The sequence below is a fragment of the Halichoerus grypus genome, chromosome 5, assembly GCF_964656455.1.
Source record: "Halichoerus grypus chromosome 5, mHalGry1.hap1.1, whole genome shotgun sequence".
In the NCBI taxonomy this organism is placed as follows: Eukaryota; Metazoa; Chordata; class Mammalia; order Carnivora; family Phocidae; genus Halichoerus; species Halichoerus grypus.
The window spans coordinates 114,309,884-114,365,218 of record NC_135716.1 but is presented as its reverse complement, the minus strand read 5'-3'; the positions used below and the strand labels follow the sequence as shown (position 1 = coordinate 114,365,218).

General features: G+C 38.2%; 1 protein-coding gene across 1 annotated transcript; it reads right to left on the bottom strand.

The window, feature by feature from the left end:
• Positions 1-24,958: 24,958 nt before the first annotated feature.
• Positions 24,959-49,703, bottom strand: LOC118552248 (guanylate-binding protein 6-like). The gene is given in 14 exon segments (XM_036118578.2): positions 24,959-25,257; positions 25,260-25,398; positions 26,745-26,938; positions 27,237-27,339; positions 28,802-29,014; positions 29,719-29,846; positions 29,849-29,998; positions 31,192-31,437; positions 32,784-32,908; positions 32,910-32,978; positions 33,180-33,289; positions 35,788-35,915; positions 37,221-37,437; positions 49,585-49,703. Coding segments are annotated over 13 exon segments (1,875 nt in total). The 5' UTR covers positions 37,411-37,437; positions 49,585-49,703; the 3' UTR covers positions 24,959-25,177.
• Positions 49,704-55,335: the final 5,632 nt, after the last annotated feature.

Genomic DNA, 55,335 nt, shown 5'->3' with positions numbered 1-55,335 from the left:
CATATACAAAAAATTTTAATCAGGCAAGATATTCCAAGGGCTTACATATTTTCTTCCAGGAGCCAGTCAAGGGCTAGACCTTTCTTTGGAATGTGAACGTACCCCAGACCTACTGAGTTAACCTTTATTAGACAGGCTATAAGAATGAAGGTGATGTCATGAGAAAGATAAAATGAAGTATTTGATCTTCTTATTGGGAGAATATGTCAATGTTTTATTATTGGCCTTTTAATGTATAAATATTATTCTTTCTCTGAAATATATAAGTATCCAGGTGTTACTAAAATACGCTAAGTGTTTTTTAAAATTATGTCGTTTTATTTCATTGTGATGTTGTAGTTAATAACTTCCAATCTGATTAGCTCCTTTTCTTGACATATAACAGGAGGAGTATTTGATAAGGAAGTTAAGTAGTGAGTGAACTTTGAGAAGTTATAGCACTGATTGTAATCTGGACATTTTTTTCATGGCACAGATTGGTCCAAAATCCTTTGGTCCAATGTTGGGTAGACTGAGATTATTAGTAAAAATTTTTAAACTCTTTTAGAAGTAATGGAAGCCAAAAATATACTCTTGCTGATTTCAGTTTATTTAAAGTAATGTAAAATAGGGAGAAATGATTCATCTCACCTAATACTATAAAAACAAAACACCAAGAATGATCTCATTTGCAGTCTTTCTCATGAGTCAATTTCTTGCTTTATAGAAGTCAGTGAAGTGTTAATCCTCAAAAATCCAGAGATTTGGACTAAAATTTTTATGAATGTTCCTGTTGTAACTGAAGCTTTTCTGTAGATTATTTAAATAGATTACTTCACTGAGACCTTATGCTTCAGATTCCTACTTCCAAACCCATCATCCTCATGCACTTTAACTGGTAGTTCTAGTTGATCCTGGGATTACAGTTTATATGTCTTTTCCTCCAGGATGCTTATTCTAGCCTGGACCCTTGTTGGACAGGAGTATGGGGAGAAGTGAAGAGACTTTTTGAATTGTAGTTTTATGAACCTCATAAAAAGGCTGTGGCTCTTGCATCTGACTTATTTCTTCTGAAGATGCTTGCATCACAACTAATTCAAGTGATCTCAGCAGCAGTTCTAAGGGGAACTATTCTAAGAGGAACATTAACTTTACATTTTTTGTCAATCTTACCCACATTGAAGTAAAACAGTCTGAGAACCCTGCCTTCGGATCAGCATAGAAAGAGTGTTGGTAAACAATGAATCATGGAACACTATATCTAAAACTAATGATGTAATGTATGGGGATTAACATAACAATAAAAAAATTAAAAAAAAAGAAAGAGTGTTGGTAGATGGTGATATCACTTCTGTATTCACAATTTTTGCCCATGAGACCCAGTAAATTGTTTCTAATTTTCTTATTATTTTTATATGACTGGTGGCACCTGCTCTTTATCCTGAATCTTAGTCATGGGCTTAGTAATATTTAGATATGCCAACCTACAAGACAGTCAGCAACACCAAGACACAGTGCCCTAATCAGAATTTTCATGAAGGTTAGCTAATGCCACATACTGATAACAGTGGGCCAAGATATAAGCATTACAGTTATTTTTTTTTTCTGTTAATGAAGTTAAGAAGCATTCATTAAATGTCTACTGTGTTTCATATCTGTTCTTATTGCTGGAAATCTAGCAGATGGAAAGCCAGATAAGCATTCTTACTCTACAGATTTATATCTTAATATTAAGAAGACAGTAAATAAGTAAAGATATAGATGAACAAAGTATTTAATATTGTGTTCAGGAATGAAACAAAAAAGGTGAGATAAAAAGAGGAGGGGCAAGATGAGACAGGATGGTCAGGGAAGACCTCTTTGAGAACTACATTTGTGCAGAGCCTTGAGGAGAAGGAGCATGTGGGTGAAGAAACAGGAAGCATTACAGGTGTAGGAGTGGGGTTGATAAGTTCTTTTATTGTGTACCTGATAACATTTAAAAGAAAAACTCAGGCATTATTTGATTTATGAGTCTGAATTTCCGAAGAGTATTAATGCAGGAAATATCAATGTGAGAGGTATCAGAATAAAGGTAGCATAAGTCTGAGGATTAGATGAGATCACTTCAAAGAAGGATATAAATAGAGGAGAATAAAGATCTCAGAGCCAAGTCCCAGAAGGGTTCATAGTTCAGATACCTGGAAGAAAAGTTGGAACCTGGTAAAGAGACTGAAGAGAAGATGGAAAGAAACCCTGAAGAATGTGGTGCCACAGAGACCAAGTAAGGAAAGAGCAGGGGTAAGGAGCAGGCGTAAGTCACCTATGAGATATGATGCCAGGCAGGGGACCAAGATGGTTACTAGGAAACATCCATTTAATTAGACAAAATGGAGGTCCTTGGCAAATATACTAAGAGCAGTTTAGTGGAGTGTTAGGGTTTAAAGCCAGAGAGCAGTCAACTAAAATAAGAGGTGGAAAGAAAAAAGTGAAAAGAGGAAACAGAGACAATATACTTTTGCCTTGAAGAGGAGTGAAAAGAAAAAAAAAGGCGGGGGTAGTAGTCATTCTCTGGGGACAGAAGAAATTAAGGTTGCAATTTTGCTGGTGAGAATTGGAATTAAAAGGTTTGTTTAATAAGAAATTTAGAGTCTCTTACTTCAGGACTTCACCCACCAAGGATCTTTCCAAGCAGTTCATCAAACAGGATTATCTAGTATGACACAGTCCTGACATAACGACAACCACCACAGCCTGAGAAATCTTGTAAAGAATCTTTTAGGCTTTCTGGTTCACAACAGATGCTCAGTATTCTTTTACACCAGACACAGGAGGGTCCAGATAGTGGATTTAGTTATGGTAGCATGCACAACCAGAACAACCTCTCAGGAGAAATAAAATCACAAATCCATTTTATGCTTCAGGGTTATCCAAAGCACATGTACACCAGCTGGGGTCTGGTGGGACTTCTGTACTTTTCTATGGCACAAAATGTAAGTTAGTTGGTAAACAGCAGAGCACTTTCTCCATCTTTCTCCAATTCTCTGATGATGTCAGTGATGAAATGCAGGGTATTATAGATCTCCATTGATTGTCTTCCATCATAAAAATAAAATTGAAACAATGCTTACTATGTATTGAGTATCTACTGTGTGCTAAGTTCTACAGTGTGCTCCTTCCATACCTGACCTCACTGGTATTTACAAGAACTTTGCAAGTTAGAGCATATTATACCCACTTTGCAAATGCTGTAAATGAAGTTCAGAAAGGCTGAGTGCCTTCCCCAAAAGTACAGTGAGTAAGTGGTAGACCCAGAATTTGAAAACTGGATGATCTGTTTTACTGTGCCTTGCTTTGCAGCCACTTCACTGGCAGAATAATCTTTAAAACATCGATTATCCCATGTACTCCTTGATCAGTAATCTATAGGGACTTTCTGTTGATTCTCCTATACCAACAGCATGCTCTCTAATCAATAGTTGTGACCATAAGGGCTCCATCTATTTCTGCAGAGTCTCTCATCCCACAAATGCAGCAGCTCCTTGCATGGCTAGTCCCTCATCAGGAGCCCCAGTTCACCTCGTATTTTCTAAAAGTATTGTTTTCATGTCTTGATATTCGACTTTAAACTTGCCAAGTATATTCACTCTTGTCTTCCTAAATTCTATTCTGGGCCTAATGATTTTCTTTTAAAAAAATTAATTTATAAATCATATATATGAAGAAAAGTAACTGAATTATATTCTTACTGTAGATAATTTTCAAAAAGTAGGTATGCTCTTCTACCATAACCAAAGTCAAGCAATAGATTATTACCAAAAATCCCAAGTGGCCTTGTCATAGCACCTCCCAAATTTCACTTCCTTCCGTTCTCCCACAGGGAACAGGTAAGCAGCTTTTGACAATGATCTCTGCCTTCTAGTATTCAGACCCTTATGTAATCCTCTCCTGAGTGTGGGCTTAACTTCGTTATCTTTAACTCCAACCTGACAAACAGAATACGGCAAAAGTGATGGGAGTGTCACTTCCATGATTAGGTTACAAAGGACTGATTTCCGTATCGCTAGCACTCTCTCTTGTCTTCTTGTCTCGCTCACTTTTTTTTTTGTCTTGCTCACTTTGATGAAGCAAGTTGCTGTAGTGGGCAGGCCCAGATGGCAAGGGTTGAGATTAGCCAGTGTGGAACTGTGGCCTTCAGTCCAACAGCCCATGATGAAATGAATTTTACCGACAACCACATGACTAAGCTTAGAAAGGTGATCCTTCCTCAGTTGAGCCTTGAGATGACTATAGTCCCAGGCAGCACCTTGGTTGCAGCTTGTGAGAGACCTTGCAGCAGAGGACCAGACTAAACCATGCCTAGATTCCTGGCCTCTAGAAACTCTGAAATGATAGATGTTGTTTTGGGAAGTTTGTGTGTAGTAATAGATAATTAATACAGAAACTTAAATCTGACTTCTAGCACCATAGATTACTATTGCCTGTTTGTATCTTTACATAAATTGAATGATACAGGATGATTTGTTTTATGTTGGCTTCTTCAACATTATGATTTATAATTCATTCAAGTTGTTGGTTTCAGTACTAATTTATTCATATGTGTTGCAGTTTGGTATGCCATTTGATGAATGTACCTCAGTTGTATTATCCGTTCTGCTGATGAGAACTTGAGGTGTCATTTATGACACTCAGCACGTACATAAGCACTTCAGGGCATATATCTAAGACTGAAATTAGTGGACCCTGTGGTGTTCATTTGTTCATTTTATGGTAGATAATATCCAATAATTTTTCAATATAAATGTCTCAATTTATACTCTCACCAGCAATGTATAAACTTCCAGTGCTCCATAGTCTCACCATTATGTAGAAATGCCAGACTTTAAAATTTTAGTCTTTTTGGTGAGCTTGTAGTTTTAATTGCAGGCTTAATTTGCTTTTCTTTGACAATTAGTGATAAATAGGAGGTTTATTCCATCTATTATTTATTTGGATATCCTTTTGTCTTGCATATTTTTCTAATGGGTTGTATGTCTTTTTTTTCCTTTGACTTGATGATCACTTTATTTATTATTTTTTTTTGAGATTTTATTTATTTGAGAGAGAGTACAAGCAGGGGGGAAGGGCAGAAGGAGAGGGAAAGAGAGAATCTCAAGCAGACTCCAAGCTGGGCTTGATCTCATGACCCTGAGATCATGACCTGAGCCGAAAAGAGTCAGACGCTTAACTGACTGAGCCACCCAGGGGCCCCTGTGACTGCTTTATATATTCTGAGGTTGAGTTTATGTGGGTTTGTGTATGTGTTCATATATACATATATAATAATGCATATATAGAGAGACATGTGTACATATACATATATAGACACATGTGTACATATAATAGAAGTCTTTGGTTTGCCTTTTCATTCTTTCATGGTGTCTTTGGATGAACAGAAGATCTTAATTTTAAGTAGTTAAAGTTTTCAATTTTTTAAATTTTATTTATTTTAGAGAGAGAATACATGAGCAGGAAGAGGGGCAGAGAGAGAGGGAGAAGGGAAGCAGACTCCCCACTGAGCACGGAGCCCAATGTGGAGCTTGATCTCAAGACCTTGAAATCATGACCTAAGCCAAAACCAAGAGTCCACAGTTAACAGACTGAGCCAATCAGATGCCCCTCAACATTTTATTTGTGGGTAGTGCTTTTGTGTCTTATTTCCAAACCTGGAGGACATGAAAATAGTATCTTTAATATTTTCTAAACTTTATTGTTTTGTCATTCACATTTAGATCTACAAACCATGTAAAAATTACTTTTGTGAAAGGTGGGTTGTAGGATTCAAGTTTAAGGTTTTTAAATGTATATATCATTGACCTAGCACCATGCATTGGAAAGACTATAGTATTCCCAATAGTTGCCATGAATCACCTCCCCATCCCCACGTCAGTCTGTCTCTGAGCTCTCTAGCTTGTTGCTTCTATCCATTCCTTTATGCCGGCACCCATACCATGCTACCTTAGGTACTCTAACTTTATAATAAGTTTCGATATATGATAGGGCAACTTCTCTCATTTTGTTCTTCTTCAAAATTGCCTTGCCCGTACATGGCTTTTTTGCATTTCCACATAGATGTTAGAATAAGCTTGCCTTTTTAACAAATAGATCCTTTGGGATTTTGTTTGGAATTACATTGATTCTATAGATAGATTTGGAGATAAATGAAATTTTAAAAATAATGAGTCTTCCATGATCTTTATATGTCCCACCATTGATTAGGCCTTTTTAAAATCTCTCAATACGGGCGCCTGGGTGGCTCAGTCAGTTGAGCGTCTGCCTTTGGTTCAGGCCCTAGTCTCAGGGTCCTGGGATTGAGCCCCACATCGGGCTCCCTGCTCAGCGGGCCGTCTGCTTCTCCCTCTCTCTCTCCCCGCCTGTGTTCTCCCTCTCAAATAAATAAATAAAACCTTAAAAAAAAGAAAGAAATAAAATCTCTCAGTAATATTCTAGTTTTCCATGTATAGTTCTTGTATATGTTTGTTAATTTATTCCTAGATGTGTTTTAAATAATCTTCTTTGAGCATAAATATATATACAAAAAAGTGCACACCTCATAAATCTATGTATGCCTATGAATTTTTCAGACTAAGCACATCCACATTGCCAGCACCCAAATACAAATATCAGATCATGACAGGACTCCCAAAGTCTTCCTCACCCTGCCATTCTGCTCTGTCATCTCCTGTCCCTCCCAATCAAGGATAACAACTGCTTTAGCACTATATAAAAATTGAATCATAAACTATGTAATTTTTAGTATCTAGTATATTTTTTCAATATGCTTGTGAGATTAGTCCATATTTTTGTATGTAGCTGTAGATCATTTATTTTCATTGCCATACAGTATTCCCTTCTATGAATCGCCATAATTATTGACACAAGTGTTGATGGACATTTGAGCATTGTCTAGTTGTTTTTATTTATTTATTTGACAGAGACACAGCAAGAGAGGGAACACAAGCAGGGGGAGCGAGTGGGAGAGGCGGAGAAGCAGGCTTCCCGTGGAGCAGGGAGCCTGATGCGGGACTCGATCCCAGGACCCTGGGATCATGACTTGAGCTGAAGGCAAACACTTAACAACTGAGCCACTCAGGTGCTGAGCATTGTCTAGTTTTTTGACTATTATGAAAACAATTTTTATTTTACATATCTTTTCATTCATTTATGTATACATTCTTCTTGTGTATATACATAGAAAAGATGTTGATATACATAGAAAAAGATTTCTGTAAAGGCATTCAGCATTAGCAGATACTACCAAACATTTTCATGTTGTACTAATTTCTATTTGCACTAGCATCACAGAGCATTCCATGTACTCTACAGCCTCATGGATCATTGGTATCGTTGGCTTATCTTTCATTTGGCAGATGCACATTGGTAACACATTGTGATTTTAATGCCTCATATAATTGAGCATCTTTTCATATGTTTATTGGCTATCTGATATCCTTTTGTTATTTTATTATGAAAATGGTGTCATTTAGTATATATCTGTTTTTAATATTTCTTTTTTCACACAATTTTTTTGGAGATCTTGTGTGTTAGTAAGTGTATTCTTGAGTAGATGCTTAAATAGATACATATATAACTTTTGGATTTGATTGAAATCCATTTGAAAGACATTTAGGTTGCTTTCATTTTTTCAACATTTCGAAGACCATCCCTAGTTTTGGGCAGCACATAATCTGCACCTTATCCTCCAGCACCAAGGGCCAATCTCATGCATGTAAGCCAGTCTCCAGGTCATTCTGTCTTGACATATGAGACATAGTAAAGAACTTAGAGCAGTCCAAGAATATGTGGCATGGACTTCCATTCCCTTCCCTAGGAATTCACTTTCAGAGCTCTTTTCGGTTTGCTAGTTCATGGTGAACTTCTTCACTCTGCTAAGATCATTTATTGGAATAAAAACCCATTTATGTAATTCAAACATACTGTCCCAAATTATACAGACTCCCAAAGGGAAAAGCACATCAAGGAGTGATTCCCTTTATTTTCGTGTGACGTTTGGGTAGTTTCAAGGGCTAGCAGAGAGCACGCTGGGTCTTTGTCTGATTCTTGGCAGCATAATTTTTGCAATCTTGGGGAAGCTGACCTCTCACCTTTTAGGTGGTAATTCAATCAGAGATAGAGCCCCACTGCCAAATGCAAGACTATCCATAAAACTTATCTGAGTTGTAATAGATTTTATTAAAGATGAGGGAGGACATCTTTTTTTCCTAGGATTTCTTTGCTTTGTTACAGCTTGAAGGGAACCGTGAGCATTTCACTCCACTGAAACCCAGCCCCTTTCTACCTTGCTGGCTCTGCTTTCCTCTGCCTATTCTATTCTTTTGTCTCTCTACCTTGCTTTTAGGAACAATTAAAATTTCTCTAACAAAGCAATGTAGCACCATCTTTTATTGTGTAGGTATCACATCCTTGTATTCGCCCCCTCTGCTCCAGTAGGCATGTCAATGAATTTTTACAATGCACATTTGCCTCTCTATCCAGAGGATTGGATGTTTAATAAATCTTCATCTTTTTATGTTATCCTAGTATCTATTCTAAGAAAGAAGGAGGCTGTGTGTGGAAGACTCTGAATTCAAATATTGCCCAGATACCTTTGCTTTGGAAACTCTGTAGCAAGACGTATCACAGAAAGAGAGAGCCATGCAGCTTGGATTGAATTACACCGTTCGGGTTTTGGTGAAGTTCCCAGCCAGGGAGTTGTAAAGTTCATGAATTTTTTCTGGCCAGTGAAATGCAGGTGGCCACTAGTAGAAGAATGTGGTGTCTAAAGAGAGCACGCAAAAGCACACGAGGGACAGTGGTTTAACTGAACACTTCTAACACATTTTGCTACGAAATTACATGATCAAAAATAGTCTGTTGTTTTGCTCATACAGAAAGGTACCTGATTTCCTGGAAATAAGTCCGTTGTGAAAGTAGCTCTTCGTTGCTGTCAGTTGAAATCTGAACTCTGTTCACAGGAAATGCCATTTCAAAGGGCCTTAACTGACTTAAGAGATTATTTTTCTGGGTAAAAAACCTTTATATTAGATCATTTTCAAACCTAATTAGAGATCACCTTAAACTTATACAATGTTATCTGTCAATTATATTTTACTAAAGCTGGAAAAAAAAAGTAGTGACTGGAAGTGTGTGCAGTTTGGAGGGAGCAAGGGGGAAAACGTTATGTGTAAGAATCTGGCACTTCTTGTTTTTTTAAGCAAGTGTATGGCACTTAGCATTTTAAATCTTTTACAAAGAGGCTAGTAATTTTTAAAAGCCTATTTTTAGGGCTGATGGCATGGCCAGGAATCATCATTTTTGGCAGGCTCCAATTCATTTTCACCCAGTCATCACAGTGAGTTTTGTAAAAGAGATAAGTCATGTCACTTTCCATAAAAGCTTGCGGTTGTCATACTGGGGCCGCAAGATCCTACAGTCTGCCTGCTGCTGGCTCCTCTTCCCATCATATATTCTCTCAGCTTTAGTGCATGGACTTTCATTTAGGTCCCGAACACACCCACCTCTTGTGCAATCAGGAATTTTGCCCATAAACCCTCTTTCCCCCTCATTTCTTCCCTAATGGCGCTCTTATTAAAAATGCATCTTCCCTCTCATTTCATCAGGGTAAGATGGCTGGCTGACTAATCTAAATCGGGTGTCCTTTCTATACTTACTCGAGGCACCCAGTATTATTCCTTTACAGTGCTTCTCAGACATTCGAAAATTACATTTGTTTGTGTAACTTGTTTTAATGTCTGATTTCTGAACAGGGACCACGGCTATTATTCCAACCACAGAATCCTCAGTGCCTTCCCAGTGCCTTCCAGTGCCTTCCACAGGGCCCAGCACGTGGTCAGTGGTCAGTACATATGCACTGAGTGACTAAATGCAGTCCTGTTTAAAAGTGCCGGCTTTGGTGTCAGTCAGGACTGCACAATGACTTTTGCTCTCTGCATTGTAACCTTGTAAAAAAAATATATGAAAAATCCACGGTCAGTATCAAAACATGAATTGATGAAGGTGAGCTCTTGTCAGCATTGTGTTTGTTGCTGTCATCATCATGATCACTATCACCTGTGTTAGGCTGCTTTGATTGTTCTGTGACTCAAAAAAAACCCACTCTGTCCAAGAGACAAATGTATTATACAAAACCCAGGAATTTTAGGGATTTTGCTTAGATTTCTTTTGTATTATCACTGAGAGTTTGGGATTTATATTTTGAGCTCAGTTATTTACTTAACATTATTCTGAATAAAAAATAACAGGACAAAATACTGAAAACATTTAATGAAGTAGGGCACACTTCCTCACCCACTGATAAAGCAACAACAAACAAAGACCTAAAGAAGTACCGCAGGAATCAGTGGGTTGGAGCATGTGACTTTTATTTTCTCCACAGAGAGGGTCTGATCTTCTAAACCCATCTTTTGAGTTTTTCAGAAAAATTATTCTAATTTTTGCTTTGGATTTTCTATAAGCTCATTTTCAAATACATTATGTAATCTTGTAGTTCACCATTTCCTGCAGATATTTTAAAGTTTTTCTTTGATTTATTTATTTTTTAAGATTTTTTAGCAGGCCTGAGCTGAAACCAAGAGTCAGACGCTTAACTGACTGAGCCACCCAGGCACCCCTGTCTTTTATTTCTTTAAGCATAGAGAATTGAAGTTTTTTAATGTGCTTTTTTTTTAAAAAAAGATTTTATTCATTTTATTTGAGAGAGAGAGAGAGTGAGCACAAGTGGGGGAAGGGGCAGAGGGAGAGGGAAAAGTAGGCTTTCCACTGAGCAGGGAGCCCACATGAGGCTCTATCCCAGGACCCCGGGACCATGACCTGAGCCAAAAGCAGACACTTAACTGACTGAGCCACCCAGATGCTCCTAATATGCTTTTGATAATTCTATGTCTAAAGACTTGGAAGGTCTCTACTTTCTTTTGTTTTTGCTCCTTCCTATTCATGGTGCATCTTTATATTGTGTACTTAGTTATGTTAAGTGTGAGCTGCTTTCGTTTTTTCTGTATCAATATTTTATGGGATTCTTTGAGTCTCAATGAGGATTTTGCCAGGTTCTTCCAAGAACATATTGGTTCTCTTGTCCAGTCCTACTTTAAAATAAGTTATTTCCTTGTCATTTTTTTTCTGTGAATGTATGTTTTTATTTCTCTTGGGTAAATAGCTATGAATTGAATTATTCGGTGATAGGGTAAGTGTATGTTTAGTTTAAAAGAAACTGTCATAACTTTTTCCAAGTAGAGGTAGCATGTTATGCTTCCACCAACAATATATGACAGTTCTACTTGCTCCACGACTTCACCAACATTTGGTAGTCTTTTCAGTTTTAGCCGTTCTGATGGGTGTGTATTGTTAGCTCATGGTAATTTAACTTACATAAATATATGAATATTTTTTCATGTTCTTATTGGCCATTCATATATCTTCTTTTGCAGAGCATCAGGAATTTTACCCATGTTTTTTAATTAAAAAAAATTAATTGCCCATAACTTTATTTTTTAGAGCAATTTTAGGTTCACAGCAAAGTTGAGGGGAAAGCACATGTATTTGCACCCAAGGACAAAAATTTCTTTCTTCACCAATCTTTGGTGAGGGTCTCTCTGAGCTCTCTTCTCTTCTCAACCAGGCCTTGACCTTGGTCCTTGTCCTTGGCTTGCCTAGCCAAACTTTTTCTTTTTCTTTTTTTTGTTTTTAAGTAGGCTCCATGTGCGGCATCAACCCACAACTCTGAGATCAAGACCTGAATTGAGGTCAAGAGTCGGACGTTCAACCACCTGAGCCACCCAGGTGCCCCTAGCCCAACTTCAATAATAATCTTGCTAGGGGTGCCTGGGTGGCTCAGTCGTTAAGCGTCTGCCTTTGGCTCAGGTCATGTTCCCAGGATTCTGGGATTGAGCCCCGCATTGGGCTCCCTGCTCAGCAGGAAGCCTGCTTCTCCCTCTCCCACTCACCCTACTTGTGTTCCCTCTCTCACTGTGTCTCTCTCTGTCAAACAAATAAATAAAATCTTAAAAAAAATAATAATCTTGCAAAGTTAGTTTATTGAGATTCCCCCACCCTTGCTATGTCTTAAGATTCCTTATCACCTGCTCTTAATGGCATGGATTAAATGCTTGTGTTCTCCCAAGAAAGAATTGGGTATCAAGAAGGGAGGTGCTGCTTTAAAAAATACCTAAAGATATGGTAGCAGCTTTGGAACTGGTAATGGATAGAGGCTGGAAGAGTTTTGAAGTATCTTCTAGAAAATGCCAATATTGCCATGAAGAGAACTGGAAAGGTGATTCTGGTGAGAACTCAGACAGAGGTGAGGAACATGCTTTTGGAAACTGGAGGAAGGATGATCTTTTTCATAAAGTGACAATCTCACTGAATTATGTTCACATTTTAGTACTTTGTAGAATGTAGATCAAGTTGGATATTTAACTGAAGAGATTTCTAAGAAAGTATTGAAGGATCATCTTGGTTCCTTCTGACTGCCTATAGTAAAATGTGAGAAGAGAAAAAGTGGTTGAAGACCACTTGTTAAGCAAAAAGGAACCAGAACTTAAAGATTTGGAAAATTCTCAGGCTTCTCATATTACAAAAAATAAGAAAGTGTTCTCAGAAGAGAACAGAAAGGGTGTGGTGGCAGATCGGCCATTTCATAAGGAGGTCAGTGTGGGTATGAACCACAAATGTAATCAGCCATCTCAACAAAAGGCAAGATCAGAGATGGGATTATGGCAGCAGAAACCCTGCTAACTGGAACTAAAGGAGAGAAAACAGGATGAAATGAACAAAGACTCTCAGACTTCTTAGACCCAACAGACAACCATAGTGCTCTTCTGCGGCTAATGTGTGCTATTCTTTCAGACAAGGGGAGAAGGACCCTGAATTTGATTCAGAGATTATCAGGGTTGCCACTCCCACCCCAGGCCCAGAGTGCATGGACCTTGGGGGAAGGGGGGAGCAGGGCTGCCTCCACCTCGATTTCAAAGGGTAGGAGCAATATCCAGTGGAGGATCTGTAGAGGCATGACCCTCACTGTGTAGAACCACAGGCACATGACCCCTGCCAGGCAGAGACACAGCCACACAATCCCCACCATGCAGAGTTATAGAGGCAGGGCCACTGCCCCAGTGGATCCAAAAGGCAGAGCATCAAGAAAAAGAGGATTATTCTTGAGCCTTACAATGTCATAGAGTTTCCCTTGCTAGGTTTTAGACTTGCTTAGGACCTTCACACCTTTTTTCTTTCCTATTTTTCCCTTTTGAAATAGAATGTCTATCTTTACCCTGTCCCACCATTGTATTTTGGAAGCATATAATTTGTTTGGTTCCACAGGTTCACAGCTGGTGAGGAATTTTGCCTCAGGATGGATCTTCACCTCAACTTTCACTCATATCTGATTTAGATGATATTTAGGCAAGACTTTGGACTTTAGAATTTATGCTAGAATGCATTAAGACCTTTGAGACTATAGGAATGGAATGAATGCTTTTTGTACATGAGAAGGACATGAGTTTGGGGGAGCCGGGGTAGAATGCGATGGACTTAATGTGTCTCCCCAAAATTCATATGTCGAAGCCTAAATCTCCAATGTGATGGCATTTGGGGGTGGGGCTTTTTGGAGGTAATTAGATCATGAGAGTGGAACCTTCATGAATGGAATTAATGCCCTAATAAAAACTAGATGAAACAGAATCTCTCTCTGTTTTCGGCCATGGGCAGATACAATGAAAAAACAGCTATCTACAAACTAGGAGTCAAGCTCTTACCAGACACAGGAGCTGCTGACACCGCGATCTTGTACTTCCCAGCCTTCACAACTGTGAGAAAGAAATTTCTGTTGTTTAAGCATCATCTATGGTATTTTCGTTATAGCAGCTTGAAGTGGCTAAGACACTTAATATCTAAGTCCTTGCTCTCTTTAACAAGAATCCTATTAAGCCAGTTTAGGAAGAATCTCCCGATCCTCATTACTTAGTACCTTTACATTCATAGAACCTGTCACTCTATTTGTCAACTATATATTCCCAGCTGGCTTTGCTATATTTGGAATTGAGCTCAGTATTTTTCTGTTGCAATAGCCTTGACACCTATTGCAATAGTTTGATTAAAGCCCTCCTTATCATTTTAATAAGTGTCAGAGTAATGTTTCTTTTATATTCTGGTGCTGCAACTCAGATAAAATCAACTTCATCATTATACTTCCAGAACTCTCACCTGAGACTCCAAGTACACATCTGTTAGACCTTTGTCCCCATTCCTGACTGATTGATCAGGGATCCATTGGTGAGTCTGACTCCTGATCCAGTGCTCCAGATGATAGTACATTAAAGTGCAGTAAGGATAGATTTTGATTCTTAAGAGTCTGAGTGTATTCTTGAAACTGGGTTAGAACCCCAGACTTCTTTTTTACCATTGATTTAGAACATGGTAGCCTTGCAGTTGACTGAAAACCCCCTTTCTTAAATCCCTGCTAACTGCTTGCATCATAGAGGAGCCCTGGAACAAAAAGTTCCAAGGTCACTGATTCAGACCTTGAGACCCTGCTTGGTCCTCTCCAAATACAGTCCCCTAGATCCCATCCTCCAGTGCCTCCATACTCCTCATTTCCCCTTTCCTTCCCCTCTCAAAATGCTCTCCTGCTCTTCAGTTTTCCTTGACAACTTAATTTGTTGGATCTCCATCTTCTGTACATGATGGTGCTCAAGCCACTCCCACAACCTATTCCTAACAAAGACCAAATTGAGGAAGTAACATATAAACCTTGGTCTTGGTTAAAGATTCCAATTCCCAAAAAGAAAGGGAAATCTAGGGGTGCCTAGGTGGCTCAATCAGTTAAGTGTCCACCTTAGGCTCAGGTCATGATCCCGAGTCCCAGGATCAAGCCCCACATCAGGCTCCCTACTCAGCGAGTAGTCTGCTTCTCCCTCTGCCCCTCACCCTGCTCCTGTTCTCTCTCTTTCACTCTCTCTGTCTCTCTCTCAAATAAATAAATAGAATCTTAAAAAAATTAAAAAAAAAAAGAAAGGGAAATCTATTGAAAAGTTTAGGAGGTCTTGGGTTCTTACTCTCTGAGACTCCCCAACTTATATCAACTTATCCATTTATTTGTGGGATGCAGAGATGCCTCTCTTTGGTTTAAGAAAGCTAAATGAAAGATCTTGGAAGATTTTAAGGGATCTCAAGCTACTGATGAGTCTAGTCAGAGAATAAAAAAATTAAGGAAAAACTATTTGAAGCCATTCTGAGTTTTATCTTATTAAAAAGGATTTGTCATGTATTCAAAATTGTAAACAACTAAAGGATGAAATTGTGGCAAATTATCATCACCAATTAGAAACTACTTGGAAAGAGCACTCAGGGCTTGAACTCAATTACCAAACAACCTTTGTTCTACCAAAGGCTTTTGGAATGATCTAAGACTTGTGCTTCCTAAAACTATAAAAAAAAAAGTTGTCCTGTTAAAATGCTGAGATATCTGAATTTCAGACATTAGTCCAGCACTGTAAGAATAGTATTTTTAGAAAGTAGAAAATATACAATCCAAGCTCATGGCTTTGTAGTTAGAACAATTAGAAAACTTAAAGATAGGACCCAAAAATATAGGCCTCCATTGACCAGAATGTTTGCTGGTATCGTATAGAAAAAGGCTGTGAGGTTTGGAAATGCCTGACCCTCAAAAGGAGGGGAAAAAAACCAAATTCCTTATTCACAGGAGGAATACTAACTCAGCTCTGAGGAAGCAGACATTCCATGCCCTTAATTGCCACTAAATTCACAAGGTTATATTACCCTCATGAGCTGAAGGGCACCTACCACACTTCTCATTAATAAGATGATGGAGGAATAGGGCAACCCTAACCCTGAGTCCTCACCTGAACACAGCTAGATAAATATCAAATCATTCTGAACACCCAAGAAATCAACTGGAAGTCTTAGAGAATGAAGCTACATGTCTACAAACCAGAAAAATGACCCATGAAAGGAACTGAGGAGAGTTCATCCATGGGAGAAAAGAGTGGTGTGTGCCCCCCAGAGGAGGGAGCCCTGAGTGAAGAGGGAGTAGTGAGAGAGAAGGAGGAGAGAGAAAAGGCAGGGGGGGAATAAAGAGTGAAAACACACAGAGGGAACTGCACAAAGAAACTATTGCTCTAAACCATTGATGGAGGAAAAGGAGAGGGCTACAATACCACCAGTTTTCTATAAACAGTGGAGCACAGATTCTGAGGTATCAGAGCTTCTAGACAATGTCAGGTTCATGCCTGGGGAACTGAGGGCTGTCCCAGGGAGGGAGCAGACCTGAGCCCCAACAGTGGGCAGCCTGAGGATCTTGAGGGTCACACGGGGAGAAGCAGTTCCTCTCCTTGGAGTGCATTTTTGGAGAGGTGATACAGCCTCTCTGCAGGCAAAAGACCCTATGGGCGCCATTGCTCTGCTCACGCAGCTGTATAGGAACAAAGATGCTGGCTGAGGGCTGCAAATCCTGGTGGAGCTGGCTGAGTCCTACAATTTACTATAAACTCTGAATCACTACACAGTCACACTGCTGCTTTCTGGGACAAGTCGGCACTGGCCACTGGTTGAAAGCTTTGGGGAGAGGAGATACAGCCTCCCCACAGGCCAAGGACCCTGAGGGCGCCATCGAGCTGTTGAGCCCACCACTATAGGAACAAAGACACCAGCTGAGGGCTACAAAACCTGGTGCCAGCTGTGTGCTTCGATTCACTGTAAACTCAGAACTGCTGCCCAGTCACACCACTGTCTTCTGTTATAAACGAGCACCAACTACAAGGCAGGGAAACCCTCCCCGAGAGGATCAGTGTGGGTCCATGCCTCGAGGTGTGGGGTTTTCAAACACAGCCTCGCCTGAGATAAAACACAGGAGTGCTGAGCCCTTTGTCAGGTGCTGAAACATACAGGGTGAAGGTGTGGATCTGACTGATGGAAACCAGGAACATAGGAGGGGGCATTATTTATACATCTGTGAGGGCTCACTAAAGGGGGGTGGCATGCATTTCCCACTCTGGAGATGAGAGAACGGGGCAAAGCCACTTTCACCCCACACCTTCCATCTTGATTCACCTCAGTGAGCTAAACAGCGCCAAGTGGAGAATGGAGCCACTACATCAAGGCCCGTGCCCCCCCACACACACCTGCAGGCACATCTCCACTAGGGCAGTTTCACCTGAGAATCAGAGCAACTGGTCCCTCCCCCAGAAAACCAGCACAAACCCCTTGCCCATACCATGTTTGCTGATTATAGAGTACTGTAAGGCTTCAGCTCTAGGGGAAACAGGATCTAGCATCCTTTGGAATTTTTTTGTTTATTGTTTGTTCCTTTCTGTTTTTTTGTTTTTTTGTTTTTTTCCTGTTTTGCTTTTTGGATAGAGAAAGAGCATTTTTTAATTTTTTATTTGATTTTATATATTTTTAAATTTTTAATTATTTTTCTCTTCTTTTTCTTTTTTTCTTTCTGTCTTTTTTCTAACAAGGGTCTTGTAACAAGCAGACCAAAGCACACCCAGGATCTAGTTTCGTTTATGTAGTTTATTTTATCTTATATTATTTTTAGTTGGTTTTTTTTTTCACTTTTTCATTTTCATTTTTTAATTTTTTCCCTCCAAAATCATGAGATGAAGGAATTCACCCCAAAAGAGAGAACAGGAAGAAATGATGGCCAGAAATTTAATCAATGCAGATAGAAGATTTCTGAACTGGAATTTAAAAAAAGCAATTATAAGGATACTAGCTGGGCTTGAAAAAACCATAGTAGACACTAGAGAATCCCTTACTGCAGAGATAAAAGAACTAAAATCTAGTCAGTCTGAAATTTAAAATGTTATAACCAAGATGCAAGCCAAATGGAGGCCATAAAAATGAGGATGGATAAAGCAGAGGAACAAATCAGTGATATAGAAGATAAAATTATGGAAAATAATGAAGCTGAAAAGAGGAGGGAAACAAAGGTAATGGATCATGAAGGTACACTTATGGAACTCAGCAACTTATTAAAATGGAATAACATTCATATTATAGGAGTTCCAAAAGATGAAGAGAGAGAAAAAGGGGCCAAACATTTATTGGAGCAAATTATAGCTGACAACTTCCCTAATCTGGGAAAGGACACAGGCATCAAAATCCAAAAAGCACAGAGAACTCGCATTAAAGTCAACAAAAGCCAGCCATTGCCAAGACATATCATAGTCAAATTCACAAAATACACAGACAAGAAAAGAATCCTGAAAGCAACAAAAGAAAAAATGTCCTTAACTTACAGGAAAGACACATCAGATTTGCAGCAGATCTGTCCACAGAAACTTTGCAGGCCATAAGAAAGTGGCAAGATATAGTCAACGTGTTGAATAGGAAAAATATGCAACCAAGAATTCTTTATCCAACAAGGCTGTCATTTAAAATTGAGGGAGAGAGGAAGAGTTTTCCAGACAAACAAAAACTAAGGGAGTTTGTTACCACTAAACTAGTCCTGCAAGAAATATTAAGGAGGACTGTGTGAGTGGAGAACAAAGACCAAAAGCAACAAAGACTATAGAGAACCAGAGAACATCACCACCAACTCTACAGATAACACAATGACAATAGATTCATATCTTTCAATAATCACTCTGAATGTAAATGGACTAAACGCTCTGATCAAAAGACATAGGGTATCAGAATGGATTAAAAAACAAGATCCATCTATATGCTGGCTACAAGAGACTCATTTTAGACCTAAAGACATCTGCAGATTGAAAGTGAGGGGATGGGGAACCATCTATCATGCAAATGGACATAAAAAGAAAGCCAGAGTACCCATACTTATGTCAGATAAACTAGATTTTAGCAAAGACTCTAACAAGATATGAGGAAGGGCGTTATAACTAAGGGGTCTATCCATCAAGAAGTTGTAACAATTGTAAATATTTATACCCCCAAATTGGGAGCACCCAAGTATATAAATTAATAATAAACATAAACTCATTGATAATAATACAGTAATAGTAAGGACCTTTAACACCCCACTTACAGCAATGGACAGATCATGTAAGCAGAAAATCAACAAGGAAACAATGGCATTGAATGACACACTGGACCGGATGGACTTAACAGATATATATTCAGAACATTTCATCCTACAGCAGCAAAGTACACATTCTTTTCGAGTGTGCATGGAACATTCTCCAGAATAGATCACATACTGGGTCACGAATCAGCCCTCAACAAGTACAAAAAGACTGAGAGCATACTATGCACATTATCAGACCACAATGTTATGAAACTGAAAGTCAAACACAAGAAAAAATTTGGAAAGACCTCAAATACATGTAGATTAAAGAACATCCTACTAAAGAATGAATGGGTTAACCAGGATATTAAGGAAGAAATAGAAAAAAATACATGGAAACAAATGAAAATGAAAACACACCAGTCCAAAACCTTTGGGATGCAGCAAAGGCAGTCCTAAGAGGGAAGTATATTGTAGTACAGGCCTACCTCAAGAAGCAAGAAAAGTCTGAAATACACAACCTAACCTTACACCTAAAGCAGCTGGAAAAAGAACAACAAATAAAGCCTAAATCCAGCAGGAGAAGGAAAATAATAAAGATTAGAGCAGAAATCAATGGTATAGGAAAAAAAAAAAAACCCAGGGGAACAGATCAACAAAACAAGGAGCTGGTTCTTTGACAGAATTAACAAAATTGATAAACCCCTAGCCAGACTTACCAAAAAAAAAAAAAAAAGAGAGAGAGAGAAAGGACCTAAATAAATAAAATCATGAATGAAAGGATAGAAATCACAATTAACACTGCAGAAATACAAAAAAATTATAAAACAATATTATGAGTAAATATATGCCAACAAATTATGTGATCTGGAAGAAATGGATAAATTCCTAGAAACATAGAATCTACCAAAACTGAAATAGGAAGAAATAGAAAGTTTGAACAGTACTCAAAAATTTCCAAAAAAAAAAGGAGTCCAGAGCTGGATGGCTTCCCGTGGGAATTCACCAGACATTTAAAGAAGAATTAATGCCTATTCTTCTGAAGCTGTTCCAAAAAGTAGAAATGGAAGGGAATCTTTCAAACTCATTCTATGAGGCCAGCATTACCTTGATCCTAAAACCAGACAAAGACCCCACTAAAAAGGAGAATTACAGGCCAATATCCCTGATGAACATGGATGCAAAAAGTCTCAACAAAATACTAGCTAATTGGATCCAACAGTGCATTAAAAAATTATTCACCATGACTAAGGGGGATTTATTCTTGGATTGCAGGCATGGTTCAACATCCATAAATTAATCAACATGATACACCACATTAATAAAAGAAAGGGTAAGAATCATATGATCCTCTCAATAGATGCAGAAATAGCATTTGACAAAATACAGCATCTTTCTTGATAAAAACCCTCAACAAAGTAGGGATAGGTGGAACATATCTCAACATCATAAAGGCCATACATGAAAGACCCACAGCTAATATTATCCTCAGTGGGGAAAAACTGAGAGCCTTTCCCCTATGGTCAGGGGAACAAGACAAGGATGTCCACTCTCACCATTACTATTTAACATAGTCCTGGAAGTCTTAGCCTCAGCAATCAGACAACACAAAGAAATAAAAGGCATCCAAATCAGCAAGGAAGAAGTCAAACTTTCACTGTTTGCAGACAATTTGATACTCTATGTGGAAAACCCAAAGGACTGCACCAAAAAATTGCTAGAAGTCATACATGAATTCAGAAAAGTTGCAGGATATAACATAAATGTGCAGAAATCTGTTGCATTTCTATACACCAATAAAGAAGTAGCAGAAAAAGAAATCAAGGAATCCGTCCCATTTGACATTTCACCAAAACAAAAAGATACCTAGGAATAAACCTAACTAAAGAGGTAAAAGATGAAAAAAAAATTTTTTTAAAAGGAGGTAAAAGATCTGTATTCTGAAAACTATAGAACACCTATGAAAGAGATTGAAGAGGACACAAAGAAATGGAAAAGCATTCCATGCTCATGGATTGGAAGAACAAATATCATTAAAATGTCTATACTAGCCAAAGCAATCTACACATTTAATGCAATCCCTATCAAAAAAGCACCAGCATTTTTCACAGAGCTAGGACAAATAATCCTAAAATTTGTAAGGAACCACAAAAGACCCTGAATAGTCAAAGCAATTCTGAAAAAGTAAAACAAAACTGGAGGCATCACAATTTCAGATTTCAAGCTATATTACAAAGCTGTAGTCATCAAGACAGTATGGTACTGGCACAAAAATAGACACATAGATCAATGAAACAGAATAGAGAACCTAGAAATGGACCCACAACTATATGGTCAACTAATCTTCAACAATCAGGAAAGACTATCCAATGGGGGAAACAAAAAGTCTCTTCAACAAATGTTGGGAAAACTAGACAGCAACATGCAAAAGAATGAAACTGGACCACTTTCTTACACCATACACAAAAATAATTCAAAATGGATGAAAGACCTAAATGTGACACAGAAACCATCAAAACCCTGGGGGAGAACACAGGCAGAAACCTCTTTGCCGTCAGCTGTAGCAACTTCTTACTAGACACATCACCGAAGGAAAGGGAAACAAAAGCAAAAATGAACTATTGGGACTTCATTGAGATAAAAAGCTTCTGTATAGTGAAGGAAACAACAAACAAAACTAAAAGGCAACCCACACAATGGGAGGAGATATTTGCAAATGACATATTGGATAAAGGGTTAGTATCCAAAATCTATAAAGAGTTTATCAAACTCAACACCCAAAAAATAAATAAACCAGTTATAAAAATGGGCAGAAGACATGTCTTTCCAAAGAAGACATCCAGATGGCTAATGGACACATGAAAAGATGCTCAACATCACTCATCATCAGGGAAATACAAATCAAAACCATGATGAGATACCATCTCACATCTGCCAGGTTGGCTAAAATTAACAATACAAGAAACAACGGGTATTGGTGAGGTTGCAGAGAAAGGGGAACCCTCTTGCACTGTTGGTGGGAATGCAAACTGGTACAGCCACTCTGGTGAACAGTATGGAGGTTCCTCAAAAAGTTAAAAATAGTACTACCCTACAACCCAGCATATGCAAAACTAGGTATTTACCCAAAGGATACAAAAATACAGATTTGAAGGGATGCATGCACCGTGATGTTTATAGCAACATTGTCAGCAATAGCCAAACTATGGTTAAAGCCCAATGCCAATTGACTGATGAATGGTTAAAGAAGATGTGGGGGATACACACACACACACACACACACACAATGGAATATTACCTATCAAAAAGAATGAAATCTTGCCATTTACAATGTCATGGATGGAGCTAGAGTGTATTATGCTAAGTGAAATAAGTCAATCAGAGAAAGACAAATACCACATGATCACACTCATATGTGGAATTTTAGAAAGAAAACAGATGAACATAGGGAAGGCAGCGGGGAAGGGAGAGAGGGAAATAAACCATAAGAGACTCTTAATGATAGAGAAAAAAAAAATGAGGGTTGATGGAGGGAGAAAGGTGGGGGCATTGGATAAATGGGTGAAGGGCACTTTTTGGGATGAGCACTGGGTGTTGTTTGTAAGTGATGAATCACTGAATTCTCCAGAAACCAATATTACACTGTATATTAAGTAAGTTTTAAATTAAAAAAAAATTTTTCCTCATAATTTGCCTTCTAGTCCCTCAGTAACTTTATAGGATCTCTTAGGGCTCAACACAATTTCCTTCTTAGCCTAACTATCCCAATAGTTTCATGAAATGGGATATTGAATTCATTGTGACCTTGAAGGACTCCCTTCACAAGTCCCCATATTCATCTCCCTCACACCTGTGTCCCTTAATGTCTTTGTCTGACTCCCTTAGTACCCATCTTACTGAAGATTTAAACCAACTAGTGGACAGGATTTCTCCTTTTTGTCGGCAAGGAATTCTGATATCAGGCATTCATGGGGTATGGAACCCCATGATAGAACACCATAATACGTAGAGATAGATTCATTCATGTTGCTCCCCAGGATTCTCCAATATAATTTATAACAGAGAGAGACCTGGCCAATAATTCAGGAATTACTAAATAAGGGACTTCTGTTTCCTACTTCTTGACCATGCAACACTTCCATTTTGGCTGTTAAAGACCTGAAATCTATTAATATTTCACCCTTCAAAAGCTCCTACATACTCCATCTTTCAGTCCACCCTTGTTAGACTTTTCCCTTCCCACTCCAGCCCCTCAACTCTCTATAGTCACTCAACCTTTAGGTCCCTCCATTAGGGACTCTTGAGGGATCCCAGAGGCAACTATCTGAAGCTGAGAAAACTAATTGCAAACAGTGAATATTTTACCCAGTTAGATGAATTTTAAAAACACCCAGCTGCTTAGTGTCTCCTTAGTCCCCCTCCCTAAATTTAGTTCATACTCTGTCAAATTACATATCAAAAAAATCTTACAAGTCTTCAACAACTTGCACTGCATTTCACAAATTTTGATAAGTTTTATTTTTATTTTCATTTTTTAAAGTTTTTATTTTATGTTATTTTAAAGATTTTATTTATTTGTCAGAGAGAGAGGGAGAGAGAGCACAAACGGGGAGTGGCAGGCAGAGGGAGAAGCAGGCTCCCCATTGAGCAAGGAGTCTGATGCGGGGCTCAATCCCAGGACCCTGGGATCATGACCTAAGCTGAAGGCAGCCACTTAACTGACTGAGCCACCTGGGGATCCCTAAGTTTGTATTTTAATCACCCAGTGCTCATCACCACAAGTGCACTCCTTAATCCCCATAGCCTATTTCACCCAAACCTCCACTGACCTCCCCTCTGGTAACCATCAATTTGTTTTCTAGAGTTAAGAGTCTGTTTCTTGGTTTGTCTCTCTCTTTCTCCCTTTGCTCATTTGTTTTGTTTCTTCAATTCCACATATGAGTGAAATCATACGATATTTGTCTTTCTCTGACTGACTTATTTCACTTAACATTATACTCTCTAGCTCCATCTATGTCATTGCAAATGGCAAGATTTCATTCTTTTCTATGGCTGAATAATATTTTATTATACATGTAATGTAATATATATAGTATTACTATAATTATTAATATAATATAATTGCATAATTATAATTATATTGATTCTGTGATTAATACATTATATTAATATATAATTTATTCATATATATTTATATACTATAAATATTATAAATTATATTTGCTTCTAACATCTTAAAAAGTGTAATTCAAATATAGGATGTAGGGGCTACTCTAGCTGAGATTTAAAAGGGCAATATGAAAGTTTATAACTTAGTTTTGAAGTAAATATAAGGGATTAAAAACCAAGGCCAAAATGAAAACAAGATTAAGATGTGAATTTTATGCATCGTGGTACTCTGATCTTAGTCTTAGACCCCCTCATTGAGCAGGCTGATGTCATTTCTAGAAATAGTGAGGAATTTCATTATCTCATAGCCAATTTCACATTCTTTTTGTGATTGTCATTATTAGTATTATACTCTATATTTTCTGTTATTTATTTATAAAATGGAAATTCAAGATTTCTTTAAAAAAGTCAAAAGATAAGAATATATAATGAAGAGCGTGTGTCCCTTCCACCCCGATGCCATTCAGTTCTTCTCAGAAGGAACCAGTGATACTAGTTTCTAACAAATTTTCCAGAGATATTTTATTTGTACATAGATAGGTATAATTGCACATAATAATTTTTTTATAGTGAATACATTATACACACTGTTTTATTCCTTATTTCTTTATCTTTTCAAGATTTCCTATGTTTTTACAAATACAGCTCCACTGTCAATTTATTTACTGGCTACATAGTATTCCAGTGTTCATACTGGCACATGTTCAATTTATATTACCAATATATAGATATAGATACTTCAATAATCTAATTAAGCAATCTTTTGTCACTTAAAGTGAGGCCTCAGTGGATTTTATATATATTTATAATTTTGCAGATGTATATTTCCTAAAAGTTAACATGCTATATCAAAGTGTACATGCATTTATTCTATCTAATGTAGGGCAGGCATTGCTATCCTCTTGTAGGCACTTTTTATATTTAAAACTTTTCTGGATAAAGTGAAAAGCATATGCACCAAAAATAGGCCAGAGTATATAGCCACATTCTTTAATTTCTTTAAAAGGAGAGCTAATTCATAAATAGTGAGCTCACACCATGCATATTCTCAAGTATTCTAACAGGAGAAGTAAATATTGAAACAATTTCATTGCTAAATCCTCCAAGACTTGTGCAAACGAGGGAGTATCATTATTTTCAGTAGCATCAACCCTGTATTTCAACTGCTTTATCTCTTCATTCATCTCTTCATATTTCTTGCTAAATCTTTCATTGAGCAGATTATGTTGGACCTAAACAAAAAGTGAGAAGTAAAATTATCATTTTTTTCAAGAATTGCACTTCATGTATAAAAATGTGGTCAAACTATCTTTGTTTTACTTCTAAAATTGTTCCTTCTTAATCTAGAAAGGAGAATTTTGCAATGAGGAATATCACCTGGCTTGGACCTAACATTGAGATGAAGCATAATTTAAAGCCCTCCTAGTATTCACACACCATTAAAGTTTACTAGGATGCTAAGCCTGACATGAGGACAAATGTAACATGTTTCAGTTAAAAAAAAAAAAATGCCAGTTGGAAGGTAGACTTGGTCTGATCACACTCAGTCCCACTTGGGTTGGTATGGTCACCCAAATAGTAGAAATGATGGGAACTTATAAGCTCTTCTAGAAATCTATCATAAACATGTCCTGATGGATAATGAGAGAATTCCTCCCTATGCCATTTGATAACTTGGGTAAACTACCCACACCTGGAGATAAAATACCAAATTTAGAAGCTATCACTTCCCTGTGTTTTTGAGTCTGTACATTTCTGATAGTTTTATGTCAGCATAGATCTACCTCAGGGTCTTTAAGTAGCAATAGAGTTTCTGATAATTGTCAGTGATCTTGGTAAAGCAAACCAGTTTCTGCTCGTATTAAATACATATGGATATGCAGAATTTAAGAAACAAGGCAGAGGATCATAGGGGAAGAGAGGGAAAAATGAAACAAGATGAAACCAAAGAGGGAGACAAACCATAAGAGACTCTTAATCTCAGGAAACAAACAGGGTTGCTGGAGTGGAGGGGGGTGGGAGGGATGCGGTGGTTGGGTGATGGACATGGGGAAAGGTATGTGTTATGGTGAGCGCTGTGAATTGTGTAAGACTGTTGAATCACCTGTACCCCTGAAGCAAATAATACATTATATGTTAATTAAAAAATAAAAAATTAATTAAAAATTACATATGGTTGGAATATCTATTTAATCAAGCCTCGTGAGATCATTTTTAAATCCCCAAAATGGCAACTCAAATGCTATTTATATTCTCCAAGGACTTGGAGGTGTCATACTCATCCTGAACTCTCTAAAGTCTGCATATAGAGTGGAATTCAAAGGCTTCTTTAGAAAAGAAAGAGGAGGAGGAGGGGAAGGGCAGGAAGAGGATGAGGAGTAGGAAGAGGAAAGGGAGGAGAAGAGGAAGGAGAGGGAGAAGAAGAAGAAGAATTCAAAGGATTCAGGGTTTTAATAAGTTACAAGCAGTTAATGGCAATGGTACTTCCTGAGCTCCATCCCTGTAGCCTTCACTCATCCTTTCCTGAGGTACCAGAAGAAGGACCACCGAGCATTACAAAGGCCATGGCCAGACTTACCTTCAGCTTATGCTCCAACATCATGTTCTGTTCTTTTAGTATGTTTTCTCTCTCCTTCTCCATCTTCTCTTTCAGTTGGACTATGTTTTCCTGGAGAGTCCTTTCTTGAGCCTCCATCTGCTGTTGCTGCTCCAGTAGTTTCTGTCTTAGCAGCTTCTGTTCCCTTTCAGCTGACTCCTTGCTGACCTGCTCCGCTACCACAGGAAAGTTTAGAGAGGGAAGAAAATTAAGTGAGGATTGATCTCTACCCTCCAGAGCTCAGAGACAAAAGAAAATTGGAAGGGAAGGTGGAAGATCTCTGAATTCCTCATGAATTTCAAAATGTGGGAAAGGCCCTGTCTGGCTGACATACAACTACAACTCCCCTTGTTTTTAGATTTAGCAGAGTTGTGCCTCAGAAGGAGAGGACGCTCCTTGTTTCAGGAAGGTTTTACCCGTATACCTGACAGAGGGACCTACCCAACCCACTATGAGCCAAGCCCTGCCCCATACCTGCTATGTCCTTCTCCCTGTCAGTGAGGGCTTTATCTGCCTGCCAGATGGATTCCTCTATTGAAGGCTGCGACTGCAGAAAGCTCTGGAGGACCTCATTTGCCTGAGGAACCAAGAAGGAGCAAACAACTTAGAGTTCCACTATGGAGATTAGTGCTGCAAAAACAAGTATGTCCATGTAATTTGTGCTTCATGCTTAAAATTCTACAGTGGCTCCCTACAAGGTGTCCAAGCGCCTTAGTGTGACCAGAGACTCCATATCTCCTGCTTCCTGTGTCCCTCCAGACTCTCCCCCAGTGCTACTTCCTTCTCCCCACTCTAGGTTCCAGCCAGTCAGAACTATGGTCAGTTCTATAAATCCACAATCTCTGGTGTTTTATGTATTTGCTTTCTAATGTTGCCTCTAATTTGTACTGTTGCTCTCCTCTGTTATTTGCTGACTTTAACTTTAGGCAAGTTATTTTAACCTGCTTGTGCCTCTCATTTCAGATCTGTAAAATGTTGACAATAAATATAGACGTTTCTTAATGCTGTTTGAAGGATTAAACTTAAGGGTCTAGGGAAACAGCTTTACATTATGCCTATAAGAAATAAGAGTCCAGTATATATTAGTTGCATTATTAATTATTATGTTTATTACTACAACCTATGTAGCCCATTTTCTTTTATTTATTTCTTTATTATTATACTTTTTTAATTTGAGTATAGTTGATGCACAATGTTACATTAGGTTGTGTATACAAGATAGTGATTCTACAAATTTATATTTTCTGCTATGTTCACCACAAGTGTAGTTACCATCTGTCTCGTTATATCACTATCACAATATTGTTGACTCTATTCCTTATGCTGTGCCTTTCATTCTCATGACTTATTCATTCCATAACTGGAAGCCTGGATCTCGCACTCCCCTTCACCCATTTTGCCCATCCCCCTCCTCTCTCGCAATCATCAGTTTGTTCTCTGTATTTATAGGTTTGATTCTGTTTTTTGTTTATTCACTTGCGGGTGTTTTTTAAGATTCTACTTATGAGTGAAATCATATCGTATTTGTCTCAGTCTGACTTATTTCACTTAGCATAATATCCTTTAGGTCCATCTATGGCATCCTTTAGGTCTCAGATGGCATGATCTCATCCTTTCTATAGCTCCATAATATTGCTTCATATGGAGCCCATTTTCACAGGTTCATATGTGTTATAACTTTGTATGCAATTGTCTGTATATTTGATTTCCTCTCTTACTTTTGATCATAATTAGGTAAATGACTCTGACTTTAACTTATAAATTGTCTGCACTTGGCATATTCAATGTTGTGTTGTTGGATGAAGAAATGAGCAATTTCTGTTCTGTCTCTTGTGGATTTCAGAAATCTGTACTCAATTTTTGGGAATCTATTTATCCAATCTCCTCAGGAATCAATAACAAATAGTGGTCCTTAAAAGTTAAAGCTGTCATGATATCCCCATGCTGTTTATCACCCACAACTGGCGCTGTGCTCTCAGATTATCTGGAGACCCTTTTGGCTCTATTCTGTAGGCCCCCCATGCTCCCGTATTCCTCACCTTCACTCCTTTCCTGGGCACTTGTGAATAGGTCCATTCAATACTTTCCTTTGCTTCCCTGTAGAGCTCGTGCCCTCCAGGAACAGAGAAAGTTCCTGCTGAAATACTTTCCATTAGGACCTGTGAAACCTGATCAAGCCTAGACTGGCAGTATTCAATGGATGCCTCTTCATTCTGCTGCAAGAAATGCTCCTTCTTATCCTTTATGAGTTCCTACAAGGGGAAAGTAGGGGGATGTCACCTGAAGAAAGGAACAGAAAAAAATACCATTCCAAAGAATCTGGTAAAAGGATTGGTCTAACTGTGGTCCTCATGAGAAAAGCATTCTGTTGGAGAAGGACATGGAATAAAACAGGAATCACAAGACTTGATTTACTCACAACCTTGAATACTCTCTGCAAGACTATGGGCAAGTTTCTTAACCTCCCTGGTTCTTCTAAGATGTTGGAGTTGTATTACCTAATCTCTATGGCTCCTTGCAACTGGAGCATTCAGTGATTTTATCTTCAATGATATGGTGATACAACAAGGAGCAATGTAAATTGAAAATGGCCTGGAATGAGGGTGTGATGAGAGAAAATTTGTTTCCTGACAATGGGAGTGTGTTCCCAGAAAGCATCCATGCTCAGGAAAGACTTTTGGGTGTTCTGGGCAGGCTTAGAATCCATAGAAATATTCAGGTCAGGAAGATATCTATATTGATTTTACTTCAGAGATAAGAGAGGTTTCTAGACAAACTGCCTCAGGTTTGGGAGGAAAGAAAAAAGAAAATGTAGTCCTTTGAAACTCTGTTTCTCATGAGAATCCAGATTTCTTTATCCTTCACTAAGAGATGAGCCATGGGGTCAATAAAGGTACTTCTAGGCTTCCTTCTTTAAAGGGAAGGGTCCCAAAGAGTCAATACTAAGACACATTACCACCAGCTTTTTCTGGAACTCCCGCTTGTCATCCTTGAAGGAGTGCTCCATGAACACTGCAGTGGCTTCCCTCTCACAGTCTGCATGCACATCCAGCAGCTCCTGGAGCGTGTCTGTGGGGAGCTTCACCGCTGGCCCATCTGCTCGCTGTAGTGGTCAGCTGCCTTCTGCACGGCCACTGAGTTCTCACGCTGGGCTAGAGTTGTTATTGCATTCTCCAGACAAGGCACTGCTCCAGTATTGATGGCATCCACATAGGTCACCACCAGAGTCCTCAACCCTGAATGAGCCAGGATATTGAAAGGATAAATATAGGATACTAGACTCTGAGACTACATTTCTGAAGTCACACTTATGCACACACACCCAAGCCCCCCCTTATACACACAGCCCTGCCTTCTTCTATCTTCACTTTTGTTTTCCTATTGGCTCTTAATTTTTATGGTTTTCCAGGCCACATGGCTAAAAAAAAAATTTTTTAAACCCCTTCCTCTAACATACTAAATGATATCTGGAAAACATAATTTCCCATTTAAAAAATTAAAAGCAGGGCGCCTGGGTGGCTCAGTTGGTTAAGCGACTGCCTTCGGCTCAGGTCATGATCCTGGAGTCCCGGAATCGAGTCCCGCATCGGGCTCCCTGCTGAACAGGGAGCCTGCTTCTCCCTCTGACCCTCCCCCCTCTCATGCTCTCTCTATCTCATTCTCTCTCTCAAATAAATAAATAAAATCTTTAAAAAAAAAATTAAAAGCAAAGTAGATTATATAGGTAGACAGATGAGGCAGGGCTAATCAGATTATTTTATTCCTAATTCTGAAGCTTCCAATGGATTTTTACTGATTCATGAGCTAATATTTATTTTTGGACTGCTCTAAACTCCTCAAATATTTTTTTTGTATTCTTTTTGCAAATAATACTTATCAGATAGGACTTGCCTTGGGGAAAACAAAAACAAAAACAAAAACAGCTTTTCTGTTCTTATACGCAGTTAGTGATTTATTTTTATCAGTAGAGGATTTTTTTAGATAAGTAGATGCCATAGGTATCAGTGACAAAGTGTGCAGTTTGGGAGAGGGATTTGTAAACCCCTAAAAGTGAGATAATTATAAAATATACACATCTCGGGGCGCCTGGGTGGCTCAGTCGGTTAAGCGTCTGCCTTCAGCTCGGGTCATGATCCCAGGGTCCTGGGATCGAGTCCCACATCGGGCTCCTTGCTCAGCGGGGAGCCTGCTTCTCCCTCTGCCTGCCTCTCTCCCTGCTTGTGCTCTGTCTCTCTCTGACAAATAAATAAATAAAATCTTTAAAAAATAAAATAAAATAAAATAAAATAAAATATACACATCTCTTCATGGAGTGTGAATGTGTGTATACCCAGAATTCCATATAGAATCAAACAAAATGCTGAAAAACATATTATATAATATATTTGACATATATTAGGCCCCATAAAAATAGGAAAAGAAGACTCACGATTCCCGGTGACCACGACTCCCTTTCTGAGAGTCTTAGTCCTTGCCTCGGTAAAGATGTAAGAGCAAAAATTGATTGCTTGTGTCTGGAATTTAGGATTCAGTTGATATTCAGGCATATTCTCAATATTGGCTAGGAGTTTGGGGTCATTTATTGGCCGGTCAAACACAAAACACTTCCGTTTTGGAAAGAAATGCCTGATGCACTCTCTGGGTAGATTAGATGCTTCGATTCTGGGGTTGTTGCCTGAGGGACAGGAACAACAGATTACTGTGGGAACAGTCTTGAGGCAAGGGAGCTAACGGTTTTTATGACAGGGATTTTGATTCCTTGCTGTCTCCTATGCTTGAAACACCTTTAACATAGACATTCAATACTTCCTTGCACATCAAACTCATACCAGTGGTAGAATTCTGGAGAGAAATTAAGGGAGACATCTGATCCAGGTAAAAGAAACCTATGGCTCATAACTCCAGACCTGAAAATGGTGGTACAATTGTCCATTAGATGTTTACTGAATGAATGGCTAAAAGAATGGAAGGTCAAATGGAACTTCTTGGTCTAATGTAGAAACTGAGCTATGAGCCACAGTCAAGGGATAATGGAGCAGTATTAGGAACAACAGTATTAGGAATATTCGGGCCCTGTGGCTATTTAAGGAAAATTGCTTTGATGCTAGAAATAATTTGCATAATGTCAGCTATTTTATATCCCAAAAACCTCAGAAGAGTAAATGTAACTAAAATGTAATTTTAGGATATCACCACTACTCCACAGACTACTTGAGGTAAAGGACTAGACTTGATTTAACAGCATTGCTGTTCTGCCAAGCCAGTTTCTCATTAAATGTTTTGGGAAAGTATAAGTAGAAAACTGAAAGCAAGAATGAATAGATCAAAAATGATCTTTCTCTCAAGGTTTAATGAGATATATACCATTATAAATGTAACCCATTAAAATAATTTATTATTTCAAAATTATAACAAGGATAAATATATGAGAATTAAGAGAAAACTATGATATAGACAGTAAAATGAATGTTCTGATAATTTTCAGAAATATTGAAAAGATATAGATTGAAAAGGCATACTTCTTCAGGTTTATTTACAATACACAGTCATTTTTTTATGTGATATATCTATACAGGCATTAGAAAATTATATCCTTCTTTGAGAAGATTAATATCTAATTGTAAAATATATTTTTATTGAACTATATTGTATATATAGATATATATTGATTTTCCTTGTAATTTCATGCCTAATGTGTTTCAGTCAGTTGTTTCCTTCAACACAGAAAAACAGAAGCCAAAGTAAGGCACATGTGTCTGGTCTTTGGAAAGTTTAAGCACCCATTGAAGTCTGGTAGCTAAATTAGCCATTGTTTAAAGAACAAATCAGTTTTGAATAATTTCATACTAGCCTAGGCTCTGCTTTTCTTGGGTGAACTTAAACTCCAGTTCCTAGAGCTTTTCAACCCAACCTCAAGTCACCATTTCTACAGACTTCAATGCAATCCCAAAGATAATGGACGGTGTTTAGTAGCTCCCACCCTCTGTTGGACCATCCACTGTCCAGGCCACGTTCTGACACCTTCAATCAGCTTCAAGGCATTCTCCAGATACTCATCTTCTGTGATAGGATGATCATTTAACTTCAGCTCCAGGGTGAAATTCCTTACAGCCCAGATAAAGTCTGGAAAGAAACTCACAAACTCTGGAATCTTCTGTTCCATCCTCTTCTGGGGAGGACTTTGCCCTGATTAGTTTTGTGAGCTCTGTCACATAACTAGGGCACAGTTAAGGAAAAGGAAGTTCCCACCCATCATTCCCACTTTTCTCTAACAAAAAATTACTATGAACCCTCTCTTTTGCCTTGGTTCCCCTCTGCTCCACCAAAGGCAGCTAAGTGACAGGGAAGGAGAAACTAACTTGATCTCTATTCCCATCAACTTAATGAAACATGGTGGCTTGGTCCCTGGAAGGATGCTGCAGCTGCTCCAGGGCCTAGTGGTTGATGGTGCCCAAGCTGTTGTAGACAAAGGTGCTGCTCAGAAGCACAGTCAGGGCAAAGATCCATGAGTCATTCTCAGGGTCACTCTAGAAAGCACATTAGAGCAAAAGTTTTAGGAGTTTAGTCTTTAGAAATTCATTCAGACACTTCTTCTATCAGTCTTTCATTTATTATTTCAGCTAACATACTTGCCATGCAAAGAAATAAGTTTGAAGACAGACATAGATAAAGATATTAACTTTGACAATTACAAAGACATTTTTCATGATTGTGAGTCCTTTGTATATAAAAAATTCTAGTCTTCACAGAGCTTTCTTTTTCCTCAATTGGATGAAATAAAGTAACATATATAGAAAAACTAGTACAGGGCGCCTGGGTGGCTCAGTTGGTTAAGCGACTACCTTCGGCTCAGGTCATGATCCTGAAGTCCCGGGATCGAGCCCCACATCAGGCTCCCTGCTCAGCAGGGAGTCTGCTTCTCCCTCTGACCCTCTCATGCTCTCTCTATCTCATTCTCTCTCTCAAATAAATAAATAAAATCTTTAAAAAAAAAAAAAAAAGAGTTGCACACTCTTTAAAAAAAAAAAAAAGAAAGAAAAACTAGTACAGTACCTGGTGTGCAATGATGAGTGTTAGCATTTATTCATTCTACATATAGCTATATAAAATATACCATAATTGCCATAACTGGGATTCAAATTATATTCAATTAAATTCAACAAATGTTTATAGGAAGCTACTGAATGTATCCCACTGCTCTTATATTTAAAAAGCAAACTTGAAAATGGCAATTGTTACATTCAAGGTGACTATTTCAAAGTGGTGACAAACATCCATACAATGAATGTAACAAAGATGACAATATCTATAAAGATATTAGTAATCTTGCATCTTAGTAATGTACATAAGCAATGGAACCTATAGCTATAATCGAAATGAAAATTTAGAATATTATCAAGGAAGAGTAGAACTATAAAAGTTGGAGAAATAGTATATTTTATGAAGGCTTACTGGAAGCCTTGAGCTGAGTGTTCAGTGGTTGAATACAGCCATCAAGAAACACAGACTTAGTTCTCAGCAGGTCTGATTCTGCTTTTTGTTTGCTAATTCGTGTGTGTGTGTGTGTGTGTGTGTGTGTTTTAGATTCCACATATGAGTGAAATCATGTGGTATTTATCTTTCTCAGTCTGACTTATTTCACTTAGCATAATACTCGCTACGGCCATCCATGTTGTTGCAAATGGCACAACTCATCATTTTTGATGTCCTTGTAATATTCCATCGTGTATTTATACCACATCTTCCTTATCCATTTATCTATTAATGGACTCTTAGGTTGCTTCCATATCTTGGCTATTGTAAATAATGCTGCAGTAAACATAGGTGTACATATATCTTTTTGAATTAGTGTTTTCATCTGCTTTGGGTAAATACCCAGTAGTGGAATTAATGGAACATATGGTATTTCTATTTTTAACTTTTTGAGAAACCTCCATACTGACTTCCACAAATAAAAAATTAATAGAAAAAGTAAATAAACACAGAATTTCTAACTACTCTTTGGGCAGAAATGGAGAGCTACAGAAATTTAGATACCATTTCCAAGTAAGTCGAAAAGTAAGGCAGAAAAGAAGAAATCATTCATTTCACCCATTAGTAGAAAATCAAAGTATCAAAAATCCATCTGAAAATGTTTGTTATAGGGCAAACATATGCTTTTATAGAACCAGCACATTCAGAGGTATCTCACAGCCTTCCAGAATGCTCTTTGGGTAGCTGATGAACGTTACCATAGGAAATGTAAACCCGACTCTTAACTCCGAACCTCAAATACACACTTCATCTGGAAAATAAATCAGGAATATTTCCTCTCCTGGGATGGAGTTGATGTTTCTCCTCTTTCCCACCAAGGCACCCTTATGCTTAACATATGTTGTGCCACTATGTTGTGCTGCCCAGATCATCTTATAAAATTGAAGGACTGATTCCCCCAGCTAGTGAGAGTGCTGATGGAAGAGAGCTCTCAGGTGCCAATCCCTTTAATTAAAAAGGCTTCCAGAGCAGCCTTTCAATGATTTATCAGCACCCTTGTCCCAACTCAGGATAACTCAAAAGAGCCATCCCAGCCACAGAAAACCCATGGAATTGACAGAATTCAGCAATTGCATTGCAGTGCAACTTCTTCTTCTTTCCCAACTTGCTTCTTTCCCAATCAAATTTTATTAAATCTGAATGCATATGTGTGGTCTTCTCAACTGGACTGAAGATGCTTTGAGGGCAGGACCTTTACTATGGTGACTCATATTTACAGTACTAAGTCAGGAGTCTGCAACTCAGCTATTCAATAATTATTTCTTAAATTTAATCAAATAGTTCACCCAGTGCCAAGAAACAAAAGATTTTATCTAATGTACCATGATATCTTACCTAGAAGTGAGATTCAAACAAACCAGCATGCCTCATTTACTATAGTTGGATTTCTAGATTTTACAGATAGATCACAGCAGTGAAATTACAAAATATCATGAAGAGGTAAGGAGCAAATCCAGAATAAAAAGGATTTATCTGTGACTGCCTGCCTTACCTTTTCCACATCACCCAGGCCCTCAGTATCCAAAAGGACCAGGGTGTGGTTTGGCTTGGAGTGGTGAGGTATACACCACATCCAGATGCCCTTGGTTTTAGACTGCACTGTAGGTCCCAGAGGGAAACCTGGGAGGGGAGGGGAGAAGACAACATATGGTGACAGGAGATTTATCTAAGCAGCCAAAGGCTTACAAAGTCAGACTTTCTGGAACATAAATAAGTACCCCAGCATATAAGATGGTTCTTTCTCGATTTCCTCAAGAATGTCCTACTTTGTGTTTGTCATCTCTTTCAAGGAGGAGAAGGTGTTAACCATGAGAATGATGCCAGGCAATGGCTCAAGATGGAGAGAATGGCATTCATGACTAACAGAACATAATAATAAAAATTAATAAAATAAATATATATATATATATATATATTTGCAAATAGGAAAGAAAAGAAAGGCATTCATGAATCAGAAAAAATTGGAGATCATTGATAACCATCAATAAGCATTTTGAAAGAATGGTGAGGCAAAAAGACAGAGAGCAGTGGATTAAAGAGAGACATGGGAAAAGGAAAAGTAGAAGAAGGAAATTGAGATCATATGTTTTGCCAATGTGATAAAAAAAAAAAAAAAAGGAGGAGGGTTGGTAGCTACAATGGGATGTGAAATCCAGGAAAAACTTTTAAGATGATAGTTGTTGTGGGATCATTGAGCACAAACATCAAGAAAGAATTCTTGAGATGCTTCATGGTGCAACTTAGTAAGTTTATTCAAGTAGCATGGGGACAGGACCCGTGGGCAGAAAGAGCTGTACTTTTGCTGTATGAAGCTGACAGTTAAGTGCTTGCTGCTCAAGAGGGAGGGGTTGTGCAGGGAGTATTAGATCATAAATGTTTCCTCGAATTTCTGTTCCTAAAACCATTCTCACAAGATTTCTCTGGTGCTTCTCATTCAGTTCAATATCAACTATTGGTGAGATGCACAGGCAGCCAGGAGACCCTTTCAGAATGTAGCAGCCAGCACGTGTTTGAACCTTATAGGAACTATAGGCTATAGGTCAGCCTTCTGGGCCAAAGGTGAACATTTTTCTGCTTCTATCCCTCCTCAACAGATATTCAAACATCTTTATATGTTGATGGGACTATCCCGTAAAAAAGCAAATGTGTTTCAAGAGAGAGAGGAGATGCAATTATAAGAGCCCAGTACTTGATCAGGTTGAAGAAGGTAGGATCCTGAGCATTAGCAGGAGAGATTTTCCTTAGCAGTAGTAAAACGGTATGATAACAGATTACAATAAGAGTAATTAGTGAGAATTTGAATTGGAAGGTTGGTTGATTAAGAGGAGTTTGGTTCTCCTTTCATGTGCCCAGGGAAGAAAACTAAAGATCTGAGATATATAGCTAGAGATAATCAGTTGGCCCCAGACTGAGTACAACACTCACCTCGGTTCTGCCCTGCAAGACGGTTCATCAAGTAGGATTTGCCTGTACCATACAGTCCTACAATGGCCACCACCACTACTGGTTGAGAAATCCTTTCAAGAATCTGTATAGCTGTCTGGTTCACTGACAGGTGCATATTGTTGTTTTCCACCAGACAAATGGGGGCCGTCATAGTGGGTCCAGATGCCATGGCAACCTGCCACCTTAGAAAAGCCTCCTAGTAGAAATAAGATTACAAAGTCATTCTCTGACTTAGAGTTATTCAAAACATGCATCAGTTTAGGACTAGGTGAAACTTCTGTGATTTCTATGGAACAAAATGTAACCTAGAATTAGCAGACTGCAGAGGGCTTCCTCTATTATTGCCCCAAATCTCTGATGATATTAGTGATAAAAGATAGGGTATTATTATTCTCCAAAGTTTTGCTTCAATAGTAATAATAAAATTCAAGCAACTGTTACTATCACTGAGGGCCTACAATATATCAGGCCCTGTGACACATACCTTACATACCCAGCCTCATTGATACTTAGGAGAACCTACAAGTTAGAATTTATTGTACCCACTTTGCAAATAAGATAAATGAGTCTCACAAAAGCTGAGTAAGTCAGAAAGCCAGGATTAAACCTAGACAATTGAACAAAATGGCAAGCTGGGAATCTCTAAGCTCTTGTTTCTCCAAGGAGATATCAAAAATCAAAATATTGACTAGAATAATCTTATAGTAGTTCTGTAAAAACAGTCAAAGGTCTAAAGCAACCAAGCAAACACCCAGTCAAGAAAAAGCCATATTAAAAATGGTAGGAAATTCTGTGGTGTTTTTGCTTTTCCTTGGCCCACACTCTCCCTGGTGTGGTATTAGTCTTGGTCTGGAGTAGGTGGCCACCCAGTTCCCACCTTTCTCCCTTGACCCAGAGGGAACAGAGCAGACCTTGTTCACCGTGTTCTAACCTGTCTGGGGGTTACCTCTTCAGATCTCTGTTTCATGTCACATGGATCTCAGGCAGGGGCAAGGGCTAGGAATGCAGTGGTATAACTTGGATTTCATATGGAAAGAAGCACTGGCATTGGTTTCCTGGGTATTGCTCATGAACTGCAGAGAGATGGATCTGCAGATGCCTGGGGCAAGAGATTACCAGTGAAGACATAAAACAGACCATCTTAGGAAGTAGTTCAGTTCCCACTTTCCTCCTTTAGACTAGATGGAGCAGAGCAAACTATGTTTATAATTTCTAATCTGTTCTGAGCTGCCTGAAGGACTGGTCTTTGTTTCACCTAATTCATATCTTGGTCAGGGAGAAGCAAGCGGCATTGCTTGGGAAAGCTGAAGGGAGACAGACCTGGCAAGATATTATGAGTGTGTGATATTGTGATTTACAATAAGAAGTATGTATTTGGTCTTTGTCCCTGCTCCTGACACACGGCTTCCAAAACATATTTAATTTCCCAAGTGATGAAAGTAATGGAAGTATCTTTTGTTATAATATTTGGTCTTTTGTCCCTGGTTCCTAAAAAAATCCAGAGTGAAAGGTGAAAGAAGTGTCTTCTGTTATACATAATAAGCACCTTTCAACTACAACCAAGTTTATGTTAATGAGATGATTTTGGAGAGCCCCTGGATAATCACCAAATGAAGGCTAGTTGCCAGGGGAACCAACCAGGTGATTAGAGAGTTGGAACTTTCAGCCCCATCTCCCGACTTCTGAGGAGGAGAGAAGGGCTGAAGGTTGAGTTAATCACCAATGGCCAATGATTTACTCAATTATGCCTATTTAATGAAGACTACATTAAAAACCCTAACTGAAGGAGTTTAAAGAGCTTCCGGGTTGGTGAACATGTGCAGGTGTTCAGAGGGTGGTGTGCCCAGAGCATGGAAGCTCCACACCCTTTTCTTGATACCTTGCCCTATACATCACTTTTATCTTGCTGTTCCGGGGTTGTATCCTCTTTCTTTCTTTCTTTTTTCTTTCTTTCTTTCTTTCTTTCTTTCTTTCTTTCTTTCTTTCTTTCTTTCTTTCTTTCTTTCTTTCTTTTTCTTCTTTCTTTCTTTCTTTCTTTCTTTCTTCTTTCTTTCTTTCTTTCTTTCTTTCTTTCTTTCTTTCTTTCCTTTCTTTCTTTCTTTCTTTTCCTTTCTCTCTCTCTCTCTCCCCCTCAGTCCCTCCCTCTTCTTTCTTTTTCTTTCTTTCTTTCTTTCTTTCTTTCTTTCTTTCTTTCTTTCTTTCTTTCTTTCTTTTCTTTTCTTTCTTTCTTTCTTTCTTTTTTCTTCTTTTTAAACCAGTAATCTAGTGAGTAAACTGTTTCTCATGAGTTCTGTAAGCTATTCTAGCAAATTACTGAACCTGGAGTGGAGATGACAAACATAGCCAGTCAGAAGCACAGGAGACACCCTTGACTTACGTTTGGCATCTGAAGTGGGGCCCGTCTTGTGGGACTGAGCCCTTAATCTGTAGGGCATGCACTAACTTCAGACTGTTTGTGTCAGCTTACTGTGGAAAATTGCCTATACATGTGGTGACCAGAAGTGAAGTATTGAGAATAGCATTTAGAGGAGAAATAGAATTTTTTCCTTTTCAGAGTGGAGAGAAACAATAGACCATCAAAGGCCCTAGGGAGATATTCTGAGGATAATCAAGACATTTAAAAGCAGCATGTATACAGGGAAATTGAAGAAGCCACACATAAGCTCAGGGAAGATACATGCTCAGAAAAGACCTAAAAAGACCTTAAGGTTTCTCCCTAGGTTAATCCTAAGGCTCAAGACCAAGACCCAGCTAATTAGCAAAGACTTCCTTAGCACAAACCCAGTATGCAAAGAATGGAAAAGGTGGCTGTTTCTATAAATGACCAATTTTCAACAGAAACAACAACAATCACAAGGCATACTGAGAAACAGGAAAATACGGCCCATTCAAAGGAATTAAACAAATGTGGCAGAAAACATCCCTGAAGAAACACAAGCATTGCATGTTCTAGGCAAAGACTAAAGTAATTTTCTTAAATATGCTCAAAAAGCTAACGGGAAACACAAAGAACTAAAGTAAATCAGGAAAACGATATGTAAACAAAATTAGTCCAGTCACAGTGTGGTACTGGCATAAAGATAGACATATAGACCAACGGAATAGAACAGAGAGACCAGAAATATACTCTCCCATATATGGTCAAATGATTTTTGACAAGCCTGCAGAGATCATTCAATGGGGAAAGCACAGTGTTTTCAACAAGTGGTGCTGGGGAAATTTGATATTCACATGCAACAGAATGAAGTTGGACCATTACTTTAACACCATATATAAAATTTAACTCAAAACATATGAAAGACTTAAACATAAGAGCTAAAACTACAAAAATTCATAGAAGAAAACACAGGAGAAAACCTTCATGATACTGGATTTGACAATGATTTTTTTTGGATATGACACCAAAGGCGTGATCAAAATATGGAAAAATGGTAAATAAGACTTCATCAAAATTAATAATTTCTGTGCATCAAAGAACACCGTCAACAGAGTAACAAGGAAACCCAAAGAATAAGAGAAGAAAAATGCATATCACACATATGATAAGGGATTAATATCCAGAATCTATAAGAACTCTTACAACTCAGTAGTAACAACAAAAACAATGCAGTTCAAAAATGGACAAAGGACTCAGACAGACACTTCTCCCAAGAAGATATACATATAGGCAATAGATACATGAAAAGATGCTCAACATCACTAATCGTTATGAGAATGCAAATCAAAACCACAGTGAGGTACAACTTCACACTCATTAAAGTGGCTATTATTAAAAAAATGAAAGAAAAAGAAAACAACAAACAACAAAAAACCCCAGCAAACAACAAGTGCTGGCCACAACGTAGAGAAATTGGAACCCTTGTGCATTGCTGGTAGGCATGTAAAATGTTACAACCACTGTGGGAAACACTGCTGGTTCCCCCAAAAGTTGATCATAAAATGACCATTTGATCCAGCAATTCCACATCAGGGTATATGTACAAAAGCATTAAAAGCAGGGACTCAAACAGATACTTGTACACCAGTGTTCATAGCAGCAGTATTCACAGTAGACAAGAGGTGAAAATGTCCATCCAGGGATGGATGGATCAACAAAATGTGTCATATTCATACAATGCAGTAGTTTTCAGCTGTAAAAAGAATGAAATTCTGATACATGTTACAACATTGATGAACCTTGAAGACATTATTCTACAGTGAAATAAGCCAGACACAGAGGACAAATATTGCATGATTTCACTTCTAAGAGGTACCTAAAATAGTCAAATGCATAGAGACAGAAAGTAGAATAGTGTTTACCATGGACTGAAGGGGGAGACTCCCCTCCCTTCCTGGGGAGGAACAGTGCATGTCTGCACCTTACGAGTCCATAAAATTTGGAGTTTTGAAACTCAGTAGTGCTGAGATAAAAATACTCAGTCACAGCCTGGGTGAACACAGAGTTTGGACAGAAACTGGTGAGATAAGAGTGATCAGCTGCTTTTCAGTGAGGGTACACTGAAGAGTGGGGGGTGCAAACTTTCAGCTCAGGGGCTAGAGATCTGACCGACCATTTTTATCCCACACATCAGTGCTGAAAGCCTTCAGGGAGCAAAACACCACCTAGTGGAAGCCAGAGCCACTTACACTGAGCCCAGCCCCCTGGCAAGGGAGGTAGGTGCATTTACAAGAGGGCAAGGGCAGCTGAGAATTAGGGCAACAGGCCCCTCCCCCAGAAGAGCAGCAGGAACAACTGGCCCACACCAGGTATACTGATCATAGATTGCTGCAAAGCTTCAGCCCTTGAGGAAAACAGTGTGTTACATCGTGTTTTGGTTTTTTTTTATTCTTAAGCCTTTCAGTATTATTTTTTCAGTTATTTTCTTATTTTTTCAATTCTTTTTTATTTTTTCAATTTTTATTCTTATATAAACATTATATATATTTTTTATTTTTTGTATCCTTTCATTGTATTTTTTTAATTTTTGTATATATATAATCTTTTTTTCTTATTTTGGGATCTAGTTTCTTTTAACAAGCAGACCAAAACACACCCAGGACCTAGTTTTTTGTTTTGTTCTGCTTTGCTTCCTTTTTGTTTTTTCTTGTTTTGTTTTGTTTTTGTTTGTTTCTGGTTTCTTTTGTTTTTTTTCTTTGTTGTCATTTTGGTTATTGTTGTATTTTCTCTTTCTCTCTTCTGTTATTTTCTGGACAAAGTGATGAGATGGAGAAATTCACCCCAAAAGAAAGAACAGAAGGTAGTATTCACTGTCAGGGATTTAATCAATACGGATATAAGTAAGATGTCTAAACTAGAATTTCAAAAAATGATTATAAAAATACTAGCTGGGCTTGAAAAAACCAAGAAATAATAGAACTTACTGTAGAAATAAAAGAACTAAAAATCTAATTGGGCTGAGATTAACAATGCTATTACCAAGATGCTGTCCCAAATGGAGGCTCTAATAGCAAGCATAAACGAGGCAGATGAGCAAATCAGTGATATAGAAGATAAAAGGATAGAAAATAAGGAAGGTGAAAAGAGGAGAGAAAGGTTAAAGTAAAACTATTAGATCACAAAGGGAGACTTAGAGAACTCAGCGATTCCATAAAGCAAAATAATATCCAGATAATAGGGGTTTCAGAAGATGAAGACAGGGAGAGAGGGAGAGAAGGTTTATTTGAATAAATTATAACTGAGAACTTCTCTCATCTGGGCATTCGAGTCCAGGAGGCACAGAGAAAACCCTACACACACTCTAAATCAATAAAAATAGATCAACACCTCAACATATAAGAGTGAAGCTTGAAAATTTCAAAGATAAAGAGAAAGTCCTGAAAGCAGCTCAGGACAAGAGGTCCATAACCTACAAGGGTAGAAATATAAGGCTGGTAGCAGAACCATCCACAGAGACCTACCAGGCCAGAAAGGACTGGCGTGATATAACTCAGCATGCTAAATTGGAAAAATATGCAACCAAGAATACTTTATCCAGCAAGGGGCTGTCATTCAGAATAGAAACAAAGATAAAGAGTTTCCAGGACAAACAAAAACTAAAGGAATTTGTGAATACTAAACCAGCTCTGCAAGAAATATTAAACGGGATCCTTTGGGCAGAGAGAGAACCCAAAAGAAACAAAGACCAGAAAGGAACACAGATAATCTACAGGAACAGCAACTTACAGGTAATACAACAGCACCAAATTCATATCTTTCAATAATCACTCTGAATGTAAATGGACTAAATGCTCCAACCAAAAGACAAAGGGTATCAGAATGGATTAAAAAAAAAAAAAAATGACCCATTGATACGCTGTTTACAAGAGACCATTTTAGACCCAAAGACACCTCCAGATTGAAAGTGAGAGTGTAGAGAACCATTTATCATGCCCATGGACATCAAAAGAAAGCTGGAGTAGCGAACCTATATCAGACCAACTAAATTTTAAACCAAAGACTGTAATAAGAGATGAAGAAGGACACTGTATCATAATAAAATGGTCTATCATCAAGAAGATCTAACAGTTCTAAATATTTATGGCCCCAAATTGGGAGCATATATAAACCAATCAATAACAAAGCTAAAGAAACTCATTGGTAATAATACAAAAATAGTAGGGGACTTTAACACCTCACTCACAGCAATGGACATATCATCTAAGCAGATCAGCAAAGAAACAAGGACTTTGAATGACACACTGGACCAGATGGACTTAACAGATATTCAGAGCATTTCATCCGAAAGTAGCAGAATACACACCCTTCTCGAGTACACTTGGAACATTCTCCAGCATAGATCACATACTGGGTCACAAATCATGTCTCAACTGGTACAAAAAGATTGAGATTATATCATGCATATTTTTAGAGCACAATGCTGTGACACTTGAAGTCAAATACAAGAAAAAATTTGGGAGGACCACAAATACATGGAGGGTAAAGGACATTCTACTAAAGAATGAATGGGTCAATCAGCAAGTTGAAGAATTAAAAAAATACATGGAAACAAATGAAAATGAAAACGCGATGATTCTGAACCTTTGGGATGCAACAAAGGCAGTCCTAAGAGGGAATTATATTGTAGTACAGGCCTACCTCAAGAAACTAGAAAAGTCTCAAATACACAACCTAACCTTAAACCTAAAGGAGCTGGAAAAAGAACAACTAATAAAGCCTAAACCCAGCAGGAGAAGAGAAGTAATAAAGAGCAGAGCAGAAATCAATGATATAGAAGTCAAAAAACCAGTAGAACTGATCAACGAAACTAGGAGCTGGTTCTTTGAAAGAATTAATAAGATTGATAACCCCCTAGCCAGACTTATCAAAAGGACAAAGGACCCAAATAAATAAAATCATGACTGAAAGAGGAACGATCACAACCAACACCAAAGAAATACAAACAATTATAAGAGAATATTATGAGCAATCATATACCAACAACTAGGCAATCTGGAAGAAATGGATGCATTTCCAAAAACATATAAACTACCAAAACTGAAATAGGAAGAAATAGAAAACCTGAACAGACCCATAACCAGCAAAGAAATTGAATCACTAATCCAAGATCCCCCACAAAGCAGAGTCCAGGACCAGATGGCCTCCCAGGGGAATTCTACCATTTAAATGAGAATTAATACCTCTTCTTCTGAAACTGTTTCAAAAAATAGAAATGGAAAGAAGACTTCCAAACTCCTTCTATGAGGCCAGCATTACCTTGATCCCAAAACTAGACAAAGACCACCATCAAAATGGAGAATTACAGACCAAGATACTAGTTAATAGGATCCACCAGTACATTAAAAGATTTATTAGCCACAACCAAGTGGAATTTATTCCTGGGCTGCAAGGATGGTTCAACATCTGCAAATCAATCAATGTGATACACTACATTAATAAAAGAAAGGACAAGAAACATAGGATCCTCTCAATAGATGCAGAAAAAGCATTTGACAAAATACAGCATCTTTTCTTGATAAAAACTCTCTGCTGTGAAGGGATAGAGGGAACATACCTCAATATCATAAAAGCCATATATGAACAATCCACAGCAAATATCACCCTCAGTGGGGAAAAACTGAGAGCTTTTCCCCTAAGGTCAGGAACATGGCAGGCATGTCCACTTTTACCACTGTTATTCAACATAGTACTGGAAGTCCTAGCCCCAGCAATCAGACAACAAAAAGAAATAAAAGGCATCCAAACTGGCAAAGAAGAAGTCAAACTTTCATTCTTCTCAGACAACATGATACTCTATATAGAAAACCCAAAAGACTCCAGCAGAAAATTGCTAAAACTGATACAGTTATTCAGCAAAGTCACAGGATATAAAATCAATGCACAGAAGTCAGTTGCATTTCTATACATTAACAGTGAGGCAGAAGAAAGAGAAATCAAGGAATCGATCCCACTTACAATAGCACCAAAAACCATAAGATACCTAGGAATAAACCTAACTAAAGAGGTAAAGGATCTGTACTATAGAAACTACAGAACACTTAAGAAAGAAATGGAGGAAGACACAAAGAGATGGAAAAACATTCCATGCTCATGGATTGGAAGAACAAATATTGTTAAAATGTCTATGCTACCCAAAGCAATCTACACATTCAATGCAATCCCTATCAGAATACCATCAACATTTTTCACAGAGCTGGAACAAACATTCCTAAAATTTGTATGGAACCAGAAAAGACCCCGAATAGCCAAAGGAATGTTGAAAAAGAAAACCAAAGTTGGAGGCATCACAATTCCAGACTTCAAGCTCTATTACAAAGCTGTCATCATCAAGACAGTATGGTACTGGCACAAAAACAGACACATAGATCAATGGAACAGAATAGAGAACCCAGAAACGGACCCTCAACTCTATGGTCAACTAATCTTTGACAAAGCAGGAAAGAATGTCCAATGGAAAAAAGAGAGTGTCTTCAACAAATGTTGTTGGGGAAATTGGACAGCCACAAGCAGAAGAATGAAACTGGACCACTTTCTTACACTATACACAAAAATAAACTCAAAGTGGATGAAAGACCTAAATGTGAGACAGGAATCCGTTAAAATCCTAGAGAAGAACACAGGCAACAACCTCTGTGACTCAGCCTCAGCAACTGCTTGCTAGACTCATCTCCAAAGGCAAGAGAAACAAAAGCAAAAATGAACTATTGGGACTTCATCAGGATAAAAAGGTTTTGCACAGCAAAGGAAATAGTCAACAAAACTAAAAGACAACCTACGGAATGGGAAAAGTTATTTACAGTTGTCTTATCAGATAAAGGGCTAGTATCCAAAATCTGTAAGAACTTATCAAACTCAACACCCAAAAAACAAAAAATCTAGTCAAGAAATGGGCAGAAGACATGAACAGACATTTCTCCAAAAAAGTCATACAAATGGTCAACAGACACATGAAAAAGTGTGCCACATCACTCGGCATCAGGGAAATACAAATCAAAACCACAATGAGATACCACCTCACATTAGTCAGAATGGCTAAAAATAACAAGTCAGGAAATGACAGATGTTGGCGAGGATGCGGAGAAAGGGGAACCCTCTTACAGTGTTGGTGGGAATGCAAGCTGGTACAGCCACTCTGGAAAACAGTATGGAGGTTCCTCAAAAAGTTAAAAATAGTGCTACCCTATGACCCAGCAATTGCACTATCAGGTATTTACCCAAAGGATACAAATGTAGTGATCTGAAGGGGCACCTGCACCCCAATGTTTATAGCAGCAATATCCACAATAACCAAACTACCAAAAGAGCCCAGATGTCCAACAACGGATGAATGGATAAAGAAGATGTGGTGTGTATATATACAATGGAATATTATTCAGCCATCAGAAAGAATGAAATCTTGCCATTTGCAATGATGTGGAACTAGAGGGTATTATGCTGAGTGAAATAAGTTAGTGAGAGAAAGACAAACACCATATGATCTCACTCATATGTGGAAATTAAGAAACACAACAGATGAACATAGGGTAAGGGAAGGAAAAATAAAATAAGATGAAAATAGAGAGGGAGGCAAACTATAAGAGACAATGAATTTTAGGAAACAAACTGAGGGTTGTTGGCGGGGAGGTGGGTGAGGGGAAGGGGTAACTGGGTGATGGGCATTAAGGAGGGCACTTGATGTAATGAGCACTGGGTGTTATATGCAACTGATGAATCACTAAATTCTACCCCTGAAATTAATAATACAGTATATGTTAACTAAATTGAATTTAAATAAAGAATTGTTTTAAAAGTACAGTTTTGGTCTCCTGGCATATTTTTGATAGCATTGTATTCAGATAGTTTTCTATAATATTGAGGAGTTATATAAAATTTCTGGATGTAAGAGACTCCATTTTGAAGCTCCATTTTCTTTTCCAAGTAGTGAACTCCTTAAATGGGCCAGAGTGGTAGGTTTCAAGCAATTGCTCATAAAATTTCAGCAGAGCAACTGGCATTTGGATCAGATGAGGACAGTAAAGTTAATGCATACCAGGGACAGCTTCATTTGATAGCACCAATAACATCACCAATAAGATGGTAATCAGAAGCACCTCAACCAGTCAGCACCAAAATAGTGTTTTTTTCTCTTTTCTTCTTTATCTAAATGGTCTAATTGCCCCTTCCTTCTTTCTCATGAAAACCCCGTGCTTTTCCCACATGAGCAGGACACTTTTCTGGTCACTTCAGAATCTGTGCTCCCCAAATTACAATTCTGAGACTCCAAGTAAAGACCTTTGTTCTTTCTCAGTTTTACCTCCTTTTCTCGGTTGACAATACCTATGTATTTTTCATAATCAGAACATGTAAACATGCTATTAGATTCAAATGTCTACAGTATTCAGTGTTATATTTATATGTCACATATTCAAAATGCATCTAACACCAGCTCTATCATTTACTACTGTGGCACCTTAAATAAAGAGCCTCACCTAGCTAAACCTAAGATTTTAAAGATAATTATAGGAGTCATGTGAATAAAATTATAGGTCCAACCTGGAGGATATTTTGATAATTAAATGAGATACCATATGCTTTTATCTTAGCATAGCATGCAGCACGGAATAAGATTTCAGTGTATGTTTGTTGAATAAATAGAGATTAATCTACAATTGCATTGGGAGATTTGGTCCATTGGGCTATGCATTTCAACACACTCTGCAAACTGTAGATTCCTAAGAAACAAGGTCTACAAATAAATTTTTTGTCAGATCAGAACAGTAAGCAAGTTCAAACACACTGCTTCTGTCCCACATCCTTTTGTCTGATTCTTCAGTGTGGGGAGCAAAGAACGTGCAGGTAAAACAGAAGCCTTGAACAGCTACGTTGTAATGACTGAAAGTGTACAGTCCCCTCTTTACAGAGAAGATTAGAGGAAGCTGAGGGAGATGTGACAGGAGCAACTGAACAACTTTATGAAAACAGGTCTGTGGTTTCTTAGCTGTGAATGAGCCACAGAGCTTTTAAGTTCAAATTAATGAAGTGCAACCATTCGATCTTATTCAGGACTGGTTTTCAAAATTTGAACTACATGAGAATTATCTAAAGAAATTGTTAAACCCAGATTCTATACATTTAACTAATGGTACAGGTGACTGTGTAGATTCTATGAAAAATAAACCAACAAACACCAGAGGGGGGCAGGGAGAAAGAGACAGACTTGACAACATGGTTATTTTTAACTGATAAAGATCATGGATGTGGGAACTAAATTTATTTCTACATGGAGATTTACAGAACTCTCAATCTGAAGCTTTCTTAAGTATGACTAATAGCAAGATTAGAAAGAAACTATCTCTTTAGATTGTCATTGCCCATCAGCTCCTCGATGGGCACTGTCTTGTTCTATGAACTCTAATGCCTGCCATAGAGCCTGGTGAGAGCAAACTAGGGACTCTTTCCTACTTGCTGCTGTCCTGAGCTGACATCGTTCTGGGAGCAGCGCATCCATGGAGACCTGGTGTGCTTTGCTGTCATTTTGCAGCTGGGACTGTTTCGAATGGCGAAGCTGAGCTTCCCTAAAACTAAAGCCAGCCACAGAGCCTTGTGGGCCAGACAAAAGGCAGCCTGCCCCTCCTGCCCATTCTTCAGTTGTCACTTTGAATCAGAGATCAAGTCTTGAGGGGCACCTGGGTGGCTCATTTGTTAAGTATCTGACTTCGGCTCAGGTCATGATCGCCAGGTCCTGGAATCGAACCCTCCATCTGGCTCCACACTCAGCGGGAACTCTGCCTCTACCCCCACTTGTGCTCTTTCACTCTCTCAAGTAGATAAATAAAGTCGGAAGGGAGGAAGGGAGGAAGGGAGGAAGGGGAAGAAATCAAGTCTTGAGTTCAAGACAATGTTGCTGGTAAAAGGAGATGGACGTACCTTGCCTACAGCACCACCGGTCCAAGAACAGTTCTCAACCGCTCACTGCTTGTTCACTTGCTTCTTTGACTTTTCTGTCCCTCCTTTATAAAAGCTTTACAAAACTGAGGAAGTTAGAAATTTCTACCACCTAAATCATGTGTTAAAACTGAAATTGAGGGGTGCCTGGGTGGCTCCGTAGTTGAGCAGCCAACTCTTGATCTCAGCTCAGGTATGGATCTCAGGGTTGTGAGTTCAGGCCTTATGTTGGGCTCCACTCTGGACATGGGGCCTTCTTAAAAAAACAGGCACACAAATTTAAAACAAAACAAAACAAAACCCTGAAATTGAAAGTAAAAATAATTCAGGCACCCTGAATCACCAGACTAGAGCGTGAATATGGACGGTCAGTATAAGATGAGGTTAGAGAAACCCCACAGTTACTCAACATTCAGATCTTAATAAACACACTCCATCAGCTTTCTTTTGTCTTCCCCATCTTGGAGGGCTTTTCTGGCCTCTCTTCATATGTCTCTCTCAGTCGGCTTACGTTTCCTTAGCACACAAGAAAAATAGAAAATTCTTGGCACAAATGTAAGAAAAGCGATATAAAGCAAGAATATTTCGACTATTTTTCTCTTAGTGGGAATTCCTGGATTCTTTTCTTAGTGGAGAGCTTTTAACATTTTTTAGAAGATTTTATTTATTTATTTATGCATGTATGTATGTAGAGAGTGCACACATATGAGTGGGGGGAGGGGTGGAGGGAGAGGGAGAAAGAAAATCTCAAGCAGACTCCACACTGAGCCCAGAGCCTGAGGCAGGGTCCACTCTCATGACCCTGAGATCATGACTTGAGCCAAAATCAGGGTTGGACTCTGGGGCGCCTGGGTGGCTCACTCGATTTAGCATCCACCTTCAGCTCAGGTCATGATCCCAGGGGTCCTGGGATCGAGCACCGAGTCGGACTGCCTGCTCATTGGGGAGTCTGCTTCTCCTTCTCCCTCTGCCTCTTCCGCCACTCATACTCTCTACCTTGCTCTCTCTCTCAAAGAAATAAAATCTTTAAAAGGAAAAAAAAAGAGAGGGACGTCTAGGTGGCTTAGATGGTTACCCATCTGCCTTCAGCTCAGGTCATGATCTCCAGGGCCTAGAATCAAGCTCCACATCGGACTCTCTGTGCAGTTGGGAGTCTCCTTCTTCCTCTCCCTCTGCCTGTCCCCCTGCTCATGCTCTCTCTCTCTCTGTCTTAAATGAATAAATAAAATCTTGAAAGAAAGAAAAAGAAAGAAAGAAAGAAAGAAAGAAAAAAGAAAGACGCTTAACTAACTAAGCAACCCAGTATCCCAACTTTTTTTTAAGATTTTATTTATTTTATTTTTTTAGAGAGAGAGTGTGTGTGTGAACTGGGGAAGGGACAGAGGGAGAAGGAGAGAGAATCTCAAGCAGACTCCCAGCTGAGCATAGAGCCTGACAGGAGCCTCGATCCCACAACCCCAGATCACGACCTAAGCTGAAATCATAGTCAGTCGCTTAACCTACTGAGCCACCTAGCAGATGTCCCACCTTTTGACATTTTAAACATGTTCCCTAATATATAGTGTTGATGCAAAATGAACAAACCTTTTAGCATTTATTTTTTTTCTTGACTAATATATTTTTATTTTTACTTATATTGTTTATTTTAATTCCAGTGTAGTAAACATACAGTGTTTTATTAGTGTCAGGTGTTCAATATAGTGATTCAACAATTCCATATATTTCTTAGTGCTCATCAAGAAAAGGGTACTCTTAATCTCCTTCACCTATTTCACCCAATCCCCACCCACCTCCCCCTGCTAACCATTAGTTTGTTCTGTATAATTAATAGTCTGTTTTTTGGTTTGTCTCTTTTTCTTTTCTTTGTTCATTTGGGGTTTTTTGTTGTTGTTGTTGTTGTTTTAAAGATTTTATTTATTTATTTGACAGAGAAAGACACAGTGAGAGAGGGAACACAAGCAGGGGGAATGGGAGAGGGAGAAGCAGGCTCCCCACTGAGCAGGGAGCCCGATGCAGGGCTCGATCTCAGGACCCTGGGATCATGACCTAAGCCAAAAGCAGACGCTTAATGACTGAGCCACCCAGGTGCCCCTGTTCATTTGTTTTGTTTCTGAAATTCCATATATGAGTGAAATCATATGGTATTTGTCATTCTCTGGCTTATTTCACTTAGCATTATACTCTCTAGATGGATACATGTTGTTGCAAATACCAAGATATTGTTCTTTTTATGACTGAATATTCCATCATATATATATATATGTGTGTGTGTGTGTGTGTGTGTATATATATATATATATATATATATATATATATACGTATATGTATATACATATGTATACATATATAATATTCCATCATATTCCTTATCCATTCATCTATTGATGGACACTTCATCTGCTTCCATAATTTGGCTATTGTGAATAATGCTGCAGTAAACATAAAAGTGCATGTATCCTGTCAAATTAGTGTTCTTGTATTGTATTCTTTGGGTAAATACCCAGTAGTGTAATTACTGGATCATATGGTAATTCTATTTTTAACTTTTCAAGGAACATCCATACTCTCTTACACAGTAAATTGCACCAGTCTGTATTCCCGCCAACAGTGCACAAGGGTTGCTGTTTCTCTGTATCCTCACCAACATTTGTTTCTTGTGTTTTTTATTTTAGCCATTCTGACAGGTGGGAGGTAATATCTCCTTGTAGTTTTGATTTGCATTTCCCTGATTATGAGTGATGATGAGCATCTTTTCATGTGTCTGTTGGCCATCTGTATTTCTTCTTCGAAGAAATGTCTATTCATGTCTTCTGCACATTTTTTAATTGGATTGTTTATTTTTGGGGGGTGTTCAGTTACATCCTTTCTTTATATTTTGGATGCTAACCCTTTATTGGATATGTCATTTGCAAATATTTTCTCCCATGAAGTAGGTTGTCTTTTAGTTTTGTTGGTTGTTTCCTTTGCTGTGCAGAAGCTTTTTATTTTGATGTACTCTTTTTGCTTTTGTTTCTCTTACATTAGGAGAGACATCTAGAGAGATGCTGCTATAGCCAGTGTCAGAGAAATTACTGCCTGTGCTCTCTTCTAGGATTTTTATGGTTTAAGGTCTCACATTTAGGTCCTTAATCCATTTTTTTGTAAGGTGTATGAAAGTGGTCTAGTTTCTTTATTTTGCATGTTGCTGTTTAGTTTTCCCAGCACCATTTATTGAAGAGACTTTTTCCCATTGCATATTCTTGCCTATTCTGTTGAAGATCGATTGACCAAGTAATACTGCATTTATTTCTGGGCTCTCTCTTCTGTTCTATTGATGTGTCTGCTTTTATGCCAGAACCATACTGTTTTGATTACTCCAGCTTTGTAATACAATTTGAAGTCCAGGATTGTGATGCCTCCAGCTTTGTTTTTCTTTTTCAAGATTGCTTTGGCTTTTCAGGGTGTTTTGTGGTTCCCTACAAACTTTAGGATTGTTCGTTATAGTCCACAAAAAATGCTATTGCATTAAACATGTAGATTCTTTTGGTAGAATGGACATTTTAACAATATTTCTTCTTCCAATCCATGAGCATGAAATGTCTTTCCATTTGTATTGTCTGCAGTTTCTTTCATCAGTGCTTTATAGTTTTCAGAGTACAGATCTTTTACTACCTTGGTTAAGTTTATCCCTAGGTATTTTATTCTTTTTAGTGCAATTGTAAATGGGATTGTGTTCTTAATTTCTCTTTTTGCTGCTTCATTATAATAAGTGTATAGAAATGCAACAGAGTTCTGTAGATTGATTTTGTATCCTGCAACATTACTGAATTTATTTATCAGTTCTAGTAGTTTTTTAGTGGTGTCTTTCAGGTTTTCTACATATAGTATCATGTCATCGGTAAAAAGTGGAAGTTTTACTTCTTCCTTACCAGTTTGGGTGCCTTTTATTCCTTTCTCTTGTCTGATTGCTGTGGCTAAGACTTCCAGTACTGTGTTGAATAGAAGTGGCAAGAGTGGACATCCTTGTCTTGTTCCTGACTTCAGGGGGAAAGTTCTCAGTTTTTCACCATTGAGGACAATGTTAGCTGTGGGTTTTTCATACAAGGCCTTTATTATGTTGAGGTATGTTCCCTCTAAACCTACTTTGTTGAGGGTTTTTATCATGAATGGATGCTGTACTTCGTCAGATGCTTTTCCTGCATCTATTGAAATGATACTATGGTTCTTATCCTTTCTCTTGTTGATGTGATGTATCATACTGATTGATTTGTGAATATTGAAGCACCCTTGCAACCCAGGAATAAATCCCACTTGGTCATGGTGAATGATTTTTTTAAAGATATTGTTGGATTCAGTTTGCTAGTATTATGTTGAGGATTTTTGCATCTAGGTGCATCACAGATATTGTCTTGTAGTTCCCTTTTTGTGTGTTGTCTTTATCTAGATTTGGTATCAGGGTAATGCTGGCCTCATAGAATGGATTTGGAAGTTGTCCTTCCTCTTCTACTTTTTGGAATAGTTTGGGAAGAATTGGTATTAACTCTTCTTTAAATGTTTGGTAGAATTCACCTGTGAAGCCATCTGGTCCTAGACTTTTGTTTGTTGGGAGCTTTTTGATTACTGATTCAATCTCATTGCTGGTAATTCATCTGTTTATATTTTCTGTTTATTCCTGTTTCAGTTGTGGGAGGTTATATATTTCTAGTAATTTAACCATTTCTTCAAAATTGTCCAAGTTTTTAGCATATAATTTTTCATACTATTCTGATATAATTCTTTGTATTTCTGTGGTCTTGGTTGTTGTTTGTCCTCTTATTTCAGATTTTGTTTGAGTCCTTTTTTTTTTTTTTGGATGAGTCTGCCTAAAGGTTTATCAATTTTGTTGATCTTTTCAAAACCAGCTCCTGGTTTTTCCTGGGTTTTTTGGTCTCTATTTTGTTTGTTTCTGCTCTACTCTTTGTTATTTCTTTCCTTCTACTGGTTTTGGGTTTGTTTGTTGTTCTTTTTCTATCTCCTTCAGGTGTAAGGTTAGGTTGTTTATTTGAGATTTTTCTTGCTTCTTGGGGTAGGCCTGTATTGCTATGAATTTCCCTCCTAGAACCACTTTTGCTGCATCCCAAAGATTTTGGTCTGTTGTGTTTTCATTTTCATTTGTCTCCATGTATTTATTTATTTCCTCTTTGATTTCTTGGGTTAGTAGCACATTATTTAACCTCCATGGATTTATACTCTCTCTAGATTTGTGTGTGTGTGTGTGTGTGGTTGATTTCTCATTTCATAGTGTTGTGGTCAGAAAATATGCATGGTCTGATTTAGATTGTTTTTTTGAGTTTGTTGAGATTTGTCCTATTATGTGATCTGTTCTGGAGAGTGTTCTGTGTGCATTTGAAAAGAATGTGTATTCTGGTGTTTTAGGATGGAATGTTCTGAATATATCTGTTAAAACCCTCTGGCCCAAGTTGTCATTCAAAGTAACTATTTCCTTGTTGATTTTCCATTTGGATGATCTGTCCATAGATGTAAGTGAAGTGTTGAAGTCCCCTACTATCATTAATTAGTTACTTCATGTTTGTTATTAACTGCTTTATGTATTTGGGTGCTCTCATGTTGAGTGCATAAATATTTATAATTGTTATATCTTCTTGTTGGATTGTCCCCTTTATGATGATATAGTGTCCTTCTTTGTCCTGTGTTACAATCTCTGTTTCAAAGTCTATTTTGTCTGATATAAGTATTGCCATCTCAGCTTTCTTT